Below are 72089 nucleotides of genomic sequence, written 5' to 3' on the forward strand. Positions count from 1 at the left end.
CATAACACATGCAGTTCTGCCCTACTTTTTATTTAAAATGTGATACTCGCTGCTAAAAATAGCTAGCTCCTAATTAGTGATTTTATCTTCATAGTTTAAAATGCTTTTGTCATTCCTATTTTTCAGATTACATGTTTGGGTAGGTATTTTTTGGTTCGTTGTTTTTTTGTTTTGTTTTGTTTGTTTGTATACTTGTTTTGTTTTGTTGCTTGATTTGCTGAGGGATGAGGATCGATTTGCCTTTGATCCTCCATTATATGTGATTACTACTTTTGAGCTTTAGAACCAAGTCTTCTCGAATCGGCCTACTTGACCATAATGCTTTAAAAGTACTCTCACTAGCCTTTCTGTTGCACAGATAATTGTTTAATAAAGGGATCAAAAAGGTGGCTTTCCATGCTGTACTGCATCGACTAGCTGTGAGATGCATTCACAGCTGTTTTCTTTCCAATAGTTCTAATCAATTTTCCAGCTCCAGGAAGCCTCCCTGACAGCCTTCAGGAACACTGATCTCTTCCATTTGCCACCCTTGCCCTACCACCTCATCTCTGGACCTGCTTTAACACTGCTTCTTCTCAGAACCAGCTCAAACTCTGTTAGTGGCACAAGTAAAGTTAAGTGTTGCTCCACAAGGATAAGAACAATATAGCCTCTTTGCCCCTACTTTTGCTGTAGCAAAGCTTGGCTGATCCACTGAGCAAGGGAGGTTGGTGGCATTTTGGGATGCAGGGCAGGGGGAGGTGGCCAGAACAGGTGTTTGGGAGGCAGGTGGAGATCTCCATTCTCCACTAAACCGCCAAGCCCTCAGACCACCAGAATTTAGTCAGTGATGGGGGCCGCCCCCTTGGGGCTTCCATTTGCAGAGGCTGCCAGGACACCACCACTGTCCCAGGCACAGTGTCAGAGCATGGCCCAGGACAGATGCCCACAGCATCGGGCCCGTGCTGGGCTAGAGGGTGACTCAGTCCCCCTTCTCCCCCTGTTTCCCAACCCCAAGCCTCACCTTAGGGGTCTGAAGCCCATGGCTCATCCCTGCCTCTCTTATGTGCCCAGACCCACCTCAGCACTCACCCTGCATGCAGGGGCCTTCCCAGGCTGAGACCTTCTGCTGTCTGTGTTAGTCCTGCCAACCTGCAGGCCCAGCTCCGAATCTGAAGCCACTGAGCACTGGGGAGATGCTGGGAGGGGAGCAGGGTCAAGGCCAAGAAGTGCTGCAGGGCCAGGGAGGGATGCAGGCAGTGTGCGTGTACAGCTGCCAGCGGCAGCTCCACAGCACAGGACCTTGCCATGCGTGCCCCAGGGCAAAAAGTCTGTCTAGGACTTGAGGATAAATTTTGTGTCCAGAGCCAGCTTTGTCCCGTATGTACAACAGAGGAGCAAATGTGGTGCACATAGTTAGTGTCTCAGAGTGTCAAACTGGATCATTTCTTCACAGCTGTGTCTAATAATTATGATTCATGGAGCATTACAAGAAAGATATGTATGAAATCCTGAGGCATTCCTTAAAACGACTGTACTATTGTGTTTTTGTTTGTTTGTTTTGTTTGCATGGTCACACATTTCATTTAAAAAAGCTTTCTGAAGGTGATGCTACAGCCTACATTTTGTTGATGCAGAAATGTAGGTCACCTTTGCTTATTTAGGAAGCCTGTATTAATCATAATGTATATGAAAATATCTTTGACAAATCTCAGTCTCTAGAACATCAGCATAAGAAAAGTCTCTGTACACCTTAGGGGTCTTCCATGTTTATGATTAACAAAAGATCTGTTAGTTGCGGTATTCAGTGAGTGGTTTTCAGTTCTGTTGTAGTTTGATCAAAGACCTTAACCCGGAGATCCTTCTGTCTTAATTAAAATAGCATGCTGCTGTGAAGATTAAAAAACAGTGCCAAGGGTCATCATTATTCCAGAAGCTGAAAGTTCGAAATAAGTGTGCAATCCTTTAGATTTGTCAGATTTAAAAGCTTTTCTTGTGAAGCAAATTTAGATATTACTAACAATAGGATTGGGCTTTTAAGGCTTTTTAATCACCTTTCATATCTCTTTCAGAAATGGTTCACTTATTTCCTGAAGCCAGTGAACCACAGGTTAAAAAAAAATCAATTAGGGGTTGTTTTAATTCTGTTAACTGTTTCTCACCATTTACCTATGCATATACATGTATATATATAATGTTTATATCTATATGCATATACTGCAGATGGGTAAGATAAAGCTGCTATCTGTTGTGTTTCCTACACAGCAATGAGAAGGGTGGTCATTTAGGTCAGAAAGTGGCGGTGCCATGTGAACACTGTCAGATTCTATGATACAACCAATGTCATCAAACCAAACTCAGTGCCTGTGTAAATTCACTCAGTGGAATAAACAATCACGACATATGGAATTGCATTCATTTGCTCTCGTGACTGCAAAAAACTTTAGGGGCAGACCTACATCTGGTATAAATTGGTAGATCACTGCCTGTGTTTTTTAAAAAATGCTACTCTGTGTTCTATGCTAAAATGGAACCAATACTTATTTTAAACCTAGAATAATGCAGATATTACTTTTTCCCCCAATAAAATTGTTTTTAAAAGGGAGGAGTATACCAACATTCTTTTAAATTAAATTACACACACTAGAAAAATTATCTTTTGAGTTATCAGAGGTGGAAAATGAGATGTGCTGTATTTGCCATGCACATAATCCTACAGCTTCTTCCTGGGATTACTAAAAGTGGCATAAAGTATCACATCTGACCCAGCCACTCAGCAGCCTTAAAAGAGAGATACATGACTGCAATTGTCCAGAAGCTGTCCAGAACTATCACTTCCCAGCTCCACGTCTGGTATTTAGGTTATCTTAGTGGTTATTGTTTAGCAGGCAACAAAAGGAATCATCTTTTACATCAGCAGATATTCATGAAAAAAAAAAAAAAAGAAGCAGAGACATCATGGCTACCCTTACAGCTTGCATATTTATTGAACAAATCCTACTAAAATAGCTAAAATACATTGGGTACTGGTAGTGCATTATTAAAGATCACATTGTTACAAAAGCCTGCATTTTCAGCAGTACACAACTGCAACTATACATAAATGCCACAACTGCTGAATATTATTTGTTGCTCTATATACAGCATAGTAGACATATCTAATCTATTGGAAAATAAAATGTACAATAAAAGAGATACTGAAAGAGGGAAAAGGAAAGAAATCTAGGAAGTGCAGTGCATGCATTGGTATTTAACAGTCAGAAGCTAAAACAGTTCAGAACAAGGCCTGCCCTGTGAAAGGAAGAGCTAAAAGACAGAATTATATAAAAAATTAAGGTGGGCTTTCAGACTGTGTCTAACACAACAACATCCCATGAATAGATGATACTGTTTAGTTTTGTGTTTTGTATTGTTTTGTATTGATAGTATTCTGGGAGCAAGAACAAAAATGTAAAATCCACATGTTGACAGTACTGTGGGAATGTACTCTTTCCCCTTTAGGACTTCACCTCTCAGGAATTTGCTGTATGTTTCTTACAATATCCCCTATATTATTGATTTGAAGAGGACATTAAAACTTGTCCATCTTTCAAAAAGGCATTAGAAAATAATAAAACTCAAAACATTTTGAGAGGTTGGTTAAAAATTATTGCTTGTCTTTCTCCCATTTAAGTGGATAGGAGTCAGAAAGGAGATTTTACGTAAATTACAGTTTTGTGATTGCTCCCACTATAACTGCATGTTTGTGAGTGGACCCTGACAGGGAATCAGTTTCTCACTTGTACACTATAAGTAGTTACTCACCTACGGCACTGAATAAGAAAGCCACACTGAAGACACAAGTAAACAAGTCAGTCCAGTCTAAAGAACAACATTCAGAAAAACAAAGTACCAACACCTTCTCAGAACATGGAAATAAAAAATAACTCCATCAGAGCTACCTTGCCAAGGAGCATATTTAAAGTCCAAAATAGCACCATTCATCAGTGTCTCAAATCCCGTGGCAGCATCACAATCACTTACCACAAGGAAACCATGAGTTTCATACTACTTCTATACATCAAAAGAGTACATGGATAAAATATAGAGATATACAGACAATCGATGAAAATAAACTACTAGGCTTGTTACATCTAAATGAAAAAAAGGGGGACTCTCAGCCTCTGCAAAAAGCAGTTAGGGATGGTGGAAATGGAGAGAGCAGTTTACCGGTTGCATGTGAGCAATGGAGTTTGAGTAGTGGAAGACATTGCTGTGGTAGAACCAGGCCTGAGGGCCCACCTGTAATGTTTGTAAACATGGATTCACAGTGTGAAATTCTGAGAGCTTTCGCTTGAGTCAGAATGTTAAAACCTAGTTTTATGGTACACATTTGTCCACTGTTATTCTCTAAAGCAAGGCTCAGAGTCCCATAGTTTCTTCTTACACTTGATGATTTACACAGAAACAATTCCCAATATATGACACCATGACCTCATCAAACCCATACACCATATGTAATACAAATGGAAAAATCATGATTAAAAAGAGTAGAGGTAAATTTTGGTGAAATGGTGTCCATAGCCATTTACAGGAGCCCGGCACGCTCCTTCCACCTCATTTTTCTTCTTGCGGTTTACTTCCTTCGAGATGGGAAGACATTCCTGTGAAGAGGAAAAAGAGCATTAGCAGGGCTTCTTTGAAGTGAGCCTGGTGTGTTCTCCCTGCTCATGTCCTAACATTTCCATCACGCCCTAGCTTTAGTTCAGAAGTAAACATCTACTAAACACAGCATAATCAACAGTAAATACTAATGCCAAAGAGTGGGAAAGATTGTTCTAATGCCAGCATCTGAGGAAAAGCCTCTACGTGGGGCTGAGCAAGTGTGCCCTGGCAGCAAAAGTGTAAAAGAGTTGGGTCAACAACGGTTCTCCACTAGGGACTTTGGCCACTTGTTGCAGATGGGGAGACCCAATCAAGGTTACAGGGGAAGAAGCTATAGAGTGACAACTCTTTCCACAGCTCACTGTCAATTGTACATCCCTATACTATTCAACATGATTTTTCTTGCGCTCAACAAACCAAGGAATTGTTGTGCCCTTTGAAGTAGCTGAGACTGCCCGGAAGATGTTGCCTGTGCAGTAGTTCTGGCATACAGATATGGCCAACAATGAGCAATTATCTGTTCTGCATGCAAGCAGCAGAGAATCCAGACACAGTGTCTCAGTATCGTGAATGCAAAGCTCACGGCCACAGACCAACAGATGGCACCGAGCCCCTTTGAAAACATAACTCAGAACTGGCATGGGCAAGAAAAACATTAATGTTCATGGTTCTGTCTATCTACCAACATGTACTACATCTACATCTACTTTGCTCACTTGCTCTTAAACCCTAAGCTCCATTTTGTGGCTCCAACTGGACTCCCAACATAAAAGTGCGTCTGAGTTAGGAAAGATCATCTCATTATTGAGAGAACTTTTTGCAATTTAGACCACTGATCTTTTGAACAACTTACATCTTTAGCCTCTAGCGTACATTAATAAGAAACTTTCCTACAGTACTTTATGGAAAAGAGCACTTATTCCTACTGGCGCTTCAAAGGCTATGTAGTGCATCACCGTGGTCTCTCAGAAAGTAAGGAAATTGTTTGCCATGATAGCCATCTACGTCAGAGATGGTTTTGTTCACCATACTTAATCATTCACTAGTTGAAGACTATGCCTATTCAGCAGAGCTATTAAATACATGTTTCAGTTTAAGCCTCAATGGGAGGCCTAAAGACTATGAATATGATTAAAATACTTTTCTGCTGCTATGTCACTATAGTATCTTAAACTAAAAGAATGTGTTTAGCTAGTAATGCACTGTAAGTTATTGAAAATTCCTCGTGTGTGTGTGTGTTTAAGAGATTGTAATTGTAAAGGTGTTTTGTTGATTTTATTGCTACGGACAAGTTCGTCAAATAAGATCACTTTTTCTGAAACTTTTTTAAAGAAATTGAAGTTATCTTCTTCAAGTTCAATTTTTCTGATGGAAGGGTTCTGAATTAGAAACTGAACAAACACCAGTCTCACAACTACCAAGAAAGAGAAATTTCCAGGGTCTTCTCCTTTCCTGGCTCTTCAGATCCATGATTTTTACTGGCACGTCCATATTTGCTACATTTACTTGCACTAAGAACGAAGCCACGCACTTTGCACTAAGAATGAAGCTTTCCCACTGTATTTACCACAATTCTGTTTTCAGGAACACACCTGCCTCCATGGTTCTGCACTGCATACAGTCAGGAGCTGTTTTCAGTCTAAAATCCTTTCCTAGGGGCAAACAGTGCCCTCTCCTATAGGGGCACCAGAAACTAAGAAACTGGGCAGATTTCAGTCAGCACACACGCAGGACTCTCCAAGTTGGCTATAGAAGTGTTGGAAACATACTTTGCCTTTGCTACAGCTAAACTGGGGGTTTTGCAAGAGACATCATTTCAAAGTTAGAAAGTAATGTTTAAATTTTAGTTACTATACAAACATTTTCTCTCACAGGACTCCAGAAAATTCCATCCTTGTGATATTTTTGCTTTTTTTGTTGACTAAATTTGCTACGTGTGTATCATTACAGGATACGAGAAGAAAACTAGAAACTTGTGCATGCAAACAGGCACACCACACAGACCAAAGGTCTGGGCAAATTTCCAAAAGCATTGTGTTGGGCAGTTCCTTTTCAGCTGTGAAAACAATCTTAGTCCTGAAATTCTGCCATACAATCATAAGATAAAAGTCCCATATGACCCTTCTAAGGTCTGGAAGTAAGTTGTCTTTATCCTTTTATATTTGTTAGTTGCATGAGGGGGGAAAAAAAAAAAGAAAAAAAAAACATTTATCTGAAATTAAGATTTTCAGAAAATTTATTGATTTTAGTTTAGCCTTTCAGTAGTTCTATCTATTTAGGATTAAAAGTGAGTATACAAAATGTTGAGCTGAAGAAGGACTGAGCAGTTTCTGCAGTTTTCTCCAACAATTATCCCTCATTAATTTTATAAGCCTCATGAAAAATAATTAGATTCCAAAGACATTGAGTTTGTGTTAAGGCTGATACTCTGCTGGAAACTGGATTTTGTGCAGCTAATATTTAAGTTGATGGTGAAACTTAATTGTGAAGTTTGGAGCTAGTTCTAAATTCTGCTCCTTCTAAACATATGCCAAATATGTTCTGAAGAATTACATAAAAGCTAGAATAAATGCATGTTATTTAAAAAGCAGGAGTGCTTTTTAAAAGCATTTAAAAAAGCATAATATTTTTGACTACTTCAGAAACAATTATGCCTTTCGATGATTTTTTTAAAAGATATGCACGATATAAAAACATGTCTTTTCAGAAACCCAATATAATGCAGCTTTGATACCAAATATGCTGCACATAATTCACAGCTTTTTTTCCTGTGATTTAGGAACAACTCTGAATAACGATGAATGAAAACTCACTAAAAGCTGCTAACTTAAAATTTCAATAAAAATAATCCAGTTAACATACAGCTGTTTAATAAAATTAGTAAATTTATTTAATATAAATATTACCGTATGCAGCACAGTTATCTTAATCTGGCATTGCTATCAACTTATTCAGATGAACTTTTAAAATACTTTGAATGTTACGAGTGCGAGTACAGCCATATATGTTAATTTAAATAATTCAAATTCAAATGAATCAGCTCAGTTATGAATTTTAGAACTTCCTTTATAAGGAAAAACTATGCAAAATACAGCATTACCCAGATGGAATAGCAGAATTTTGTTAACACGGAGCTGAAGTCTAGATAGTAATTGAAATTTAATCAAAACAGTTTTCCATGTTCTCTCTCATTTGCTTACCTGCCATTTTTTTGCCAGACTTTGAGTCATCAATCAATGAGAATATGTGAATAAAACATGTATATTCTGTAGTTCTGAGCCAACAGTTCTATTTTCCTATTCAAATTTCATATCCAATTTGGGATTTATGAAACCAGCAATGGTAACAAAAATCTTATCAATCTTGTCTGATAATCCACATCTTCTGCATTTATGTTGGGGTACTTATCTCTTTGTCAAACTCAAAATAAAAATGTTCTGTACGCTTGTTACTTAAGCCAAAGCACAAAACTGCACAAAAGAAAAATAACAAAAATCTCCCCTTCCCTCCCGCTGCATTATCATTGACCTTTTCCTCTGTATTGGTAAGTGAATACTGCCAAAATCAAGCATTCAAAACCCAGATGTCAAGCTTGAAAAATCATGAGACAGTCTTAAGAAATTTGAGCTCCTGAAAATTAGCATGTTTTCTTTCTGGTATGTAGCCAGCAAGAGTCCATGTTTTCTGCAAGCCTGAAGGCTAAAAACATAATTTTAAAATGAAAGCTGAAATCCTCACTTAACTGCTTGGCTCATGGAGCCAAGGCTTCAAGAAAAACAGAATACCATGAGACTCGTGATGAAATCATGAGAGCTGGCTACTCTCTTGAAACAGTCATAAAATAAAATCCATTGAACTTTCAGTGTTTTGTGGCTTGTTTTCGTTTTGTTCTGTTTTCCCCAGAAAACTTTCATCTTAGTTAAGCATTAGGTGAGATTAATAACATAAATAACTTTACCTCTGGAAATCCCCCATCCCCTTGGCTGGTTGGGAAGATTGTCTGGATAATAGTTGACCTTGGCTGATTAACCTGTAGTGACATAAATACATACAATTTCTTACTAAAAAAAAGAGACATTCATTAAATGTAATCAAATGGTGTTCATATGACAAACCACATTACTAAAACCAAAATTCAAATGTCAGCTGAGCTTGGTCCAGAGACCTAGCTGTGTTTTACACTCAGTACATTTTTGAGTACCCATGACAACAAGATTTGTCCCTTGAGTATTTCAACCATTTTGCATATTGTAATCTGTATTCTATAGGCATTTTTAAAAGTGCATAGGATGTATGTTTTTTATATGACCTTTACACAGTATCTTTAAGAAATTCAGTATTCAGTCTGTTACCATTAAACTGACTGAGGATATTGTGAGACATCTAACCTCCCCACTCTCTTCTGCCAAGACTCACTGGCAAAAGATTATTTAATGAAGATGATTACCTTTGCTGGTGACTGCAGGAGACAAGGAGAACACGCCTTTGATACACCTTTCACACCAAACTGTGAACTGGAATTCATTGCTTTCTAAGTACATTGAGAATTGATTGCTATAATCCTATGATTGCATCCTGTATCTTACACTTTAAAGAGACTTTTACACTTTAAAGGAACACATTATAGAAGATGTAAGATAAATGAGCTGGCAGCAGGATTTAATGGTGCCGGACTGTGGCTGCTCTGGTGGCAGAGCTTCCTAAGCAAACATAGGATAAATTGTTTGGCCTGATTTATCCTGCCTGAGACTCTCAGGAATAAGCCCACTTCTCCTAGGCCCTGTATGCAGTGAAGAGGTTCACTCATCAGAAAATGGGTGAGATCCAAAGCAGTGGGCAGCTGGAATGAATACTAACCTACCATGAATCTGAGCTGGAAACCTCCAGTGCTTTAGTTTCTCAGCTTCAGGATGAGGATCAGAACATATTTCCATCTCACTCATTAAGCTCTGAAGTGGTCAGGTAGGAGTTGTGTACAACACTGAAGATCTTAAATTTGTTTTCCTGCTGGGTCTCCCTGCTGGGCCTTTGGTTTTAAGAATTCAACTCTTTCTGCACAATGCCTGAACATCAAGCTGTTTCAGGCTGAACATTATAAATTACAACATTCAAACTTGTTTGTATTTTGGGAATAAAAACTTGCCTTGTAACTGAAATTCCTTGTGGATACGCTATACTCACCTGCTTGTCACTGTATTTATATTGAAACATGAGAAATGTTTTCTTTTCTGTGGAGTTGCACGTTGATTGTTAGCTATCACAACTGGACTAGACATAGCTTGGAGAAATTACCTGCAGATTACTTAAATCATCTTTCAAAGAAAAAATCCTGAACTCTACTGTAAGGTAGGAAATAGAGGAGGGACATGTAAAGCACAGAGCCTAAGACAGTGCCTGCTATGATATACTCTCCCATTATTTTCCACAGTACAAAAAAGAGTGCTGCCTACTAATTAAAGCATCAGGATTTATCTCATATTTATGACTACTGTATGATCTCAAAAAAGCCAGTTAAGCTCTCTGACTATGGCTGACATAGGATAACTACTACACATCACAGAGCGCTCTGTGAATTCATCAGCTAACGTTCACCCTGAATCTCTGAGACACTCTAATGAGAGACAACAAGTAAGCTCTGAGTGCTCCCGTTGATATGTATAATCACTGACTACGTATCCTGTACCTATGCCCTGATTTTATTTATGTAGCCATATTCTTCGTATGAAAGCTCATGATGTAAACCAGCAGCAGGGCATGCATGTTTAAACAGGCAAGTACATAAAAATGCATATTTTTCTATAGAAGGAAGGAATAAGCAACAAAATACATTATTCATTATGATGAGTATGAGCTTGTACATTTTCCAAGGAGTCTGAGATGGATTCAGGTTAGCCCATAAATCTTGTAATCCCTAGTAGCAATTTAATAGAAATAAAATAACACCTGCAATTAAATGACAAAAAAAAAAAAAGAAAGAAAAAGTAGTCTCTAGACTTAAATTATTAAGAACGTGGAAGAGCTGCAGTTTTGAGGGTGGGATATTGGGATGGGGCAGTGGGAGAAAGATGTAAACTGTAAGATATAGTAACTATGCTCCAGGGTTTAAAACAAACAAACAAATAAATAAATAAGCAAAAAACCACAGCCCCTACCCCACCCCAGCTATCTTTCACATTAATTTCCTCCATGGAGAAAATACTTAGTAATGTCCTACTCTCTTAATACCTTCTCCAAAAGCAACTTCTGTGGCCACCATTGGTAGATAAAAATCCCATGAACCTACTCCATGTGCAGTAACTGCTCTGCTGTAATTGCACTTAATTTCTAAACTGGGCAGCAAAAGGACTTTCAGTACCCACATCAGAACAATGCCAAGAGGCTGTGGAGTCATGGCTTGGATGCTGGCTAAGGGGGGGAAGTTTCTGGAATGGAAAAATAAAATGCCAGTGTGGAAAAGTCCACTTAGGACTTCATATAATCCACAAGGATTAAAAGAGAACAAAACAAAACAAAAAAAAACACAACCAAAAAAAACCATCTTGATGTCTTGCCATGTTATGGGCTTTATAAAATGCAGGAACGTCTTAGATGTTCAAATATACTGATAGCTATGGTGCTATAAATGCACAGCAAGAACTTTAAGTCAATTACAGCAATTCAAAACAACTGATATTAGCATTGCAAGATGATCTATAGAGAAAAAAAAGTGCAAAGCAATGCTCCAACAGAGTAGGATGTAAGGCTTACAGCATTCCAGCTGTTAGCATGAAGCAAACACTTCTAGATAAATGCTTTCATTGATACACACCATATTTTCATTTCTTAGTACTTCCTGTGTGACTATTATGAGAGTACAGGCTTGGCTTAAAAAGCAAAAATATCAGGATTTAGAAAAGAATTACTGAACTTTAGGATGGACTGAAAACTGAAGTTACTGCAAGTCTAGACAATACATAACAGCAGTATGATGAGTGAAACTGATAGCCTCACTCTTTGATTCTCATTAAGGAAAAAATGAAGCTAGTAAACTACATCCATAAATTGTCAGATTGGATCACCCCTAAACATCTGACTAACAGCCTTGGAAGCAATCCTTCCTGGCAGAGAATGTGATACACAAAACCATTCACTCACACTTTGAGAAGTCAGGAGAAAAGAAACCCACTGATCTGCGATATGCTGTTTGAGGCAGTGTTCTACAATAACAAGCAGTTCTGCCCAAAAAATTGAGGCCAACTTTAAATAAGGAGTTATGAGCTGTAAAGAATATGCTTTCAATTCTTCAGTCTCTATTTTCTTGAAAATCTATGAAATTAATAAAATAAAAAAAAGAAAGGTGGAGGAAAATAAATTCATGGTCTATTTACTGGCTATTACCTCAGAACTACTTACTGCTACTCCTTTACAAAAACAGAAGGATGTCTCAGAGCGGGCTCTTCTTTTCTCCTCTGCTGAACAAACCAAGAATCCTCTTGTTGTTAGTGCAAAGGTTCCATCTAACCAGCACTTCAAAATTTAAACATCTATTCTTCCATTTTGAGCCGCTACCACTAGTCTTGTCATAAAGTTTTGTCTTAAGAGTTAGAGCAATGGAGCAAAAACTTCTGCCCATCTTCAAAACAAACATGAACTTTGAAACAGAGCTGCACAAAATCTACTGTATCAGTCCCGGTACAATACTAAAATGAATTTCTTACTACCCACTCTTCATTCCTACACATTAAGAGCATCTTTTAAATATTCAGAAGAATCCATCAAGAGAAAGGTACAGATTTAAGACATTCTAAACTTAGTACAGTGAGCACAGTGAGCACAGTCCTATTAAGCATTTCTAAGTTTTTTTTTATGGTTAAGAAACAAAGAAGAAAGCCCCCAGAGTTACTTTTCTATCCTTTTTTTTTTTTCTTTTAACATGGGCCCCAACTAAATTGCTGTTCATCAAGTCTTACTCAAGACCCACAGAACTGCAATTCAACTGCAGTCTAAATCTCAAACCTGAACCTTAACAGAGAAAATCAACCACTCTGAGTGCAGCAGCAATCATCTTTTGAGAAGTTTCAGCTAACTTGTCATATAAATCAATTTGGGGGATGGGCTGCGGAGGAAGGTTACGAAAAGAACACTGCAAATACCTAACCTCTAGTAATTCTGTGCTAGTTTACCTAGGAAAAAAAAAAAAAAAGAAAGAAAAGAAAAACGAAAAAGGAAAAAGAAAGGAAAATCTTTACTAGACGGGTTAGCAGTCTTCCCTCAGACACAAATGGCCATGAGCTAAGGAACAGGGGAGTAAAATGCTAGATATATGTGTTGAAGAGAAGGAAAGAAAGTGGCATTACACCTCTTTCATGGCATGCTCTTCCCCACTGCAGCACTAACTTTGCATTTGTGCTGAGGGCCCTGTGCGTCTGCAGTGCATGACCCACCACAGAGAAAGCACATCCTCCTTCCGTGCTCCCCTGGCAACAGGCCTTATAGCTGGAGAGCAACACCTCATTTCTGTACCTATATGTCTGTAAAGTAGTTCAGGGATTTTTCATCACGATTGCTCTGTGTTGCCATGACACAAATCAACAGTAGTAGGGCACCCAGAAGAAAAGTTGTAGATTATTTCCTTTCTGCCTGCTCTCAGCACAACCACAAGGTGTCTAGCAGATTTTCTTCCCCAATTGAGTCTTGATGCACTTCCTATTGAAAAAAAAAGAAAAAAAAAGAAAAAAAAAAGAACAAGAGCATAGTTGCCTGCTAAGTTTCAACAGTTATTACTTTGCACTTTCTTAAGATTCTTAGTTACCAGCTGGTTTGAGCTATAGTGACTTTCCCCAGCATATTCTACCACGCACTTTTCAATACCCCAAATGACTCCCACTGCAGTAAATATTCTTTATAACCAACAGCCCACCATCACCATCCAGGTGTGTAAACAGACCCTTCACTAAAAATCTCACTGCATTGCTGCTTGGATATCAAATAAATCATCCTGTTAAAGAACTAATAAATTTTAAACAAAACTGGAAGGAAAGCTCTTACTAGGATCAAAGCATGTTTTATCACTTGCTGCAGTGCAAGACGTAAACTAATGCTCCCATCTGCAGTCATTTATTTTTAACACTGTGAGGGGAACATCATGAGAGCAAATGATATTAATGTCCACCATGTTCCAAACCTAGCATGCAAGATTCAATACATATAGCAAATGTCAGCTGAATGGTTGCTGCTTCTCATGAGTTTAGCTGGGTGGCAGCCTGCTGCCAATCACGTTCATCCTCAGCATCTTCCTGAATGCCAGGACATCAAGAGCACTCATCATTCCTTCTCATTTCAAAACTAAGTCAGTGAAATTTCAACAAAACTTTCTGTGTGTGTGTTCGTGTATTTAAGAAGCTGTAGTCTCAATCAAATAGGATGCTGCTGTCTTGATAGGCTGATTCTAAAACAGCATCAGTGAGGAAGCTTTCTGTACTCAGTTATCAGAAACCATAACCTTCCCTGGTTAAAATGTAACTTTATGACCTTAACTGATTCAAAAATACTTTGAACAAATGGCTGAGTAGGTTTGAGGTCTCTCAGTTTTGTGTACTTGATTGCTTTTTCTGCGTGGCTCTGCATCACAAGTCTGAATTTCTAGTTGAGGTACAGCAACAGTTATCCCAACAGGTTACTTATTACCTGTCTTTGCATCTTCAATATACTGTCAGGGCAGCAGGTTTTCCTAGCAATTATGCTTTCCACTTCAGTGACATACCATGAGCATTCAAGAACTCAGTGGAAAAAGAAGAAAAAAGAAAAAGAAAGGAAGAAAGAAAAGGGGCGGGGGGGGGGGGGGGGGATTATAATCATTTCACACATCTTCCCCACAGCAAATAAATAAATGATAGATAAATGGTAGATAAATGGTTTGAGAGAACTGATGAACAGGCATACGATCAGTCTCCTCCTAACTGGGATTAATCCAAGTAGCCTACCTTTCAGAGTAGACTTGAGCTGCCCGTTAAAGTAACAATTAACACATACCAGTATATTGGCAGAACACGGCAAGACACCTGTACACCTGAATTTGCCTTTAACTTTGCATCAGCATCCTTTTCTGGCACTGACTTTCCATGGGGAAGATATAATTGCTTCTTTTTATTCCTCCCCATCTGATGACTCAAACTCACAACCACATAGAGATGAAAAAGCCTAAATGAGACAAGTATGCTTTTCCTTGCATCCCCTCTCCATGCTGTACATGAATTAGCAAGTTTATTCATTAAGGGTTTTTTTGGAGTCCTTGTTCATCACTTCTTCAATTTCTGTCAGTTTTAGAGAACTAGATGTCATCTGCTCCTTTCCTACACAACATAAAGAAATGACCTTGGAAGTAACTTTCCTACATTTTAACTATAAAACTTATCATATAAACACATCTTCATTGTTTCTTTTATTGCTCTTAAAGCTTGTATTCTTCGGGTTACGCTGAAGTGTTTGCTTCTATCTAGCCTCCTACACTCGCTCTTCATCATCAGCTTCTTCAGAGAAGTCACACCTGTCTTCATCTATATTACACAGTTTGCATCTTTAAATATCTACTTACAGCATGCCATGACATATAAAAGACAACTATCTGAGCGACTGTACAAAATTTACTGAAACGCGTACTTTTAAGATTATTGTGCTTTATTGCAGCAGGGCCTCTTGCTGCAGGAAAGGATACTGGTAGAGCCTAAGTTCTCTGAGCAAGCATGTTTTGCTACCAAGAGGTCTCTTACCTGACTACTGGCCTCCAAAACTGAGCAAGTATGGTGTTGAGGAGGGGAAAAACACAAGCTAATCCAGATTGAGTATATAGTTAGCACGTTCCTGACAAATACTTTAGCTGGTAAGAGCCCCTCAACAGAAACGTTAGCAGTCTTCTGGTATACATGACTGAATGAGGTTAGTTATAGAAAACAGTTCATTCTTCCCTTGAGAGAAATCCTCCCCACACCATCTGAGTGTAACACAGTTTTTAGGCAGAAAGAATTTGGACTTTTCTGTATTAGTTAGGATGAATCTAGTTTGTGTGCTACAAGTGCTCTCATGCTGCTCTTTTTCCTCATTAAGCATGTAAAAACCATTGCAAAGCATTGTTAATATTTACCACGCATATGAAGAGTAAGAGAAAAAAAATCAAGTGGTACATTGTGAATGCTGTCATAAACACTCATCCAACTTCTGACTGAATTCATGAATTTAACAAAGATATTCATTACCACAGTACCACACTCCTCAAAAGGAAAAGAAACGCAATTATTCCAGAATAAGAAACAAATGTATACTATATTGAAAGTTCCACTGGCTGATAAAAAAAGCTGTAAACTACTTTATTCCACCAGTAAATTTCAGTACATGGGGCTCTAGAACTACAAAACATTACAGAAATCAAATAACAAAACAAGCCCTCCAGAAAACCAAACTCCAAAACCTGTTCAACCCAACACCTTTTCTTCTTGTTTGCCTGTGTGCAATAATGGTAGCTTTTGTTACTTTACTTAATATAGACACAGAAAAACATCAGTAACAGGTGTGAATATTAAAATAGTATCTGAATTTTCAGTCAATTATCTGTGACTTCATCATTTGCTCTTCAAGAGCAATCAGGTAATGATTTAATTAGCAACTATATGTATCTATACTTAAAGGTAACTGCAGAAGCAGATGCACAACCAAGTCTCCTGTTATAGAGTTAGGTAAACACAAAGCATGGCAGCAAAATTCAGGATCGAAGTCTGCATGCTTAAGTTCTTCAGTAACGTCATATCCAATACTGACAAATCACTGGAGCAATAGAGGAGGTGAAAAAAGAAGAAAAAAACAAACATGGTCACAGACTGACTAGAAGTCCATTTAGCTCAGTTTTCTCACTGCATCAAGTTTTGATCCTAAGGATCCTGGGAAAGACCAGCAAGAACAGTGGCCAGTATAGCAATCCTGAGGAAAGAACAAAAACAGAGAAAGCCAACAACACTGCTTCTCCTTATGGCCTCCCAGTTCCCTCCTTCCAATTTTGGGTTATACAAAATGTATACACCAAGCTAAATCCCAAAGCATGTGCTATTATTTAATTTCCTATAAATTTTCTAGTTTAATGTACCTTCAGAAGACTTAATACACTGCTCTGGACTAACACTTGTTTTTGGTTTGATTTGGTTTGTTTGTTTGTTTAATTTTGCTTACATTTCTCACACATACCAGAAAGATGACTAGGATATCACAGTGACATACTCCAAGAGGCGGCAAGATCACCGCCTCTGCCGACCACTTTCCTGTAGAGGCCAGCAGGGAAAACCTTTTCCCTCACGAGATACCAAACCCTTTCCCAAACAGTGTATTTCAGGCAAGTATTAAAAGTCACAGTAATAACCCTGGAAATGAGAGACAGAACCACTCTGTATAGCCAGTACTTACCTTATTAAAATAGATATAATGGTCATCTCGTATTGTAACAGGTGCTTGAAAGCATTATGGTACATTTACCTGCACAGTCAGTCTATTACCAGCATTGAACATAGCTTAAATGATAACCCAAACATAAAAACACAACTAAAATTGTATCATATATGTCACATAGGTTGTATATAATAAAATACCCAAGGTTTCTGTGATTTATCTAATCTCAAGAGACACGAAAAAAATCTTTTTATGCCAAGTATTGTTTCTGGTTTTTGTTTATGTTATCCTATATAATTACTTAGCTGAGAAATTAAAGGCAATAAAATTTACCATTATTTCCACAGGCTTTTATTCTGCCACCAGGAAGAGTTATTGAACTCATTTCTTTCATGATAGACATGTATCACATATATAATCACATTAAAATAAAGGCAGATTTCTTCATCTCTAACTTAATATTTTTGAGCAGCTATATGATGCAAATGTGTGCTTTCTTAACATCAATGTTTTAAGAATTAAGGAGTTCTTTCTGATAATGCACATATTAAGTCAAAGCTTATACCACCTTCGGTAAGAGTATACAAATTCCTTTGAACTTTTTAAACTTCTTCCCACACAGGTAAGCTATGCAAGTAGACAGACAATAACATTAGTGTTAACAAAATTAATCTTTTCTTCCTGCAGGATGAGTAAATGCTACCTGCTCTGAGTTTGTTTTGTTGTTGTTGTTTTGTTTGTTTTAATGCACTGTTTACAGAAGGAAACATCAGGAAGCCTCACAGGAACATCTACGGAGGGAATCATTCAGAAGTGCTACAGAGAATTTGCCAGAAAAGCAGACTAAATTGAATGTAATGTAACAGTCAATGATTCATAGTATCATTCTACATTAAACATTTGAAAAGAACATTTTTGTATCTTTCCAGATTGCACCCTCAACCAATACTGTTTAATCAGGTATCAGAGTGAATAAATATTTGCAATAAAAACAAAAAACAAATATTTAAAAATATTTTTATTAAAAAGTCGTGTCCCAGTCAATGATATTAACTAAATTATTTTTTATGAAGGTGCTCTGAGGCTACTAGACACAGTGTCTCTCCCCTCTCTTTAGCCGTACATACAATGACCAGATTTCAGGTGGAAGGTAGCAGGATTCTGATTGAAATAAATAAATACATAATTATTGGTGATGGCTTTTGATCTCAAGACTTAAAAATCAGTGTCATGACTGTGTAGTATTACAAGGTGTATATGAATTATTTCTGATTTTCCAAGATTTCAGCCTGTGTGAAAAAAAGCTCAGTAAGTTTGTCCTGGACAAAGTAGTAGTTAAACTTCCAATTCCATGTGAAAAAACACTGTTTTGTTCAGATACAGTGCATAGTTACAAAATTTTAGCACCTACAGTGTGCATGGTTGTGACTGCAGAGAAACAGAGGTACAGAGAGCCTTTGTTTTTGACTGTGCATATGACTTGTACAACTGAAATATCCACAGTATCTGCTTTGTACAAAAATTACTTTCTTAAACTCCATTTCAAATTGTTCTAGCCATAATCAAGTAAAGGTGCTTGTTCTGCACAGTGGAACAGCTGACTTAACAAAAATATTGCAAAAAGTGAGTTTTTATTTCTGCTTATTTATTTTGTAAGGTGGCAAGCATTTGATTCTAAGTTTTCAGAAATGAAGTAACGTTGGGCAAATTGCATCAAATGCATTCTTCACACACAGTACATAAGCATAATAAAAATGCACAATATACACATTCACGTGGCCAAAACTGCTGAACTGTCATCTATCTCAATTACTTCTCTTGACCTTGAACAAGTTCTGCCCATGACTACATGAGAACAGAACTGGATCTGATACAGTCCTACAGCTCCTCTGCAGTTCTAAACTACCATTGAGACCGTTTCTGTTCCGGACTCGGCAATAAACAACAAAGCAGAGTAAGTTTTTTCATGCCAGACCAGGAGTTACATTTGCCCAGTGTGTATCTAGAATCAGGCTGGATGTAATGTCTCATCCTGGTATTTCATTCTTACTCCTCAGAGAGTATGAAGGGTACTTAATAATGCCTGTCTCTGCTAGACCAGTCCCAGGCTCCATTTTCCACAAACAATTCAAAAGTTACAAACAATTGTTTCAACTGAAGTCATTTTATAGACATAGGAAATCACAGAATGTGTGAAGGTATCTGCATATAACTCACTGGAAAAATGTCCATAATGGATAAGTTTGGATTAAATCTTAAATACAAGCTTTCCCTCATAAATATCTTCACCTAACTTACATGATATTATACATTTCCCTACAAACTGCAAAAAAAGAAAAGGGACGGTGTTTTTTTACCTTTCTTCCAAATGCACGCTACCATTTATTTCTCCCTGAGTTAATGACGAAAGGCTTTTTCCCCATGAGTTTTTCTCTCCAAGAAGCCATCGCTCAATTTTTTCTCCTTTTTCTTTTTTTTTTTCCCCAACTAAGACTGAGAATGGAAATGATAGAACAACCTCAAAACTGATCAGACAAGGATATGCTATGCTAATTCTTCAGCCCAAATGACCTCTGTCAACTGCAGTGGTAGTAGGGGAAAAGGACACATATGAGTGATTTAGAAGGGAAAAACAAAAACAAACAAACAAGACCATACTGTGAAGTGTCTAAAAGGCTTTTGTAATCCTTTGTAATTTCTTTCTTTAAAAGCAAATAATTTACCAGGGTCAGGGAGGAGATGAAAAGGGAAAAAGGGGGGGGGAAAAGGGGGGGGGAAAAGGGGGGGGGAAAAGGGGGGGGGAAAAGGGGGGGGGAAAAGGGGGGGGGAAAAGGGGGGGGGAAAAGGGGGGGGGAAAAGGGGGGGGGGAAAAGGGGGGGGGAAAAGGGGGGGGGAAAAGGGGGGGGGAAAAGGGGGGGGGAAAAGGGGGGGGGAAAAGGGGGGGGGAAAAGGGGGGGGGAAAAGGGGGGGGGAAAAGGGGGGGGGAAAAGGGGGGGGGAAAAGGGGGGGGGAAAAGGGGGGGGGGAAAAGGGGGGGGGAAAAGGGGGGGAAAGGGAAAAACCCTCTGCTGGTTTTGCTAGAATTCTTCGAGGTCACAGAAAACTGGACTTAAGACTTCCCTACTCTCAGTCTTCTGACAATATCCTTTACTTCAATGACTGAATCACATAGCTTTTTGGGTGGTTTTTTTTGTTGTTGTTTCTTGTTTTCTTTTTTCTTTTTTTGTTAGAAACCTTGTTTTTTCTCAGTTTGCACTAAAATCTAATTGCTTATGTTATGACATGCAGCATTTTCCATGAAGATAGTATATTGAAATTCTACTATTCCAAATAAAAATAGCATTTAAAATCACCTCAGGACTTTACACACTGCAAATAAATACAAAAGATTCCTTTTTGCCTTTAGGTGAGCACTTCGTAAGCAAATACTACACAAGTAAGGACAGATCCTTAAATGTCAGGTATTCTTGTGTAAGACAGGTCAAAATGTCCATGAGTTAAAATTATAATATTAATATACAGTATACTCTTTTGATTTTTTATTTCTCTTTGAATTATTATGTTAACATAATACAGCTCCAAGAAAGATTAATTAATTAGGTATGAGGAAATCATAATTCCTGCCTAGGAACAGGAGAAGCAACATTGAAAACCAACCCTCTAAGTTGATTGCTTTTACTCCTAAGCAGTTTAAGACATAGTTTATGGAATTAGAACATCAAGAAAGTGAGAAGATAATACAGTGAAGTTGCACAAACAATTAATTTGTTTTCACTCAACAAGTTAATTCTGATCACTCTTAATTGATCACTGTAACATTCTGGTCACTGTAAGCTTAACTAAGTAGTTAACGCACCTTCAGTTTACCTGGGGAATAAGCATTTTTTTCCCATTTTTTCAAGTTCAGTTCAACCTGATGAAATGGAACAGCTAAATTCTCACTGAGCAGTGAAAGCAGAATAGAACCCTTGCATATGCTCTTATATCAAAAACAAAGTAAGCACTTTTGTAATTATTTTGGTGTAGAAAGTACTGACATGCAAAGAATTTACCTGCAAATTAGAATGGCTGAAAAGACACTTGGAATAAATACAGGAACTATGCCAAAGACAAGTGTGTCCACTGCTGCAAGGAAAGTGTGTCAGTGATCTCACTTCACATTACATTCAGTGTTATTGTGTCAAAAGTGAAAGAAAGAAAGAAAGAAAAATAAAAAGGTGGCAGTAGGTGAAGAGATCCTGCCAAGTATCCCATCTTAAGCAACTTTTTAAGTTGGAGCAAAACCTAGTCTTTCCTACATTGAAATTCTCATCAACAGTCACAAACAGGTATAATTAGGTATTTTCATAACAAATACAAAACTTCTCAAAAACAGCCAAATCAGATTTTGATTTATGTCATACTGCAAAAACAAGAGGTGTGTACCCACCCCACTAAACAGTTGGGTAATTTCATTTTATTTTCTCCACGGAGATAGTCCTAACTTGTATTTTATGTTCTGGCCTGGAGGCTGGCTTTACAAAATTGATTTCACTGACTGCTAGAGGAATCTTGCTAGATTTATAGAACCATCTGCTGGTAAAAATCAGAGGCTATTTTATGCTTAACAAAACTTAAAATAATCTTTTGTTCCATAGATAGGCATATATTGCACATAACAGCCTTCATGCCATCTCAAAATGTGGGCTGATTGTCACCTTAGTGTTGGTAGGAAAACAGTTGCCTTATCCAGTATACCACAGTTGTGTGAACAGAATGTATTTCAACATGATTTCTATTCACAGCTTAAGTGAATCATTTCCCTTTTAATTCCCCACCCCCAACTATTCATTTATATACAGATGAGCAAAGCGCTTTGATGAAAGTAGGTTCCAGAATAGACAAAAACTCCAGAATTTGCAAGTTTATTTTTGCAGATGGGAATGATATAAAACAAGGAGCCAGAAAGAAAAAAGCCTTTACAACAGATTACATATTTTCTTATTTTAAACATCCTTTGCTTCATCCCTCCTCCCCCGTGCAAAAACAACTCCAGAGACCCAGACAAGTATAACATAATTAATGCAATTAATTTAACCCAATCTCAATATGTCCTTAAGAAACTCATACTTTGGAAAATAATTTGTGCTCGTTGTACACCTTACTCAATGCTACTTCAGACAAGGAAGGAAATTAACATATTTTTGACTATGATAGTATTGCATACTAGTGGCACTCAAAATATATCATACTTATGTCAATATATGTATTCACTGATAGCTGCATCAAGAATGCTCCATGACTGCAGAGCATCTAATTTAATTCTGCCTGTTTTACCTATTTTTCTGTAAAAAAGAATTTTCTTTGTCCTGCTGTTTCTGAGACACTAAGACATTCTTGGGGAAAACCATATTTAGAGAATGTTTAGAAACATAACATGTTCCATCCTTAACTTTATACATTTGTCAGCAGAAGTATGTCAGTATGGGCTTTACCCAGTAAAAATATAAGCACAATTAGCACTGAAGCAAATGGATAATTATTGGATACTGTTCATTAAATATATTCCTACTAAGCGCCTGCAAGTTCAGCTAGGCTGAGGCCTAGCCTTTTTTTTTTTTTTCTGGAACAGATTTGTATCACAAAGAAAAGCTATCCTTCTGAAACAAATACCAACGAATAAGAAAAATTAGTTTGCATCTTATGTACCTCCCTGACAGAGAGTAACATTAAATCTGCTTCATTTACTATGTGCAATGACCTATTTCTTCTTTTTGGGGGTAGAGTGAAATTACTGGATATTGTTTTGTCTGCATGTTTTCCTGCATATGTTATGATGTGTATTTTCCACAGTAACCTAAATATTTATTGTTTCAATTAAATAAGCCTTACTGCACAAAGAGGGATTTCAGATTTTTATTCAAAAAATGCAAGGAAACCAAAGATTCAACATCCGGAGGTTTTCAGGGTACATCAATCATTGCATGGCAAATCCCCAAAACCTCAAAGCACGTCTTATAGAGGTCATATTTATAATTTGATATTGGGGATGAGGAAAGAAGGCTTGTATTTATCAATATATATATATTGATTCTTTGCTAAAACAACTAATTCTTACCATTTTTAGACTGTAAGGTCTTGGGACTGCAGCTTCTCTCAGGTAGCACAAGGATCTGAAAACAATTAAAAAATAAAAAATGAAAATGAATATCATTCAAACTGTCATAATACTTAAAAAGATTTTTTTTCTCCAGCATAACTGCGAGTGATCCAAGCATAATCCTCAGTGGTTAAGATTAAAGTCATGCAAATCATTCTAACCACATGTACGCTTATATAGCATGCTTCTCTGCACTTCAGTGGTCTGTAGGCTTAAATATACGACAAAGGAATCCCTGGTACCTAGATTTGCAAAACCCTATGCTATTCTTAGCACTTGGTACATCTCTGAAGAGCACTATACCTAATGGTTAACACACCCAAAAATCAGTCAAGGGGACAAAAATCTGTCATGCTATGCTTATTGTCAAGGTGGTCCATTGTTCCCAGGCATATGACAAAGTGTGGTTTTTTTTTGCAATCAAGAAACAAGTATGACAGTGTTAGGCTTTCACAACGTAATGGCCCAGAGAGTAGGTATTTTTGGAAATGGCACTGCATTACATAACCTTCACTTTTGTCTCTCTCTCTATTCCACACACAAATGCACACACCTATTTTAAATAGTGAGGAAAAAAGAGTAGGTCCTACCTCTTTCAAACGGTTCTTTAAATTACTGCTTTCTTAATTGAGTGAAATTGTAGCACACCTCCTTTACCAGTTTTCATACAGTGACAAAAATTAAAGTTCTCTTCTATTGATTATGTATTTCTTACCTATAGTGTGTATGTATGAAATGCAATTAGGTATGAGTCATATGTTTGCACACAAACACATACATACATACTGGATATAAAACTGCAAACTCATATACCTATAAATGGACATAGAAACGTTTGAAAGAAAGCACATCATGAAATGCACACCAAAATACGTTTGTTTTTGTTTTGTTTTGTTTTTTTCCTCTCTCTAAAGAACCACCCAAAATTTAACTGCTGCACATGCAAAAATGCAGAAGGCTGTTGCAAGAATGACTGCTTTCTAAAAATAAACCCCAGCAGCCTGAGAGGAATCCAGTGTCAGGGCGGAGAAGAGGGAGATTCGTTTTACAAGGGAGAAGAAAAGAGACGAAAAACCAATCCTAGAGCCTCGCATGCATGCTAAAAATTTTAAGTGCATTAGGTTTAAAAATGCATTTTGGTGGTTTTGGAGTACAAAAACGAAAAAAAAAAGAAAACAGTTTTATAAAAACGCTCCTCATCTCCCCTTGCATGTGTGCACAAAAATCCCCAGCCTAGAAATCCAGCCTTAAAGCATAAAGACAAAGAGTTAAATATATATAACTGCACGTTTTCTCATCTTCTTTTAAAAAAGCCTGTTTGGAAACGTGCACCGAGAGGGGGGAAGGCAAGCTGCAGCAAAGTCCAGCTAAGGGCAAAAGGAAATGAAAAGAAACAAAGAAAGAGAGAGAGAATTAATTTTAAAAAAAAAATCAAATAAAATTCTGTGGATTGGAATTGCATATACTTACAGACAAAAGCCCCCGCTCCCTGCTCACTTTCTGTCCTTTCTACATGATCTGAAACACAAATGTGGATTAAAAAAGGGCAGCATGCTACAGAGGGAATTTATAGTTGGGGGAGTGGAGAGAGGGTAGGGGGTGTGGGGAAGAATGACTGCACCTCTTCCAAAGTGCAGCCTTGGAGAAAAAGGGGTGGGGGTGGCTGGGGGAAAGTCTCTCTCGCTCTCCCTCTCCCTCTCGGGCTGGGTTTTGGTTGCCAGCGCTGGTTTATATTGAACAATGAGCTAATTCTGATGGCAGCTGGCTGGCCGCCAGCTCTGCCTCCCCCCACCCCCCCACACCCCCCGTCCCCTCCTTACACACACACGCTCCCCCCCTGCCTACCCGCCTCCCCCCCTCGCCCTCTGCTGCAGCGCCAGACTGCTTAGTCTGCAATAATCCGCAGCCCCGCGTCCCCCCTTCGCCGTCTGGCAACTGGGGCCAGCGACCGCCCCGACGACGGCCACGGCCGGCGCCGCCGCCGCGGGCAGCGTAGAGGGACACCGCCGCCGCCCCCCGAGGCTGCGCTGAGGGGAGCGGCGGCCGTTGGTGCGCGGCCGTTAGTGCCCCCCCTCCCCTCACTCCAACCGTTCCCTCCCTTCAGCGCGGCGCCCTGCCAACGGCTCGGGGGGGGGGCGGGAGGGAGGGAGGGAGGGAGCAGGCACATACTGTAATAATAACCCTGCAGCAGCAAAGGGCATCTGAGGAGAAGGGGAGGGAGACGAAGGCGGTCGCCCGCCCGCCGCTGTGCCTGTCTGAGAGGAAAGAAAATGGTGGGCGGGGAGGAGGGGGCGCCGCGCCGGGCGGGGAACGGAGCGGGGCAGGCGGCGGCCGGCAGCAGGTGCGTGCGGATCCGGCGGCGGGGCTGAGCCCCCTTCCAGCCCCGGTCCCTTCCAGAGCCGGGGCTGCGGCTCTGCGGCTCTCTCCCAGTCAGGAGCCGCAGGTGCGCCGAGGCTCGGCTGAGGAGTGGCGGCCGGGGGCGTGAGGTGCTGGCCCAGGCAGCCAGCGTGCTGCTTCTTTGCCCCCCCCCCGCGTCCATGAGGGGGTAACGCAGCCAGGTGGCACCTCACAGGTGTGCCAGTGCACCGACGGTTTGCTCAGGGTCTGCTGAGGGTTGCGGGAGCTTTGCGAGGTCCCGCGTTATCGTAAGTGGCCCCAGTTGTGCTTGTAAGGGGCAGAGAGTGAGAAACAAGCAGCCAAGGGAAGTACAGCATGGTGGCTCAACACACTACACAAAGACTCCCACTGCGAAGGCACCAGGAGCAGTGTAGACATAGCACAGTGAAAGAAAGATGATGTGCTGCTGCATAGTGTCACTCCATAAAATGCTACATAGGGAGGTATGATTAAATAAATAAATAGAGAAACAAGTGCTAAGAACTGGATTCTGTTACCCTGCAGCTTTTGTAGTTACCTTCCTCAAGGTTAAAATGTCTGAGGCAAAGTAGGTTGAAATGGTTTGAAATTACACATGCTGCAGGCTAATAGAAAATTCAGCTTTCTCTTTTTGGCCTTAGGTTTTGAACAACTAACTTTGTTTTTCGAATCCACTTTTATTAACTCCCCAGGAAACCGCATTTTTCAGTGGTCCACAAAGGATTTCTATTTGTTGAGTGAAATCAGCTTGATAGCATGTCCCTGCAGCTCCCTCATCAGCTACTGCATCACTGGGAATGCTTGCAAGCCTACCAGAAGATCAGGCAACTAGAAGGGAGGAATGTGGGACTCAAGCAGCCTCTGATATTCAAACCTATGGTAAGCTGTGATAGTAATTCAAACTTCAGTGCATCAGGATCAGACTGTTAGCCACTTAGGGCACGTTGCTACATCATGTAATTATTCCATTTCCTGGAACAAATTTCCTCAAAGAAATCAGAGAGTATCTTTCATCCCCTCTTCTTTCTGCTGGACGTTACATAACCTGCTGGCACCACTCCGTTGGCACACACGACTGGACTTCAGTCACAGCCACTCCTGAGACCTTTTCACCAGCTAGTTTTTGCTCCCTTCACTACCTCTGCTCAGAGGTGGGTATCTGTGATGTCTCTTCCTTACAAGGAGGGCCAGGTCCACGTTCTTCTCTTCTGTTTGGACGCATGCCACACTCAGACCTCTTCTCTGCTGTTGTCAGTTCTGAGTATGGACTGTGCCCGCTCCCTCCAGTTGGAGGCTGAGCAGGTCTCTGTGCCCATGCACTCCCTCTGAAGCCTGGCTGAATTCTAGCTTTTAATAACAACGAGCTTGATACCAGGTAACTGAGCTCAGCCACCTTCTTCCTGACAGCGTGGGGCCACTGCCAAACCCCATATGGCCTTCTTCACTTGCACCTCTTTTACCATTCGTACGTTCTCAGGACATGTTGCCAGCTGCCAACAGCCTTGCCAACAGTTCCGCAAGCACTGCCTTGCACACAACCCACAGCACTTGCTTCTTTGATTTGACCCAGCTCACAGCCCTGTGCTTCCCGGCAAGATATGTGTAGTAAGGTGTTTGTGGCTTCCCCAGCCCAGAGTGGCAGCTGTGAAGGCACTCTCAGAAGTTTAGCCCACAGGTCCCAGTCTCCCAAGCAGCTTTGGCTATTCTCTCTCCTCTTTCTTGCCCCCTGTCTTTGCTGCAGGATAATAACATACAAAGACACACAGCAGAAAGCTAGAGAGAGCAAATTTCAGACACAGTCAGTCAGTTAGTTTTTATTACGCAAATGAAACGTAGAAATTCTTAGTTAATAGTGGTTGTGCCGGTTCTCCTGCCTGCTTTCTCTACAGGTTACTACCCATCAGCTAATAGGCCTCTTCTCACATTAAAGGCTATATATTTAAACTCTGTCTTGAGATGGTGAAGGAGAATTCTTCTAAATTTTTGCTGAAAAGCAGGCATTTAGGCAGCCACGTTCCTTATATGTCCCGTCATCTGCACACCATTTGAAAACCTACCCCACATTCCAAAGTCCTTTACAGGAACCACCACCAATGATTGTAGATCTCCATCTTGGACATGAGCCCTAAAACCTTCATTTTCTTCCCAATGGCTTAGTTTGTTACCCCAGGTAAGCAACCTGGTTTGCTCTGCTGTGTATACTTTCCCATATCTGGAAAGTCTTATACCTGTTTGTTGCCTGTTACAAGCTAAGTTGCTGAGTTCTCCTCAAAGTCTGTGCTGTTTAGTTTGGCTGTAATGTCTTGAATTTTCTTGCTGTTAGCCACATTCCACTTGAAGCACTGAATGGAAACTCAGAAGTGAAGGCTTAACTGCCAACAGGAATAAGAAGACAAAAACCTGTAAGCGTGGGAGAAGAGAAGGAGGCAGCAGAAGGACACAGAAAGACTCAGTCTGGCCCTGTATGGAATAGGAGAGTTTCAACCACTCCTGGTTCTGGAAATTTAATTGCAGATCCAAGGTTTGCAAAACAAAAGCCTAATATGGAGTATGTTGGCCCCAGGTTACAAGGTGGAAACCTGGAAACCGTAAGAGTCAATTCAAGCAAACTGGTAAGACTGAGCTGAAAATAGCTTTGAAAAACAATTGACAGAAATTATTAGTTGAAATACATTAAATTTTTGATCATTTATTTGTTTTAACGATTTGTTAATTCTTGGTGTTCTTTCCCTATTCCTGTTATTCTTTACCCATTTGTAAAAAAGGTAAAGAGCATTAATATGCTCAGAAACACGAACAGGCAAAATGGTAAGTTATAGGGAAGTGCAAATCGTTTTGTACCTGCAGATGGGACCTCCAGCCCGACTGTGACTCCAGTGCCAGACTTCCGTCTTTTACTCTCAAATCACCCATGCAGTACTTCATTCCTGCAAATGTGTAATGCAGGTAAATTGTTCCATTGTCTCCAGGAAGACTAGATTTAACCTCAAGCCTAATTTTTATACTCTGTGGTTACTTAAACCAGTCTGATTTTTTTCTGCGGTCAATTTTAGATAGGAAGAAAAAGGTTGTTCTTTCTGCTACCTCTTAGCTGTGACAATTCCTTTGATTCTTTTTCCCTTTATTTCTCTCTTTGGCCTGAGCTATAAACCCCAAAATTGATAAAACCCTGACTTACAAAGCATTATGATTACAAAAATAGTCTAAAATGGACTTGCAAAGCAGGGAGAGCAGAACAGGCTCTTGTGGCTGAGGGGAAGGTAAAAGCAGCAGAAGTTATGCAATTAAAAAAGATACACTGTTATATCAGAATATAAATCAGCAGCTGGGAAACTCCATAGATTGCAGTGAACAGGCACAAAACAGTCACCAGAGAATTAATTGAAGCTGTCCTTTCCAGTTCTGACAGTGAGCAGAGAAGCTGTATCCTACACTAGAGGCCACAATTCCCACTCTTATTCTCACCTGCATCATTCAGCCATTGATTACAGTATTGTGCACGATGCAGAAAAGTAGCAGGATCCTGATCTGGAAATGGGTCAGATTCAAGCGTGACACAGGTATAGTAGAGAGCTGCTAGCTCATGTAACAAATGGGCTGCAGACTGCATTGAGCACCTGAAATAAAAAGGTGGGAGGATAGCAGATGAGATCCTGGTAGAAGCAGGCAGTTTAGCAACTGAAGCCAGGCCATGCGTTCAACTCATTATAGAACCATCAATAAAAACGAATTCAGTTATAATTTTTCAGCTTTTGTGAATATGCAACTTCTCTGAATGATATCACCCCTGCAGCACGTTCACAGATATATTCCAAAAAGACCATATAGCACCACAAAGAATATCCACATGTAAGCATAAAGATAGAGCTTAAATATCCACATGTAAGCATAAAGATAAATAAAATGACAGCCTTCCTTTCTTGCAGATTCTTCTGCTACTTGTGCTCTTTCTACTCTTAAGCTCTATTCATCAATAAATTAATTCAAGGAAGGAAGAGGGTAATTGCTTTGCTGCAGCTAAAAACTTCAGCAGATTTTCCATATATTTCCATATATTTCCTTATAGCCATAAGGGGGACAACATAGATCATAAACTAGTTATCAGAAATTGTGTGGTGTTTTCCTGGCAACTAAATTAAAGTTAGAGGGGAAGGTTATCCATTAAATGACTTTTCAAGAAGACTTAAAATGTGGGTTCTATTTCCAGTTTAGTCTTCTGGGGGCTGGATTCAGAGGGCTTCTTTTCCTGTTTGTCTCCAAATCTATGAGAATTTTGTTTTCATGTATTTCTATTACCAAACAAAATGAGCTGTGCGTAAATAACTGATGGAACTGAGCTATCTGGAAGATTTCCAGTTAAGATTAGTTTGTCATTACATAAACCAAATGTTAAGGATTTTTTTACTGGTGCTCCATCAGAGGACAACTTGGATGGAAGAATTGCACATCAGCTCAAGAAAAGAAATCTGCTATATGAACACATTCTCTTCTAACAAACAAAAGCTCCTCACACTTCCAGAAGGAATCCTCACACTTCCAGAAGGAATCATTCACCGCAGTTCCTCTGCAATAATGACTGACACTGAACGCTTGACACAAAGATGTAAAATACGCAGGATATTTCAAAAATATACCAATGGGAGGAATGTCATAAACCTTGATCATGGCAAAGCATGTACACTTAGATTAGCCCCCTTGATTTAAGTGAAGCTGCCTACAAGTGTACAGTTAACTACATAGCTGAGGTTAAACATTATCAAAGTTAAAATTAAAATCTAGATCCACTAAAAATCTTTGGATTTTTTTGCTATGGACTTGGATGTTGTTTTTTTGTTGTTGTTTTGTTTTGTTTTTCTGTATAGATTAGACAGAGATGATTTGTGAAGGTTGCAGAATAAAAAGCACTACAAACGCAGTATGATTTGATCATGACTTGTGGCAACAGCGAGAAAAAATTGTAAAAATGGTGCAAATTTCAGTCCTCAGACAGAGGTGAGTAGAGTTCCAAAAGGAATAGTAGATAGTAAAAGAGAACTGCTACAGAAGCGGTGAAAAAGATTGAATTAAATGTATTGAATGTTTTCATTTCAGTCAAGAGCAATTCATAATTTCCAGATCGGCAGTTCACAGAATCACACAGTCACAGCAGGGCTGAAGCTGGCAGGGACCTCTGGCGGCACTGCTCCAACCCCTGCTCAGGCAAGGCCACGCAGAGCAGGGTGCCCAGTCCAGGGGGCTTTTGAAGATCCTCAAGGAGGGTGACCCCACAGCCTCCATGGGCAGCCTGTGCCCATGTTCCTACACCTGCACAGCAAAGCAGTGCTTCTACATACCTAAGTCATGGCTGCCTAATCTTTGCACGATCAGAAAACTATGCTTAAAAAACAGTGCTAGTTACCAACTAGCTTAAGGTCTGGATGTACTACAGATTCAAAGAAGAAAATGAAAAACCATCAAAAAAATCAACAGAAAAAACAATTTCAGAATTTTAGTAGATACTTTCTGGGCAGAAAGAACACTAAAAGAATCAGATCCATTATTTATGGTAAATTATCCTTTCACCTGTGCTCAAAATTCAATCTATTGGCAAGTTTGACGTGACAAAAAAATTACCTGACTCCTATTTAGAGAAGCATCTAATTTTTGCTTCATAAGAAGACCTGAAGTGGTGTCTTGATTCCTCTGCATTCTGTCACAGAACATGGATTAAAAGTAAAAAGCAGCTGCAAGGAAAGAAAACTTCTCTCTCTTGGGTTTTATCTTTCATTTGCAGGTTGTGGCCAGATAGCTCATGCCATATACATTCTTTGTTAATGCAGTGCTGTATGACCTTGTCCATAGATTCTTGCCTACACATGTTCCTGCTATATAATAGAGTGTCAGATATGATGAACGTCAAGGTGTTTCTTTCATTTGAGAAGAGCACTGTAAGCCACTCCATTTCCCTCTGTGGTACTCTGCTGAGAAATGTTTTAGTATAAACGTTTAAAAGTGCATACAAATGTAGAAATAAATGGAGATTTTGGAATGAACAACAAAAATTATTAAAAGCATGGATAACCTCTACAACAAAAATAATAATAATAACACAAAAAAATGTACAGCAGCCACAGCACCAATATGGGCCTAAGGCCTCTAGCAGTGCAAGCAGCTGAAAAAAACAACTACAGTGGTCTGCTTACCCAACAGTCTTCTGAGGATGCTCTTCATGATCCTAATTCAGGGGTGCTCCCTTGAAACACATAACTTCTCTGATCTGGTTAACTCCAGCAAGCCTCAGTCACATTTAAATTGTAGCAGGTGTCAGATGGACTCTTAAAAATTGTGAACAAATGAAAAAAAAAAAAAAAAAGGGTTTATTTTTAATCTACTACCTGACAAGTCCATTGAGTACCTCCTAATTCTTATGCTTGAGTAAAACTGAATTATTCCTTAATCAGGATTTACAGTTCCCATTAGCTTTAGAGGAACTTAGAGTTTCTGTTGTAGCCAAGCCCAAAATGCAGAAATGGATAATCTTGTGGATTAGTTTGTGAGTGATTCGTGTTACCAAAAAATAAAAGTAAATAAAAAATCCTGTAGGTCTAATTGATCTTTTCAGAACATATGCATTTTACTTATGGAACACCTTGATTTATTTATCAGTGTCATCCATACAGATACTTGTACCAATATTCTAAACACTGATAAATCAAAAGGCATATTCATAGTTGGTAGATTAAATTTTGAAGAAAATTTGTGTCAGCATATTAAGCAAGTATTGTGTGACTAAACATTTAGAATTTGGCTTGACTTTGACCTTTTGTTCCCTGTAAAATCAGTCAGTGCTCCTGTTGTACAGCTGGATTGCCAAAATATTCAGAGCAATATTTTCAAGCCTGGAAAATGGAATCTTCCGAATTCAGAACAATCTTATATGTGGTCATTGTAAAGCATGTGGCTTTCTTTGTCACATGACAGAGCAAACATTGCCATTGAATATTACAGAGACACCATTAACTGAAGTGCTGCAAGTTTGGTATGATTTGTATTCCATTGCCAAATTTTCTTTCAAGGAAATTGTGATCAATGACTAGAAAAAGACAGGTTCAGAAACTTGCAAAAGAATCTGCAGCTTGGGTTTGACGTACAGCAAACCCAGGTGCTTAAAAACAGAGGGAGCACATGTAACTCTAAGAGTGACGGGAAAACAATTGTTCTGCTGGCCAGGATGAAGAATTAGCATGTCCCTGGAGAAGGAGGTCAAGAGCATGAAGAGGAGACAGCAGATAAAGTCTTAGACATGAGTAAACTTAAGAAGAAAAGTTAAAGTGCAGATCATGAGATTTGTTGTTGTTAAGTAGCCAACTAAATTGAGTTCAAATACGAGAGCATTTGTGTACTTTGTGCAAACCAACTTGAGACGTTTCCTAACTTACGTTGACATTCTATGAATGTCATTTTGATATATGCACTTGTATTGTTGTTGTAGTTGCTCTGTTTAAGAAATATGAGATGAAGACCAGCTCTGTAACTCTCACTGTTATAAGCAGCATTCATTCACATTAGTGGCTGCGGAGAGGACAACGCGTTTAATGCTGTTCCAAGTAATGGTTCAAGAGATGAGCCTTTTTATTCAGGTCAATTAAATAAACACAGTCTATTTCATTTGAATTCATGAGAATTCACTTAATTAAAAATGTAGACTACAGTTTTTCTGTTATGGGCTATGCTTTCAATTATTCTCAGCATTTAGTGAGAACTTCAAAGATTAGCTTAGTGAACACTTGAGGAGGATAAGCCCAGGTTAAGTCTAGCTATAAAGATGAGTTTAAAATTAAAATTAATTTGACTGTAATGCCAGAACAGAGGATCAGTTGTTGCCAGTTTACCAATTCTTGAAAGCAGGATTAGAAGACAGGAGTTTGCTCCATATCAATTCTGTCAGTTTATTTTCAAGTATCTGGATTTTGACTTTTTTTTTCCTCACTTTAATGGAATTAAATACAATCAATCAGAGAAATTTCATTCTAGATTAAGTTCCAAAATATTGAGGACCACCATTGCCAATCATGCTGAGAGTTTCTATGATTTCTATGATTACAACAACATCATTGTCATTACGTTAGAAAATAATTAAATACCTCTGAAATTTCTGCCACCAGATATGGAAAGGAAGGTCTGTAAAAGTTGTTGCAAAAGGGAACACAATTAGGATCAGACACAAAAATAAATATTTGTGTTTGAGGAATATATAAAAATCAACCAATATACCCAACGGTACCTAGGGAATAAGTGAAATTCCTACAGCTCAGGGACCTTTAATTCTTTATTATAGACTACATTTCCTTTAGAGTGTTTCAGGCCTAGTATCAAGAAAATGTGAAGCTGTGGAAATGATGGGTATGGAATTAATGACATTCTTTGGCTAGATTCATGGGCTCAAAACCAAAAATTAATTTTTCCCTTTAACCATAATGAGTCATAGCTTCCTCACTACAGAAAGAGATAGTAAGAATTCAATTGCCCCACAATTCTCTTTTTTTTTTTTTTCTTCTAACATTGCACTATGCTTTCTATGACAATCTGTATCACAGTTCATTTTTTTTTCTCTTTCAAATGCCTGCAGCGTATATCTGGAACTTCACTTAAAGCCATATTGTTTTACTCTGCAGGAAAGAGTTCTGACTCTGTTCCCCAATAACACATCTCCCATTCATTCCCACTCACTTTTGGAGAAAGTAAGTTTCAGTCCAGTATCCTCCATCAAATGGTTCTCTATTTTTCCTGGTATTTTTCACAATAGCAGCTAAAGAACCAGGCAGGAAAGGATTAAAGTCTATCTTAAAATGTCTGTCTTAAAGTCTATCTTAAAATGGTGAACAGAGAGGCTTCGTTGAAGACTTGTGCATGTATATTTGCAGAACTCTGCCTTTGCTGCCACTGGTAAACCTGGGATTCAGCAATCCCAGCATGCCATATAAAGAAATTATGCTTTTTTGAAAAAAAAAAAATGTCCTAATGACAAACTACTTCCTCAATTTACCAGATCAGGTCAGTTACACTGTATTTTACATTGATGAATGAAAACCTGATTCTGGCTCTGGAGAGATAATCACCCGCCTGGCATCTGGCAGATATCCATTGTAGAATATCGTATGAGCTTATCTCGTGCATTTGCAGTTTCACCAATACACCTGCTTTGCCTCTTTCACCAGTGTTGGGTGAAATGGACTTCTGATCTCAGAACAAAATACTGTGATCACTCCTACATTCTTACATTATAGCATAAAAATAAAATATTCTGCCTCCTTTACTCTGGCTTATTTTTAACTACATAATATTTTTATCAAGGGTAATAATAATGGTTACTTCTTAAAACTAGCACTTTCTCCTCTTGATCAGCTACAAAAGTGTTTAAGCTAGATAGAGGAGATGGGGAACTGGCAGCAGAAGAGCTTTGTGTACCTAGGAAGCTGCACGTTACAGTCAAGAGTGCTGTCACCTCGGCAGATGACTATAGTTACTTGCTACTAATAAGTTAATAATACATTTTGAGTGGCCTTTGGTGAAAGCTTTGTTGATTTGTGTCTGGCACTACTTAAAAAGAGCTTTGTTTATGACGTTCCTTTTGGAGTTATCTTTTTTAACTTCGGCAGTGTACTTCAACATCATATACAGCTGTTTCATAAGCAACTCTAAACTCTGATGAATGCACAAAGCTTATTATTTACCACTGCAGAAAGCATTACACAAGGAAAGGAAGTTTTATCTTTAAAGAAAAAAAAAAAAAGGAAAAAAAAAAAAAGAAGAAAGGAAACCTTGATGAGAAAGTTTAGCATAGAAATAGAAGAACAACCTTAACAGTCTTAAAACTGTGGAATAACATTTGAAAGGCAGTAGGAAAGTTTCAAGTTAATTGTTGGATGTATTATTGCCTCAGATGATGTTAAATTTCCTTCTTTGGACCCTTTCCATCATTCATGCATAGCATGTTTGACAAGTGTTCTGTCTTTATAAACAAATGATGATCACATCATGTAGCATGCAAAAATGCAAAAATGCATTTGCAAAAATGTATACTGTCAGATCAGAGCAATCTCCAGCTGTAACAGGGAAAAGCTCCAGAATTTTAAAGTTATTCTGGGTGTTATTTTTATGAAGAACTACTAAGAGATGCATTTGAAAACTATAAGCTATTTAAAAAACTTAAAATATTAGAACTTGCCCCCAAATGTAAAACATATCCTTTCTAAGTCCTAAATGTCAAAAACATCTTGTCAAAGTAGTTTTACATTTTTTCTTGGGCAAAAGCATCTTGTCGTTGAGACTGCCCATGGGAAACAAGCACAAGGGATTTTTTTAAAAGGTGTTGTGGTCAACATCAGGCTTGACATGAACAACAATTTCTAATCAAAGAATCGTAGAATAATAGAACCATAGAGTCATAGAACCATAGAATCATAGTATGGTTTGGGTTGGAAGGGACCTTAAAGACCATCTAATTTATTAATTAAAAATTAATTCCAATAATAAGTAATAATATGTAATTCCACCCTCCCCCGCCATGGGCAGGGATACCTCCCACTAGATCAGGTTGCCCAAAGCCCCATCCAGCCTGGCCTTGATGGATGGGGCATCCACAGGTTTTCTGCTCCAATGCCTCACCACATCCATTGTGAATAATTTCTTCCTAATATCCAACCTGAATATACCCTCTTTTGGTTTAAAGCCATTACCCCTTGTCTTATAACTACCTCCCATTTTATAAAGTCCCTCTACAGCTTTCCTGTAGGCCCACTTTAGGTACCAGCAGGCCACTATAAGGTCTCCCTGGAGCCTTCCCTTCTCCAGGCTGAACAACCCCAACTCTCTCAGCCTTGTTTTTCATAGGTGCTCCAGCCCTCTGATCATCTTTGTGGCCCTCCACTGGACTCTCTTTAACAGACCCACATCCTTCTTGTGCTGGGGGCCCCAGAGCAAAACGTAGGGCTCCAGGTGGGGTCTCATGAGAGCAGAGCAGAGGAGGAAAATCACCTCCCTCACCCTGCTGGCCATGCTGCTCTTGGTGCAGCGCAGGATACTGTTGGCTTTCTGGGCTGCAAGTGCACATTCTTGGCTCATGTTGAGCTTATCAACCAGCACCTCTAGGTCCTTCTCCACAGGGCTGCTCTCCATCCTTCCTCTGCCCAACCTGTATTCATGCTTAGGATTGCCCCAGTCCAGGTGCAGTACCCCCACCCCAGGTGCCTCTCAGAGGTGGTTTGGTAAATGGGTGGTTTTAATAATGACTTATAGAAAAAAAAAAGAAAAAAAGAAAAAAAAAGTGAAAAAAAAAAGAAAAAAAAAGAAAAAAAAGGAAAAAAAAAGGAAAAAAAAAATGAGGAGAGCCAAAGGAACAGAAGCTGGCAACTAAGAGCAGAAGTTTGTTTTTGTTTGATATTCCTGGGAGGAGGGAGGCAATACACGAGTACATGGGGCCTTGAAGCAGCAGAAACAGGACGGCCAGAGAAATGGGCAGGGCTGCCAGAAGCCTCTCTTGATGCATTGTGCAGAGCGGGACAAGCTCCACTCCTAAGAGGCCAACATGGGAACAGCTGATTAGAGTTAAAAACCATTTGATCAAGCAAAGCAACCAGTGGAGACAATATTTGCCAGTGCTAGCATCTGTAGTGACACACCTATAAAGCAACCTGATCTGCAGAGGCAACAAACACACACCATTCCTCCTCACTTTATGAAAAACTAAGTTTTTTTCTGTATTTATAAATAAGTTTGCATCTTCACCCAACTGTGCCTAATAAAAGATTTAAGATCCTGACTGTAATTCAAGTTGGCTGCTTTTTACATTTCCAAAGCATATATGACTGACACACGCTTCAAGGTTTATTTACACTGCCAGAGAGGTAAACTGTTATCTTGCATATGGTAACTTGATACAGGTGTTTGACTGAGACTACAAGTTTGGCTGATAAAGCAGTAAAGTTGGTGCAATGACTTCTGTTTGGAGTTTGACTTGGTGCTCATGACATTTTGAATAAACAGTGAGAGAAATTCAAAATCTGCATGGACTATGCTCACTGGATGAAACCCCAGCTAACTGATAGCTGTCCAAAAGCAGCTGTGTGTAAATAGCTGGCTGTGTACTGCAAGGCGATATGGCTCCTGGCCATTCACTGCTTCAAAAAGATCAGGAATTTCATACCTAGAATTAGAAGAGCTGCTGTTAAAGTTTGCAGGGAGCTGTGCACAATGACAGGGATGGATCAGCAAAGCAGAATGGTCCTCGCTGCACTTCATCATTCCCTGGTGTCGTACCTCTTGTTGACAGATACAGGAAAAAACCACTTCAATGACAGTCACTGCCCTGTCTAAACCTTATTCAGTAGAGTCTCAAGGAAGGTGCTGGGACGCAAGCAGCTGGAGTGTATTTTTTTTTAATATTAGTGTGGGCTGATACAAGAGATTTCACCTCAGAGGCCTCAGCTATTGACAGAGCCAGGTTACACAGACAAGCTCACCATTTACTGTCACAATGGCTGTTAGAAGCAGAAAGCTTGCAGCACAGTTGACCAAAGTGGTGTTGGTGACACTGCTGAATTCATCATGCTCACCAGAACACAGCAAGTGTCTCAGAAGCTTGAGCAACATCCCACTGTCTTGTCCTGCCATGTTGGTTAGAGGAAACTTAAGGAGGAGTGGGGAAAGTAATGCTGCTTGCCTCTCCTGTGTAGTTGGCAAGGCCATTGCCCCTCATGGCAGAGCCACTAACCAAACCCAGCCGCAGCATCTGAGTGCAAATTGCTGTTGTCCAGGAGCCTAGTTATGAGTGGAAATAAAGCATTAGTTCAGTTAACACCTATAGCCTGTGTAATATAAGAGGTTCGGATGGTTGATCATGGTAATCCATTCTGCAGCTATTTTATTTCTTTACTTCAAACCAATCTTTTGTATTATTTATCTTTGGTGCCTAGGACACCACCTGACTCCCCAACCTTTTATAGATTTTAGGACCTTGGAATGCCATATATAACCTCGAAGAGTCCACTTTATGACTTAATACTGACTTAGACATTCAGTGAGGACCCTGTCATATCTTTTTATTATTTGCTGATTTTTGTTCGGTTCCCTTCTGTTCAAAAATCTGACCTCAAGCTGTCAAGAAAAAGATTTTACCTATTGTGCTCTTTATTGACGCTACAGTGCAAACCATATCAGAAACAATAGAAAGACCGAGATTTTTCATATCATATTGAAAAACATTTTCAGGTTTATTTGTACACAAAATACCACCCTTCATTTTGTGCCATGGTTATAAGGTTGTAATTATATTGGTATTGCAGTTAACAGTAAGGGTGCAATTCTGATACTGTGCTCACGCTCTACCACTCTTCCTACTGTAGTAATAATATCAGTGTTGTGATTGTGAAATGGCTTTGTCTGTTAGAGTGCCATGTTATGCTTCATGTTGTCTAACTTGGAGCACTTTCATTTCTTCAAAGAAAGCATGTGCTGACTGAACTGACTACTAAAACACTCTGAAAAGTATTTCAAATTAATGATGTTGATCTTTTGATAAAATACTAGACACAACAGATTTGAATCTGAAGAATTTTGGCTCCGAGCAAAGAGCAAAGAATGGTTGGTGACTGCTGAAGTGAACAGACAAAGCTGAGCTTTGAAGGGTTGCATTCAGTCAGATTTCTTTACAGTATCAAGTAATACTAAATTGTTCTGTAGTTTTATACTGTTCAACATTTTCATTAATAATCAGGATGATGGGGCAGAGCGTAGCCTCAGCAAGTCTGCAGATGGCCCAAAACCAGGAGGAGTGCCCAGTACACCGGGGGCTCAAGCTGCCACCCAGAGGGACCCCAACAGGCTGGAGACCTGGGCTGACAGGGACCTCATGCAGATCAGCAAGGGGAAGGGCAAAGTCCTGCACCTTGGCAGGAACAGCCCCAGGCACCAGGATGTGCTGGGGCCACCCAGCTGGAAAGCAGTTCTACAGAAAGAGCCTAGGGGTCCTGGTGGGCACCAAGATGAACATCAGCTAGAAATCTGCCCTTGCCACTAAGAAGGCCAGCAGTGTCCCGGGCTGCATCAAGCAAGGCATTGCCAGCAGGCTGAGGAAAGGTGATCTTTCCCCTCTACTCAGTACTGGTGAGGCCTCACCAGGAGTGCTGGGCCCACTTCTGGGATCCCCAGTACAAGACACAGAGTTACTGGAGAGAGTCCTGCAAAGGGCCACCAAGATGATGAAGAGACAGGAGCACCTCTTTTGTGAGGAAAGGCTGAGAGATCTGTGACTGTTCAGCCTAGAGAAGAGGAGGATTGGGGGATCTCATCAGTGTAGATGAATACCTGAAGCGAGAGTGCAAAGAAGATGTAGCCAAGCTGTTTTCAGTGGTGCCCAGTACCAGGATAAGAGGCAATGGGCACACACTGGAACACAGAAGGCTCCCTCTGAACATCAGGAAACATTTACTGTATGGGTGAAGGAGCACTGGCACAGGAAGGTTGTGAAGTCTTCCTCCTTGGAGATCTCCATGCTAAGATTCAGTGTTGTATACACCAAGATAGGATGCAAAGATGATTTTGAAGAGATGTTATTGAATATTGCGAGTCATTTCAGTACTTTTTATATGATTAAAATGTTCTGTTCGTTTAACTGAGTAGTTTTGTCTCTCACCTGAAAACCGTTATAGATTTAACTGGTAAGTCTCCACTTAACAATGTGATGTCTGGCACTTTTACTTCTGTTCAATCAGTACAGCCTGATAACAATGTCTTATAATAAGCATGTGCAAACCTCCCTTTGCTTGAACTATTAGAAATTAACTGTTAACTATCTGCATTTGGTCATGTTCATGCCTCAGGCCAAATTGCTGTACTTAAAAGCAAGTTTTCTGCTCCTGCAAAAAAATAAAATAAAATTGAAAGGTAAAGAGGATGGAGAGAGAGAAAGGGCAAAAATTCAACCAGGCAGCAAAGTCTAATATTTAGCTGTAGGTCATGTACATCTTCAGTAGATCACTCTTCTTGAATCTAAACAGATTTTCAGCTTATACATGGTTAACAACTATGCATGAAAGACTTGGTTGACCAAGCTTAGTTCATAACAGACAGATATCTGCACCACTTAATGCCTGCAATATGATCAGGAGCAACCAACATTCTCACTTCCTGAAACAATAGAAATGTGGTGGACTAAAAAGCAATGCAGACTAGTTGAGAAGGCCCCTTCAGAATGCTGCTGTGACACTCTGTGAGCAGTATGGAGAGACACATAACCACGAGCCTTTTGCTCTTGTATTGTCTTTCATAATAGATCCGGACAGTCTCATTATCCTTTTCTGTTACACCACTACATACCATGAACTGGTGTATTATCACAATAAAGATCCTGTTTCCAATTTTTAAATAAACAGAGAATAAAAATTCTTGTATGTTTTCATTCACTTTACTGCTACTATTTGTTATTAAACCAGTGCTTTCTAACACTAGTCAGATTCTGCTCTTTGACCCTATGACAAAGCCATAATCCTGAATTTACCTCATCTTAGTCTGTTGTTCTGGAAATGGTTAATGGTGAAATGGTTAAAATCAGACTTCTCTGTACTTCCACACAACAGCAGCTTAAAATAGTAAAAAAGATAGAGTGTGTAGATTGAAATTCATTTTGTATGTTTAAAAGCCATGTGTTTTCCCTTAAACATATTTTGGATGACTAGAAAAATTCTGTATGTTAAGTCCTAAATCTGCGGATTTTCTACTTGAAAGCAGTAACAGTATAGTTACAGTGTGGGGGGAATCAAGTTCTTTCCAGCATTGCTCAGAGGTTCTGGGTAACACTTTTCAAAGTTGCTTGGCAAATGTCTACTTGAAAAACAAACAAACAAACAAAAAAACACATCTGTTTCACTTTGAAACCTTCTGCATCTAAAAACATAACATATGAAATAATAAACCATAAAGAGTATCTTAATACTTTTATTTTTAAAGAAATAAACCGAGCTCTTAGCTTTTCCCTCTGATTTTTTTCCTTACAGGTTGTAACAATTTAACACCTATCAGGAGCATGTTTTTTCCAAGATACATCACAGGTCATACTGATTAACTACAAACTGATTTTTCACAGATGAACCCCTCATACTTCTCATTTAATCTGGATTTTTATATGTATATGTATATATCTATACATATATATGTCATGGAGAAAAGTATTGCTTATTTTGGATTACGCTACCGAGGGCCTTGGCCTACAGTGACATTCTTGTCTGGAAGCATGGTTCTGCGTTAGATGGACTCGATGGGCTTTCAGTCAAGCCCTTAGTCTCATCTTCGGCAAAGCAACTCATGTCTCCACTTTGCAATTGCCTGAGAATCACAGGTGCTCAGACTCAAGCTGCATAGCTCAATTTCCCCCCATATGAAATGGAAGTTATGCAATCTGAGAGGTAGAATGATATGTCTCTGCCCAACTAACGAAAGGTTCATTATTCTTATCTTAGAGTGGTTCACAGACACAAAATTTTACTGGAATAATAACTATAGCTTGCATTCTAAAGTAACCATGGTGACTTGAAATGCTTCATGGTATTTATGAGCCAAGAGACTGCCTTATCCATAAGGGTGACCTTAGTGCACTTCTGCAGCCCTTTATCATCTTCAATCTGCAGGACTACAATATATTTTTCTTTAAATTATGCTTTAAAAAGAACTGAAGTCTTCAGACAGTGTTTACCACAGCACGTCTTCTCTTGCCTGGACAACAATTCTGGGTTTCTCTACTTCAGGGATTCAGTGTTTCCTCCATGTTATAATTCACAAATCTGAATTTCTTCAGTGTCTAAATTTGTGCAGGTTTTGATTGCTCCAGAAAATTTTCCTTACCTGCATTTTTGTTGCCTGTAAGATTATGACTAGGTGTGTTTGCTCCCAGAGAAAAATAATTTAAATATATATATATATGTGTATATATCCACGAGCAGACTGTGTATGTTCATAAGAGAATGATCATGCCATGTAAACTGCTTTATTTAAGAACTGGGTGGCACATGCATAATCTGTCCATCATAGTATGCATTGTGGGACATCTATTTAAACACTAACCTTGCCAGTCTGGTATGGAGAGGGGTCTGTTTACTGGTAACAGAAGATTATTTAATAGCTTTGAAATTGTGGCAACCTGTCTGGTTATTTTTATTTCAGATCACAGAATCACAAAATAATTCAGGCTGGAAGGAACCTTGGGAGGTCTATAGGCTGTCCTCCTACTCAAAGTAGAGTCAGCTCTGAGGCCAGAGAGGGTTGCTCTTGAACAGTTTCAAGCACGTTGTCCACCTGGGGCTTGATAAACTCCAAGAAGAGAGACTGCACAACCTCTCTAGGCAACCTGTTTCGCCTCTTGACTGACTTCATGGGGAAAAAGGTTTTTTTCTTAAATTCAGTAAGAACTGCTCATTTCAACTCATGTGCCTGCTGTCTCCCCTCCTCTTCACAGACACCACTGTGAAGAGTCTAGGTCCATCTTCTTATATGATTTATTATGCAGCTCTAGGACATCATATACATTTTACAACGGGCAAAGGAAACAAGCCATGGCAGAACCATAGCTTCAGTATGGCAGCAAAAGAAGAATTCACACCTGTATCAGCTGATAAATGAAATATATATATATACACACATATATTTGGTCAAGCAATATTACAGTATTTCTTAAATTTTACTACTGAGCTCATATTAACTAAAGTTATCTGAAGCCTAGACTTTTGAAACATTTTTAGTCAACTTCAGGACTTTCGGTTGCCTGTGTTGTTCCAAGACTGTGGAGTTCTACAAGAAACTCATCACACTGCAGAAGAGACAGACACTAATTCTAATGTCAGAAGAGAACTGACCTTTTTGGAAATTCTCTAGATAAAAAGAAACCAAATCATGCAAGAACTGCTGTTAACCACAGCAGCTAGCATTAACCATCTCCAAGCAGGTGAAAGAGAAAGATGATTTTCAGCATTATTTCTACGAGTTAGATAACATTTCTGGAAAAGTTCACTGCTGTGACTCAAGAAAGTATGTTACTACTGATGGTACAGTTCACCTTTAGAATGACCCAAGACTGGAGATGAAGGTTACAGAGACAGAGCAAATGAGAGGTAGGAGGCCATTTCCATTACAGGACAGCATTTTTACTGCGGTGGAGAAGAGCTGCTCACAGCCTTTCTGTTTAGGGCACTCTGGAATGGCAAATGGCAAGCTGGAGGTAGCCAGAAATGTGCTAGGAGTGAACACAGGTTTCTGGAACAACCTCTTCCTCAGATGTGGAATGAGTAAAGGATAGCACCAATGTTTAACACAGAGTTTGATATATTTCTGAAAGAGTTTGTATGTTCTGTTACATGCTAAGTAAAAGGCTGGGCTCAGTAACCCAGGTGATTCATTTTGCTGTCATTTTTCCCCATTTCTTCCTTTCACAGTTTCCCTTTTCATTCCTTGTGTCAAGCTTTTCAGGAAACTGGAACACTGGTTATTTCTCTATTTCTTATTAAAACCTGACAGAGATATTTAAGGACAGAGAGAAAAGGTACAAGAGAGTGGGAAAGTATCCTGTAGGAAATAGGAAGGATGCCTTAGCTGGACAGTGTTGTTTCTGAGGCACCCACTACTACACAGACTGCCTTGCTTCTAGAACTGAAGGTGATTTTTTTACACTACATCAGTTCCTCCACTACTCCCTTTCTGGTTTATGATTTCCAGAGCCCAAAATTTGGTCGTGAATAAGAGGCTGGACACAATTCCCTCTGTGCACTGGAGTAGAGGAGAAAAATCACATAATGAATAGAATCTCTGCAGAAAAGTCAATGGAAAGATATATAAGGGATTCTATGTAAAACAAGACACATGAGTTTTTAGGAAGCAAAGGTCTCAGCTGTAATCACTGATTTACATGAAGTCACCGTGTGTTTTAGGAAGTGTAAATTACACTTGTGTTTTCCTGAAGCAAATTTCTGTTTTGTTTTGTTTTGTTTTTTTGCACTTTTCTGAGAAACAAATCAGTGCTAAATGAAACAACCCTGAAAAAAACTTGCCTTAAGACTTTATTACATACCACTCTGGTAGTAGTATTTGTGTTGGGATAAACCAGCCAGCGCTACAGGAGTATGGTGCCTTCCTCAAGTGTACACAAAAAGGTACTCAGTAAGACTGTGGAGCTCTTCAGTTAGTGAATTATTTATGTTTCACCTTGGACCTAGCCCAAAACTCATTTAAGCTGGCCAGATTCCTATTGACTTTGAGCATTTGGAATGAGGCTCCTAGCAATCACTATATTTTAGATATCTGAGAAAGCTCTTCTTTGCTCTCTGCAAAGCAAAACTGCAAGCAAAATAAACTAACTTCCAAAATAGATTATCCAAGCAGATGTAAAACCTGCCTGAAAATTGTGTAGGTCGGGGAAAATTATGATTTATTTATTAGTAATTTTTTGAAGAATAACTTGGTAGAAACTTTGTAGAAATTATGTAGAAACTTTTGTATTATGACAGGTTAATCAAAATGCATTGGCTTTTATTTCTACTTCTGTTGAGAAGAGATGCTAATCAATTTTTAAAGTTTAGACAATAATAAATTATAATCTGAGTCTTAGAAGCAAAAAAAAAATCATTTAAAAGAAATAGTAAAGATAAACACCAACAAGCGAGATGTACTTCAGTAAACACATATATACTGAGAAATGTACATATGAACATACAGAAAAAACAAGTGTACCTATAATACTGTGCCAAAAATGTTCAAATTTAGTGACATGCTGAAATCAGAGGCATGCACCTAGCAATTTTAATGTTTGGAAAAATCTTAGGCCAAAAATGAGGCGTTTGCACAGACATTATTTCCCATTTTGCACAAAACTCGATTGAGAACAGCTTCCAAACTCAGAGTCTCTGAGGCCCTGAAAATGAGGCTTTGATAAATATACTGTAAATACATAATCCAGAGCTCTCCCTTGTACTCAGTCTTCATGATGATGGGGATAATCCTTGAAAAGGAACATTTATTCAGAATAATAGCGATAGATGTTGCAGAAGTTAAGAAATGCATTCTTGCAGAGAAGATGGATACATCCTCGGTAAGAGCAAAATGCCTACATGCATTACAACATTACTAATCCGGGTATTTACAGTTCAGTAGGATCACTGACCAAATTCATTTAACGAAACTCCAGAGGGAAATGTCCTTAATGTCTGGGTTTGTCTAACCCTGCAGCAGAGCAGGTCTCAGTTCTCTCTGTACACATTCAATGTCAGCCACACCAGCAAGTTTTACCCACATAACCATGTTGGCAAGGAGACAGGAAAGCATACGTGTAGCTAACCAACAATGCTTTTGCAGCAGCAGAACTTTTATAGATTCAGTTATCCTGTCACAGAAGTTTTTCGAGTTCTACTTTTTAGGGACGTAGGTTTTTTATGTTATACTGCCTTTGCTAGGGTAAATTGTAGTTGTTTCTACCCATCTCACTCCACCTACAACAGTTTTTAACTGCAACCAAAAATAGGTAACTTTTGACCCTGGACAAAAGTTAACATCAGAAATGGGTGAAAATGTAATTTATCATAGTAAGTGTTTCATCCTAGTCAACAATCAAACATTACTGAAACTACATCTGTGGCTGAGAAAATATTGGTATTTTATCTATATGTACTAATATTTATCACCACTACTATTGCTATTTTTTATAGCTTTAGCTCTAAAATATTTGTACATACAATTAAGATTGAGTGGTCTAGACCAACCTATTTAATTGTCAGTCTGTTCCCTGGAATTTTCAGGTGACTTGGCATTCATGTGATTCCCATTTTGAAGTGAATTTTCCAGAAATGCTCGGCTTGTTCATCTCCTTTTGAAGTAAACAAGGAGAAGTGAGGTGGGGCATATATGTCAGTAAGAGGAGTTTTAGGCATCTGGGCTTTTATTTTAGTTTTTGATCCTGAAATCTGTAAGCCCACATCTGCCTGCTTCTGAAATCTAGAGAAGTTCCACTTTATAGATGAAAAAATTGTTACTCGGACTAAGTGTATCATAACTAAGCATTTTTCTGAACTTGTTCTATGTGGAAAATATTTCTTTTCTATCTTAGACCTCAAAGACTATCTTGTGTACACTAAGATAGACATTGAAATATACAGCTCAGCTATGTCTGAAAGTCTGATATAGAAATTATAGAATCATAGAATCATAGAATATCCTGAGTTGGAAGGGACCCTTAAGGATCATCAAGTCCAACTCTTGATACCGCACAGGTCTACCCAAAAGTTCAGACCATGTGACTAAGTGCACAGTCCAATCTCTTCTTAAATTCAGACAGGCTCGGTGCAGTGACCACTTCCCTGGGGAGCCTGTTCCAGTGTGCAACCACCCTCTCTGTGAAGAACCCCCTCCTGATGTCGAGCCTAAATTTCCCCTGCCTCAGCTTAACCCCGTTCCCGCGGGTCCTGTCACTGGTGTTAATGGAGAAAAGATCTCCTGCCTCTCGACACCCCCTTACGAGGAAGTTGTAGACTGTGATGAGGTCTCCCCTCAGCCTCCTCTTCTCCAGGCTGAACAGGCCCCGTGACCTCAGCCGTTCCTCGTACGTCTTCCCCTCCAGGCCTTTCACCATCTTCGTAGCCCTCCTCTGGACACTCTCCAACAGTTTCACGTCCTTTTTATACTGTGGTGCCCAGAACTGCACACAGTACTCGAGGTGAGGCCGCACCAGCGCAGAGTAGAGCGGGACAATCACCTCCCTTGACCTACTAGCGATGCCGTGCTTGATGCACCCCAGGACACGGTTGGCCCTCCTGGCCGCCAGGGCACACTGCTGGCTCATATTCAACTTGCTGTCTACCACGACCCCCAGATCCCTCTCTTCTAGGCTGCTCTCTAGCGTCTCATCGCCCAGTCTGTACGTGCAGCCAGGGTTTCCCCGTCCCAGGTGCAGGACCCGGCACTTGCTCTTATTGAACTTCATGTGGTTGGTGATCGCCCAGCTCTCCAACCTATCCAGATCCCTCTGCAAGGCCTTTCCACCCTCATTCGAGTCCACAACTCCTCAAAGTTTGGTGTCATCAGCAAACTTGCTCAAAATACCTTCTATTCCTACATCCAGATCGTTTATAAAAATATTGAAAAGTACCGGCCCTAAAATGGAGCCTTGAGGGACCCCACTGGTGACCGCCCGCCAGCCTGATGCAGCCCCATTTACCATAACCCTTTGGGCCCTGCCCGTTAGCCAATTGCTCACCCATCGTATGATGTTTTTATTTAGCTGTATGGTGGACATTTTGTCCAGTAGGATCCTATGGGAAACCGTGTCAAAAGCCTTGCTGAAGTCCAAAAAAATCACATCAGCTGGTTTCCCTTGGTCCATCATACGGGTGATCTTATCATAAAAGGAAATCAGGTTAGTTAGGCAGGACCTGCCCTTCACAAACCCATGCTGGCTGGGACCAATGACTGCTTTGTCCCCCAGGTGAGCCTCAATAAGTTCGAGAACCATCTTCTCCATGATTTTACCAGGCACTGACATGAGACTGACAGGCCTGTAATTGCTAGGGTCTTCTTTCTGACCCTTCTTGTAAATCGGCACAACATTTGCCAGCTTCCAGTCTACCGGGACCTCTCCAAATTCCCAGGATCGTTGAAAAATAATTGAGAGAGGTTCCGCGATGACGTCCGCCAGCTCTTTCAGCACCCGGGGATGAATCCCATCCGGACCCATGGACTTGTAGGGATCCAGGTGGAGTAGCAAATCCCGCACACGTTCAGGGTCGGTTGGGAGTTTGTCATCCCCACCGTCCCGGTCCTCTAGCTCAGGGCACCCTGTGTCCCGAAGCCCATCATCGGCATTGAAGACAGAGGCAAAGAAGGCGTTAAGCGTCTCTGCTTTGCCTATGTCATTGTCTGTGAGGAGACCTTCCCTATCAAGGAGCGGCCCTATGTATTCTTTAGTTCTCCTTTTTCCATTCACATATCTGAAAAAGCCCTTTTTATTTTCTCTCACAGACACAGCCAGCTTCAACTCTAGGTGTGCTTTGGCCACACGAATTTTCTGCCTACAAACACGAACAGCATCCCTGTATTCTTTCCATGACACCTGGCCCTCCTTCCAGTAGCGAAACACTCTCTGTTTCCGCCTAATCTCCATTAGAATGTTCCTGATCAGCCACGCCGGCCTCCTGCCCCGCCTGCCTGACTTGCGATATTTAGGAATTGCTTGATCTTGTGCTTCTAGGAGGCATCGTTTAAAGAATGACCAGCACTGGTGGACATCGAGGCCTTCAAGAGCAGTTTCCCAGGGGACCCTGCTGACTAGTTCCCTGAGCAGCCTGAAGTCCGCTTTCCCCATATCTAGGGATGAGGTTTTGGTGGCACTTTTCCTTCTGTCACCGTAAATTTTGAACTCAACCACTTCATGGTCGCTTTGACCAAGGCGGCCACCAATCACCACATCTCCCACCAGACCCTCTCTGTTTTCTAGCAACAGGTCTAGGAGGGCACCTTTCCTAGTTGGCTCCGTTAGCACCTGCACCAAGAAGTTATCATCTAGGTGCTTCATGAACCTCCTGGACTTGCTCGTGTCAGCCGTGTGGCACTCCCAGTTAACGTCTGGCAAGTTGAAGTCCCCCATAAGGACAAGGGGAGTTAATCTCGAGGCCTCTCTTAGTTCTGTAAAGAATAATTTATCGGCGCTATCGTCCTGGCCAGGCGGTCTGTAATAGACTCCCACAACGACATCCCCTTTATTCGTTCGTCCCTTGATCCTTACCCAGAGGCTCTCAACTTTGCCATCGCCGACCTGAAGTTCCACACAGTCCAGCTCCTGCTTCACATATATCGCCACCCCACCACCTCGCCTACCCTGCCTGTCCCTCCTGAAGAGCCTGTAACCATCTATCGCAACACCCCAGTCACAGGACTCATCCCACCAGGTTTCGCTTATGCCGATGATATCGTAGTTGCAGGACTGGGCCAGGACTTCTAGCTCATCCATTTTATTCCTCATACTGCGTGCGTTCGTGTAGAAGCACTTCAGGTGCGTCTCCTTACACTCAGCACCTTGTGGATCTGCCCAAAGGACCTCACTGGCACCCAGCCCCTCTGATTCTAGCGTACCTTCCCTTAGGTCTTCACCGGCGTGCCTGGTTTTAGCCCCTTCCCCCTTCTACTCTAGTTTAAAGCCCTATCTATCAGCCCTGCCAACTCCTGACCAAAGATCCTTACCCCTCTCCGAGAGAGGCACATCCCATCAGGTGCCATCAGGCCCTGTGTAGCATAGACCTTCCCGTGATCAAAGAACCCAAAGTTCTGCCGGTCACACCAGTCTCGAAGCCACGAGTTTATGTGAACAGCACGCCTTTCAGCTTCGATCCCCCCTATCGGAAGGACAGAGGCAAACACAACCTGCGCCCCTGATCCTCTAAGTAGTCGCCCCAAATCCCTAAAGTCTCTTTTGATCGCCTTCGGACTTCTCTCTTCTCTCTTCTTATGTAAAAGAGATAAAGAGAAATGAACTCATAAATGTCATAATACCATCTGAAATACCGCTTACTTGCTTTATTACCTCTGAGCACAGTTAGCTTGTAACATTTTCCTCTTCAATGAAGCAAATCTCATGAGTTTCAGATGAAAATAAAAATGCCCCGCGTGGCAAGCACGCAAAGTGAAGCTGCATTTAACTGCAGTTGGGGTCACGAGCCTCCTTCCCTCCCACTGGCACCCCACAAGTAGATAGCTGCGGCTTAAAGCCTTCCATGGAAAGTGAGAGGTGTCTCTGTCTTAAGCCATAGAGTGAAAATGGGAGGCTTTTTCGCATGGGCCTTTGCTGCTGTGACAAACGTCGTGGTTTCTTTTGAGGCCTACCCCAGCAATTCTCTTGTGCTGCTTTTTCAGGCAGAGATGATGTGAACACAGAAGAGGGCTTTTCTGGACCCTTCACTGTTATGGGCAGTGAAAAGTTACCACCTGTTAAACTACAAAGTAAGCACATTATATAAGTTTGTGCTTTATACCCAACAGAAACAGAGATATTGCAAACTTGATCTTTGCATTTAGGAGCATTTTTTTAAGGCTGTTCTTTCAAAATTCAGTTTTCACCTTCATTGTGAAATATGAAGGTCTAGCCCTTAACAAACTGTATCACTTTCTATTTATAGTTCTTTCTGTTAAAAATTAACAGTTGCCATTTCTCAGACAGTAAATTCACTCATATCACGACTATATTGAAAAAAAAAAAAAGTATGAATTCGCCTCTACCTTGTTTTCAGCTACAAGACCTTATTTATTCATCACTATGGCAACTGCTGCCCCAGCCCAGCTTAATAGGGAGCTTGTCTAGACAGCATTAAACATATCTGCACTTAACGCATGTCTGCTTTTAACAGCCAGGTGTGCAGAAGGTGTGGTGGAGGGAAGAGAGACAGCAAAATGGAATAAGTAAGAGAGTAAAAGCGTTTCAGGAGCCCTCACAAGTTACACAAGACTGTTTTGAATTCTGAAGGCCCTTTCTGAGTTGCAGTGTTAAAACGTTTTCCTTGCTCAGGACCCACGGATTTACTCAGACACGTGGAAGAACACCAAACTGGTTTATAACTGACTTGAGTAAAAGCCACCACCAGAGGTGGCTCCTCTGGGAGCAGAGGTATCTCTCAGAGGCAGCAGCCGATTTCATGGTTGATCCAGGCAAAGCACAACGTGTCTGCTGCTGAGCAAGGCCAGCAGCTCCTTATAAGGACCTGCGGGAGGTCCAAGTCCTGACTCAGACCTGCTGTGTTGACCATGGGGACTGAACACACCCCACACTGCTCATGTACCCACCATGGGAGGTCTGCCTCCGAAATGAGACTCTTTGCTCACAGGCAGTGGAGCAGCTGAGCCTGTGCAGACCAAAAGAGGTTCTTGAGTTCAGCTGGGTGCAGTGTGTGCAAGCAGAGTTTGTTCACCAAAATCTGGCACTTCAGCCATCCTGAAACATCTGCAAATATGTGCCCAACTCAGCAAGTACTTTCCAAGCGAGGAAAAGAAACATATTTTCAGCATTATCCTCACAGTGAAAGACAGCACTGCTTGATGACTAGAGTGGTGAGATGGGATATGGGAGATGCAGATACGATTTCCTGGTCTTCCCTCCTCCCAGAAAATGTCTCAGCCAGCAGGTTTGAAGATGCTAAATTGTCAGTGTGTATTTTTTGGAAATGTCTTTTCTTCTGTAATTAAATCCAGGTTAGAACAGGTCCAGCTGACATCCAGACCTTGAGCCTCCCAATGAGCAGCAGGCATCCTCCCACTTCTCCTGGTCCCACTTTTTGTCACAACGACTTTATGTTGAGTAAATGTTTTATCCACAATGAATTTAAATGAATTTAAAAATGAATTTAGCCACATTGACTAAATGTTGAGACATTCTCCTGAAAGACAGAGGGTAAAATACCCCTGGCAGAGGCAAGAGTTAAAATGTGACCTTTCCCATTACTGGAAATGGGAAGCAATAGTGTGAATCTAACCCTTCATATATATTTCTTATTTTCTGTAAGAGACTGAAAAATATAACACTTTTTTTTTTCCAAGCTAAACAAAGGAATTTAAAATTTAGAATAGTTCTTTTGGAAGGAACCTAAAGAGATCAAGTCCAACCACTTCAGGGCTAACCAAAGTTACAGCATATTATTGAGGGCATTTTCTAAGTGCCTCTTGGAAACATATTAGGGGGCAAGAACAGTGATAAGGCAGAGAGGAACAGCAATAAAAAATGATGTGGATGAGTCAGTCTTAATTTTTGCCAAACTGAAAACCACCTAATTATTCTTACTGCTTAGCCAATGACCCTCATGACCCTATGTGGACAAGATAAAAGTTTGTTGCTTATGTGTGGTGGATAAATAGCATTCCATGATGAATACTGAAAATTTTAAAGGCGTATGGCACCATGCTCCATCATACTATCACTTAGGAGCTGCATATAGCACTTAGCATCATCCTTCGAAATACCCTGTTAAGTGAAACACAGTTTCCAGGCAGAGGTGTCTGAAGGACTACACACCTGAATTTTTAATCGTTATCTGCTTATTAGGGATTTTTTAAATATTTAACACTTTAGTTTTACCCCTGTTGTAAGATAAAGATAGCAGAAAAGCACATACAAACCAGCCCGACATATAAACCCTGTATTACAGCTAAAATTAAGGAGTATACAAGCAGACAAAAAATGCTATCTCCGGTATTTACGTGTTGTTGTGGGTTTTTCTGACTGAGAGAAAAATCATTGTGGTGTACGTTGGCAGACACCGAACTTCCGTTTGGCACCAGGCGACACAGAAACACAGGAGTGTCCAGAATCAATTCAGGGCCGATGCCTGCTGGCAAGCAGGCTTATCGTGGGGATCACCAGAGATGGGTGTTGCAGCTACCTGCGATGCCAACACGCTGTTGCTGTGCTGCGGGGCTGACCGGTTGCCAGCGGAGTTCAAACAGTAAGCATCTCTGTACAGAAGACTGTTTTTCTAATAAAAACAGCACTAGACGATTATGTATCCCATGTCCTGGTTAGGTCCACTGCCATTTGCCTCTTTCACATTCATCCCAAACCCATGTTCCCAAGACTCTATCATGGTGTCCATGTGTTACATGCCAGTATCCCACCTGAACATCTGCAGAGTAATGTTGTAGCGTTTCATGGGGCTAGCTCAGCGTCATTCTCCTTGGAGGATTTGGTCCTTCCGTAAAGGGACATTCCTGCAACACGTTTGTTTAATCCATAAATAAAAAGAAATGGCAAGTAAAACACCTTATGCATTATATTTTGTAGATCTGAGGTATCACTACAGTCTCTCTTCCTAAACATAGTATTTTGAAAAACAAGTACTTTTTCTGTACACTTACTATACTATAGTAATGAACCATGTCATGATTTCTGCTGATACGTATAATTGTGCTGACATTATATCTACCTTTAGTACTCAAAAGTTCCCCATCATTTTTACACAGCAGCACTATGCCAACCTAGGTGTCACTGTTGGGCGGACATTGGCCATGAATCTGACATCTGTTTGTCATACAATACTAATAAACCTATTGGCTTGAGATTAGAAAAAAAACTCTGATCTGCATAATGCTCTACCAAAGCCTTAAAGTAACTGTGTAAACCTGGTAGAAGTCACTCTACTGCAGACAAGTTAATTACCTGTAGCTGTTTGGAAATGCCTGAATCCTGAGCCCTAGGATATAAGCAAACAATGTTATTTTGCTTTGAGAGTGCAATTAAGCTCATGACAAGCTTAATGAGAGCAGTAGCATAAACAGGGGTATGTTGCTAGGCATCTGTGGGCAGGGTCCTATCAACTTAGCCTCAGCAGTTACCACAGAGAGTTGGCACAATACATTCAGCTTAACCTTCTTCAGTCTCCTTTGTTTAAATATTTTGGGGGAGAACAAAATAGCTTCTTGAGATGACAAGTGCCTAAACTGAAACATTAGTTGTAAGAGCTTAATATTCCCTACCAGTAAGCCAGACTGCTGATGGTAACAGGGATTGTATGAGTAAGGGTTTAATCTGTAATCTCAGTGTTAGTATTGTCCCTAGGAAAATTAGCATCTGCATTTAATAAAGGATGCAACTTGCTCATACAGTATGTTGTTTTGTGTGTGTGTGTGTGTGTGTGTGTGTGTTTGATGAAGCCTCGTGTTTAATCCTCAGCATCACCTCCATTTCTGAGGCAAAGCGAACTATCAGGATGCTTCCTACTCTTTGACACAGAGTACAAAACCAGAAAGAACAATGTCTATCATACATACAGATGCTCCAGAAAGCTTATTGTTTTTCTACCCAGAATTGAAGTCCAAATGTCCAAAGGTGGCTTCTGACCTACTGCAAGCAGCTTCTCCCTGCTTCTGAGTCTGGCAGCCCTGCGCTACTCTACTGCAGGAGAACTGCCTGTGTGTGATGGTGCCTATGTTCTGATACTGATGCTCCTATGCACTGGAAGTACTGGGTTCATACTGGATTTAAGCATTTGGATATTAGGATTGGGTTATGTAATGCCAAGCCTGACAAAGCAGTGTTAGATAGAGTTTGTATTTAATAGCAATGAGTAAATACCTTTTTGTTTCATGTAACATGAAATGTAAATTTAAACATACGCTGTTCTTCATGGGTAGAACCAATACGGTACTACACATTTTATTGCACACTAAGATAAATGCAATATCAATCACTGTATTCTTTATAAAAGAATTATCTATTTATTGAAAAAGTAGAAAATAATTCACAGACTATAGCAAGAAAAACAAACTTCTGTCAGAAATTTCTTACTAGAAATCATGGAAATCAGAAATGCTGCAAAGTTCTACAGCAAAAAATAGCATTTTTTTCACTCGATTCACTGTCCTAATTGTCAAGGATGTCAATGTCCTCAAAACTTTATAGCTTACCAGGAAACATTAAAACAAGAAAACAAACAAATAAACAAAAACCTGCTTTAACTCTTCAGCTTATAAAAAACAAATATTTCCATTTCTGTAGTATCGTATCCCTCTCATAATACTCACTTGAGTGGACAGAGCTTTGTAATATTTGCAAATAAATAAATTAATTAATTAATTAACTAGTATCTTTGTTAGCTCTGCAGCTCTTCTGATATAATGTTGTACATTTGCTGTTTTTATTCCTCTTGTGCACTTGCTACTGCTTTTGTCTTGCCAAACCCTCTCTAGAACCACTGAAATGGCAGCTGGGCTAAGTAGCCTAACAGAAGGAAAAGGGGAGCTCTGGATGCCTTGAAAAATTCTCTGGTCTACAGTACTACCAAATAAACATTGATAAACTTGTCCTGATAAAAGTCATTGACAACACCAAATTTTACCAGTGTGATGGGAGTTTACTTCAGTGGGACAAGGATTTGGTCCATTTTTACTGACCACTTTGAGCATATGCACAAAGCATTTAAAGTAGTTTTCAGGGAAAATGTCTTATTTCTGTAAATTTCTTATAGTCGCTCTTCCATGCATTTGTTGTGCTTAGCTTAAAAAAACAGTTCTCGATTGGAAGCTCATTCAGAGAAATCCTAAAACCATCTAATGTTACACATTTGCCATCCAAAGCAGCAAAACAGTACTTGGCGTAGATGCTCCTTGATTATAAATAAGAAATAACAGAAATATTATCCTTTTTTTGCAGTAAACTACAGAGCTGCAAACCTTCCACACTGCAGATCTCAGGGTCAGATTCCTGTTCCAGCTGCAGCCTGACAAATCCTGGGAAAGAGATGAAATGCTGTGCAAAAGTAATTGAAAGCAGAAACCAGTTTTTGCTCATTGTTTAGATACAGCTGTCACTGCAGTAGGTTATAGGTTTGCATGGTGAACTTTATCTTACAAATACAAAACACAGAGCCTGTAGCTGTCTACACCCAAGGGCTGCCAAGGGCTGTGATGAACACATTTCCAGGCTGTGCTACAATGCCGTAGTCTTAGCAAGCCAGGACTGGAATGCGCGGTGTTTCTACCTATTAGACAAATGCCAGCTGAGCCCTAATTATATTAAACAAGATACATGAAACACACATACAGAAGAAAATCTGTTCCATTTAGTCCAATGGCCACATAAACCATCTACAGCCCTGTACCACCAGAGACTCCAGGAAAAGAAAGTATTGTCTTTCCCATTGTCTTATCTACTCATGCTTCTTTTTTGATCTCTGGAGAACAAAGTACTGAAGTTTGAAAAATCCCTCCAGCCCCAGAGCCCGTAGGCTGAACAACCCCTCCGGCATGTTATTTCCCAGCATAGACTGAGCACACATGTTAGAATACAGCTTTTTTACTTCTATTTTAGCTCCAGCAGCAACATTAATAAAGCATGGCAACTTGCCCTCATTCCAGTTCAGTGGCAGCCTTATTATACAATGTACTTTGATGTACAGTAGTCTCTTTGATAAAAGATGGGGAGATAAAATCATATTGCAACACAAAATCTGATCATTTATCTCACTCTTATTTAGGAGCATGAGGTTACAGCTAAACTGTGGTACATGTTCATCACATATTTGACTTTTTACAGGAAAATTTTGTTTTTAAAAAAATTGATACTTGAAATTTAGTGTGATAAGTGTCTTTTCTGGACACATTTCTCTCTGCAGTTTCAGTAGTAGTCTGGCCCTTCAGCACATTGTTTATGGAAAGAAGGGGAAAATGCCAAAGGGAAAAAGAACACTGAAGCCTGAGTATGGATGGAGCAAAGAATTGAGTAATGGCTGCTGGATCTGACCTGCCTTCTAAGACGGAATTGTAAGCCTTCTCAGTTTCTCCTGTGTCAGTCCTGTTAGGGGGTAGAATTTATTTCCAGTATCCATTGAGAAACTGAAGACATTCCCAGAGAAAGATAAAGATTGATGTTCTGATTCAATGAACTCATTTTCCCAAGAGGAAGATTACACATACTTAAAAATAAAACTGATGAAAAAAAATGTTCCTGAAGAGTAGGATTTAATCAGAAAAGTTACTGTAGACCATCAACTAAATAACTTTACATTTAACACAGAAATATTTACTCTTTAGCCTTTGAGAATCTTTGTCAAATTAGAACTGAGCCTCCTTAGCTAGTGACCACAGAACATTGTATAACAAAATTCAGACCAATTTGTCATTTCAAGAACATCTAAATGTATGGTAATGGGAAGAAATTAAGATAATAGAAACTTTATTTCTCTACTGTGTTAACAAACCTACCCAAATATTCAGCCAGTAGGATCTCAGTGCTCCCAAAAGGGTTAGTACCAACAGAATGAAACCAGTTTCAGATCTGCATGAAAAAAATAAGTAAACAGTGCAAAGTGAGTGCCTTGCCCAAGTATGATGCAGAGATGGTTCTAAGAATTAAAAAGCACTTTTCTTGATTAAGATTCCCAAAGGGCACAGAGAATGTGATTTGTCCATTAGCTTCAATCATGTGCTCTTGTCACATTACTGAGAGTAATGCTGCTCTGTAGCATACCACCACCCTCCACCCCTAACAACAGTGCATCATCAGCATTTGGGCCTGACTGCATTTTTTGTGTATCAGTGAAGGCCACTGGTATGAAGACTGCAAAACACGTAGCGGTCCCTGAATTCTTATGTGTAGTGTGAGGGAGAATGGAAAAGCTGGGAAAATGTAGGTCACACTCATGCAAAAGAAACAAGTGAACTCACAACTCAAATCACAGAAAGGGCCAAAGAGCTAGGTTCCTGAAAGCAATATCTGTAACAGCAGCTGTGATGGAGGACTCTGCCCTTGCCCTCGAAGCAGCAGCCTCTTTCACCTGCCCCTCAAGAAGTGCTAGTCCTGAAACTCCATGGACAAATTTGCACAGCCTGAGGGGACTGTGTCTGAAGATGAGATCCTGCAGTCCTGCATGCCTTTTTCAGAAGAGCAATTGCCATGCTTCCTGCAGCCAAAGCTGCTATTGGAACAGCTTTGCTCACCTGAAACCTAAGCCATGTGTTAATTCACTTGCTGGAAGACTGCCCTCCAAAGTCTAGCAGACAGGATCAGATTGTCTGTGGTGTCTAGCTTCCACTGGCTTTTGGCAGAGTAGGGTGGCTGACAGGGAGTTAATAACAGCACCTTCAATCCCATTCTAGTTGGAGACCCAAATGTGGGTTAAACCACAGGAAATATCTGCCAGTTTCTGCATTATGAAATAAATCTCATTTTGTCTATCTCCCTCCCTACACTTGTGGTTCCAGAGGTAAAAATGGTGAATCTACAATCTCTGGACATGCTAGGACTCTTTACAACACACAAATTTGTCCAGGTAGAGAGTTTTCAACTTTACTGAAACAGCTGGGTGTCTGAGAAAATTCACAAAGACAACTTCCATCCAACTGAAAGATTTCTGGGCATTCTCAGGGATACTTTGCTGATGTCCAACACAGTGAAACCACCTGCAAATTTTGGGCAGTGGATTTTAACTGCAAAGTTACATTCTGGTGATAGACAGCAATGACAAGGTCTAAAAATGACCCAGAGGAAAATGGTTTTAATCTTGTTAGGCATAGGCTAGACCCTAATGCAAGACCCAAGTGTGAGGCTCATACATAGCACAATCAAGACCTAAGTTACACTAGTCTGTTCAAATCTTTCGTTGTGTAGAAACTATGTCTTTGAATGATGATCAAATACACAAACATTTGCTATTGAATTTGCCTTCCAGCAGATAAAACAATTTTGTTTACTATTCTGTGCACTGCAGTTGTTCTGGGGATTCATCTTGTGGTGCTCTACCAACACTTGCTGCAAATTAAGAAGTTGGTAGAGTTGTTCCCTGCTGTCAACCCCCCTGCTCTTCACCATGTTTCATTACTATATACGACTCCCCTGAAACTACAGATCACAGGGGACCTAAATTCTGAAGACCACTGTTGAAAAGCTGTAGCTAAATACCTACTAACAAAGCTTACTGCACGTGTCACCATGAAGGCAGACCAAGGAGTGCAACATCATTATTTGCTTAAACTATTCTAGTGAGGTTGGTTGAATTTTTCTCACAGTTCATAAAAAGTATCTCAAGAGAAAGGGAGCACTGGTCTGTAAAATGTAATGCCAGTTTGTGCTCTTATCTGCAGTACGAACATGGTACTGCCTGATCCAGTATTCAGTGGAAAACAATTTCTCTGCAAAGAGTTTTAGATTGCAGTGGGATTGCTGCCAGAGCAGAATGTCAGTTTAGGCAACAGAGCCTTGAATCCAGCATTGCTATCATGAATTCTTCCTGGAGGATGCCCCGTTAGGCTTTAGATTTTGAAGCACGGCAGAACTGCCAACTCTTACTCACCTTTAGTGAGATTCAATCATTCATTACTTTGTACATCATTCTTCTTTGATAATGGGTCTCAGTAAAAAAATTATGAGCAACTCCACACATCCATAGGAAAGTCCCTCACATTCTGCTCTTGAAGCTAATTTTATAACCCTGTGTAAAAGGAGTTGGCAATGAGGTCTTTCATAAAGGAGTGGATCATTTCATTATTACTGGAAATATAGTCAAGGGAAGAAGAGCCCATCTGGACTGTATTTTTGCCAACCTTCCATCATATGGTGACACACAATTGCCGACATCTACATTCTTGTTTAAAATTCTGATATTTCTTTCCTTCTCTATCACCATTAAATTAAACCCCAAGGAAGAACTGATGTCTGGACTTCTGTGGAACAGTTGTGTTTATCATCAACCTGTGATTCCACAGACACCATTTTTTTCCCCTTTGGATCTTGAAAGACAATGTAGCTTTCAGGAGCTCACGGACTGGTGAGAAATGGGAAAGATAGAAATGCTTACCACGGGTTTTGCTAAACAAAACCTATTTTCACTCTCTCAGACCAGGTCAGAAAGCTAGACGTGGAGCCACAGTCATCTGGCTGTCCCCTCAGAAGGGACTGTGTGCCTCTCATCCCCCAGACAGGAACACAGCACCTCCCACATAAACACACTTCAACTCTGATTTAGCACAACCACTCCCAGGTGTTCAGTTTTCATTATATTACTCATGATATTGTCAAAAAGACATTCAGTTACTGCCAAGTCTTTGTCTAGTATCAAGCAGACTTGAATGGTCCAAGGGGAGATCAGGGTTCCTAGGGGATTCCAACGTATGACAGGATACGGCCTTGGGGAACAGTTTTCATTCAGCCTTACAAGGAGAAGAGCTGAATTCAGGGAATTCAGATGCTGCTAGAAAGTCGTGTGTTGAGTCCTGCCCAAACACAGATGTCCAAGAACACAACAGCTGCAAATAATGAATCACAGTCATTTCCAGAGACACCCATGTGGTTTTTGTTGCTCTCGGATTTGTTATGCGAAGCTCACGATCAAAGTTGGGAAACTTACAAAGAAAAAGAAGAACAGGAAAGAAAAGCACATTCTGAAAGTCCAGCAACTCAAAGGCAATTATGCAAGATTGCACTACTACATGAATCATTGCAGCTGATTACTGGGAGTAAAGCAGATGTACAGAATGTAAGTACAGGCATAGTGTTTCTGTGCTTTCATCTCTGAGATAATATCCATGCTCCCAAACTAATATATAGTGCGATCACTGTGCTCTATCATACTGATTCCCCAGATGTGCTTAAGAGATGGGAAGTGTCAGATAAAGATAGTATCTTAGTAAAAACTAATGGTTCAAGCAGGATCAAAGCTAGGCATTTCTCAAGGACACTTTAAATAGAATACATGAACTCTCCGGGTATAGTTTTAAAAATAACTCTCTTGGTAGAGGAGTCATACAGTCCAGACAAAGGTCCCTTCAATTTCTCCTGGGAGATCCAGATAAAAGTATAAAGAAAAAGGAATGTCCATGAAAAAGCAGCAAAGAGCTAACAGAGCAGTCTCTAATTCCAGGAACTTTTGTAGCTTTTCAACTCAATGTTAATGGTATGGGATACCAAGAAGTAGGAGTAAAGAAGTTCTTTTAGCTCCTCTTGGTTCTTCACAGAATTATTGTCAGAAGAAAAAACAGTAATAGCATTTAGTCTTGCTTCTTTCCTTCTCAAAAAAGATAGTGCAGGAAGAGCGTTAAAATTATCTTGCTGCATGGAAAACTAACTGCATCTCTGGAAATCATGTTTTCTGTCTTGCACATCGGCATTACTTTCCTGGGAGAGAGCTCCAAAATATTAGGGATTCCATAAGATGGTGAACCAGTGTCTTAGTCTCCCTGCCTTTCTGTGGATCCCACTTTGGCCATAACTTTGTTAATACCCACAACTGACGTGTACAATTGAAATAACTCTTGGTTAACTTCTGATTCTTCTTTTGCTTTATAAAATTCGTATCATCTTCTGTTATACATTATTAAATGAAACAAAAATGTCACTGCAGAGTATAAAGCTGTTGTTTTTATGGGACCTCATGCTATTGTCTAAAGTGAAGGGCTCATCTAGATAAGCTTACGTGCAATCCTAACTCTTCCATTGTGCATATATATTACAAAAAGGATATTTTTTCAGGGGAGCTACCTGATACATTTTATTAGCTATCTGATACAGTTAAGAAAGTCAAATAATCTTACACAGTTGCTTGATCAAGCCAGACAGAAGTAGCAAGTTCCGTGCCAAACAGATGTTGGAAATGATACTTATCTACATCACTCTTCTTATTCCTACATGGACAGTAATAAGTCTTGCACTGGATAGTGGCTTGCTCCAAACACAAAGTGACATTTTATGCCACAATAACATTTTGGAATAAAGCAGTGGAGAAGTGAAGTGCATAAAGCATTCTCTTCTATATTGCTGGTATCTACCTCCACATGGGAAATGCCCTAATTGTAGAATACATGTCAGTTCATGGTTCAGCTTGTCAGTACACACACCAAAGAGAATAAAATATTTAATCAAGAAAACAATGACATCTTCATACAAGCAGGACATGATATATATCCCAGTAGCCACAAAGAGTGGAAAATATTTAATACTTTGTAGGTTGGGTATTAGAAATATTACACCATCAGAGTTCTTCTGGGGAAGAAAGAAAGGAAAGAAAGAAAGAAAGAAAGAAGGAAAGAAAGAAAGAAATAAGGAAAGAAAGAAGGAAAGAAGGAAGGAAGGAAGGAAGGAAGGAAGGAAGGAAGGAAGGAAGGAAGGAAGGAAGGAAGGAAGGAAGGAAGGAAGGAAGGAAGGAAGGAAGGAAGGAAGGAAGGAAAGAAAGAGAAAGAAAGAAAGAAAAAGAAAGAAAGAAAGAAAGAAAGAAAGAAAGAAAGAAAGAAAGAAAGAAAGAAAGAGAAAGAAAGAAAGAAAGAAAGAAAGAAAGAAAGAAAGAAAGAAAGAAAGCACCTTTCTCAAATTGGAATTGAAACTGTAGATAAGTCTTTACTGAACAGAAATATCCTTGAATCCTGTATTAAAAAAAAAAAAAAAAAAAAGTCCTGAAAACTTGGAGGTATATATTAGGAATTAAACTAGCTTCCACCCTTTTTTGGTAGGCAGTACCAAAATATGCAAGAGAAATTCTCCTACTCAGTCTGTCATCTCTAAAATAGTTTTTCAGTATGGATCAGATCTTTGCGTGTATCAACCTCACCAATATATCTAACAAAGTGTTTATGCCCCCTCCTATCCTTACCGAGGGTGCAGGCAGGAAATATTGAGCGAGACGTGAGAGAAAAGGGATAATGTTCTAACCAGCATAACCTTGCACTCAGTGTGCAGTACCTTCTCTAACTGGGGGAAGCCTTTGGGAGCAGTTCTTTACCACAAACCACCTATAAGCAGCTGTTCTGTGCCTACAGCAAGTGGTTGTTCCTCCTCCTGTTGTAACTTGTGTGAACCCTCTCGCAGAGTTCATTAAGGCACCTGGTTGAGGTGGTAAATTGAAAGAAACTTCAATCATTTATTGGAAGCCATAATTGTAAACCTGAAATAAAGTGCTTGGAGGGATTATAGAAATCTTCCAGCTGCTTGAAAAATATATTAGTCCTTTAGGGAGGGCTGCAAAGATTGCTATTTCAGCTATTTTCCTGTAAAACTCATAAACATTGCCTCTCAAATCCCAAAATCTCCAGCCAAACTCCTGCTGAGCAAATGGAATTTTGCCCAAACAAGGACTGAATAAGGTATTCTGCAGTGAACTCTGTGAGCTTGGCATTGAAGTATTCATTGTCATGATAATGCTATCTATTCTCATTGAATCTGACAAGATGGATAGTCACAGAGTTTACTCGTTTTTACAGTTTGTCCCATGAGGATTTATTTAGCCTGGGAATTCACTTGCCACTAAATTTTCACAGTATATACAAATCACTGGTCATATTTGTGTTTGCCCTCTGGACACCTGTAATTTGTGCATCATAATTTTCCATCACTTGTTTATTAGGTAAGGACAAAAATACAAATGTCTTTTTGGTAGTTGTCAATATTTTTACAGCTTGTGGTTTTCCCTAAAACCAGAATACTATTAACAATAACTTTGTTCTCCTTAACTGCCTTTATGGATCCCTCAGAGGCATCCAGTAAGAGCTTCTGGATCAAGAAACTGAAAATTCTTGCTAACTTATATTACATACTTTAAAGTGCTGAAACTGTTGACACATGTAGTAATTTTTTTAAATTTGAGAATAAAAAGTAGGACTCTGATGTGCTGTGTGACAGGAAGTTTTTCTATAGGTCTACTCTTGCCATGAATTACTACAAGAGCATTATAGTGTAGCCTCAAATTACTGGCCTTCTTTATTAACACCATGTGCACAATGCAAATATCAGCTGTATTGTCTTGGAGCTGTACAGGACCTTGAAAGTGTCCTGACCTGGACTTTACTGGTACTGTCAATTCCCATGATTATCACTCACAAATGAACTACACAGATTGTGTTTACCCTCTGTCGGAGGCACAGCACTGTGTGTTATTGTTATGTCTAATGCCACCATTTGCTAAGGGCAGAACCAGACAAAAAAATAAAGAAATTGGCTGAGATTAGCCTAACACATTCCAACTTCACAGGCCTATATGAGAGCCAGACGTAGGAAATAGTGAAAGAAAGTACATCTAAGTGATTTGAATGTAGAAAATTCAGATTAAATATTTCGAGAGAACTCAGTTCCGATTTCAGTCATGTTAAGAGGTGTCTTGGACAGATTCCAATTCAGATAACTGCATGAAGTCCAATTCTTCCTTAAGACGTGACTGAACAAATACTACTTGGATGATCTAACATCATTGCAATGGGCATAATGCAAAATCTGGAACAGAGTGACCTCTCTGATACCTGAAACCGTGTATCTGAGTTATGACCATGAGATCTACTTACATTTTCTGCACATTTTGAAGGAGCCAGGATAATTTCTGAACTGATCTAATGCTGTTGAGGACAGCAGCAGTGCTGGTATGTGCCAGTTAAAACACAGTCAAGCAGTTTTCTTTCAGTGGCACTTAAAATGAAGTGTGAATATTTCAAAATAGAAGGCCTAAAATTATACTCAGCAACCCAAATAAGTGGCTTGATTTTCAAGTGAATTGGGTGTTTGAAAGGTCTCATTCAGCTGTTGCTATTAAGCATCCTAGAAAATCAAGCTGCCAATTTGCATACAACTACACATTCAATATATAGACAAATGTGTCTGCATGCAAACACATTCATCGTTCTCTGTTTTTCCCATCTTCACTCAGAAAAGAAAAAAAAAAAAAGAAAAAAAAATGTGTCAGAGAAAATCCAAGAGAAAACATGGGTTCAATAAATGGCAGGATGTGAAGTATTACAGCGTATGGCTCCACATAACACAGATGACAATCTTTGTCCCTGGATACCCCATATTTTTTTGGCTCATGAGCAATAAAGAACTAAATTTATTCTAGTGCAAGCAAATTCCCATTTGCTCATTCCCATGGATCCTGCATATTGCCTGTTTTCTCTGCTTGTACTGTACATGACAATTTCGCAAAATCCCCCTAGAAGTTGATATTATAACAGGACCTTCTTACACACATAGCAAATATACAACCGATAAACAGAGTGAGATTCATGCCCCTATTTTTAAACTCCATCTATGCAGGCACGTACCTGTGAGTTGAGTGTCTGTACCCACAACAGTCAATGAAGTCCTAGTCAATTCAGTCTGTATGCTGCAGCAAACAATCAAACTGACCAAACACTGGTGTATGCGCTTTGCTATGAGTCAATTTCTATTCTCCATTAATTAGACAGAAACGCACAACATGGGTGACCTAAAATGAAGTAAGATGTATATCACCTCCAAAGTTTCCCTGCCTGAGTTCACTCCCATCTTCATTCAGTTGTCAAAAATCTCTGTGAAATCAGCCATGTTTTTCTACTTAAAATCTTATTTTCCCACGACTTATGTGGTTTATTCCTCTCCTTTTTCTCTTTGTGACTGTCTAACATTCCTGCAGTCTGACCATCTTGCCTGACCTTCCAAGTTTCTCACAGGGCACTTTCTCAAGTCCCATTCTCTTCTCTTTTACTACTGTATTTCTGTTGATTTGTTTGCACATGCAAGCCTAAGAATTAACTGGGGCTGTAGAAAAGTCTTAATTTTGCCTCTTTACCTTAGAACTGCTTCATTCTACCAAGACAAAAAATTCAGCAAGCTTTTTGCAGTGAACATTGCTTTCAGTTCAAGCTGTTTCTGGACCCTCACATTCAGGTCCTAACAAATGTCAGGGACATTCTTTTGCATAGCATAGAACATAACTGGACCTTGATACATACTTCTATATAAAAAACATCACTTTTCACTACATATAGCAATAAGCAGTGAGAACTCAGCCTTGATCCCCCTTTTTTAATCTGAAGGATAGACCCATAGAGATAAAAGCAGGCCAAATTTACTTATCAGGTCTTTGCCAAGAAAGGACTTTGTAGGGAGAAGATTTTTTTCCACAGAAAAAATTATTCCATGGGAAAAAAAAAATACAGGTTGCATGTAAAAAAACCATTGTACATACCAGTGTGCTTTTAATAAAATGACAGTTTTTGTATGTAGACAACAGAATTCACTCTCATTTTAATGTGTGGTATGTCTCTGGTTTTCTTGTATCCGCAAGCCCTCAGAAGATATATTTTTTCACATTCTTCCTTGGGGGCTTTAGAAAGAAAAGAATTTATCCCCAACAGACCTGAATATATTCTTCCTCCTCTAAGTTCTGTCTCCCTCTTAAGTCCAGCATGTCTTGAAGTCGAGTGCATCCTCAGTAAGTTTGCAGATGACACCAAGTTAGGTACCTGTGTCGATCTGCTCGAGGGTAGGAAGGCTCTGCAGGAGGATCTGGATAGGCTGGACCGATGGGCTGAGGCCAACTGTATGAAGTTCAACGAGGCCAAGTGCCGGGTCTTGCACCTGGGGCACAACAACCCCAAGCAGAGCTACAGGCTGGAGATGAGTGGTTGGAAAGCTGCTTGGCAGAGAAGGACCTGGGAGTACTGGTTGATAGTCAGCTGAATACGAGCCAGCAGTGTGCTCAGGTGGCCAAGAAGGCCAACAGCATCCTGGCTTGTATAAGAAGCAGTGTGGCCAGCAGGGCTAGGAAGTGATTGCCCCCCTGTACTTGGCTCTGGTGAGGCCGCACCTCGAGTACTGTGTTCAGTTTTGGGCCCCTCGCTACAAGAAGGACATCGAGGTGCTTGAGAGAGGCCAGAGAAGGGCAACGAAGCTGGTGAGGGGTCTGGAGAACAAGTCTTACGAGAAGCAGCTGAGGGAGCTGGGGTTGTTCAGCCTGCAGAAGAGGAGGCTCAGGGGCGACCTTATCGCTCTCTATAGGTACCTTAAAGGAGGCTGTAGCGAGGTGGGGATCGGTCTATTCTCCCACGTGCCTGGTGACAGGACGAGTGGGAATGGGCTAAAGTTGGGCCAGGGGAGTTTTAGGTTGGATATTAGGAAAAACTTCTTTACCGAAAGGGTTGTTAGGCATTGGAATGGGCTGCCCAGGGAAGTGGTTGAGACACTATCCCTGGAAGTCTTTAAAAGACTTTTAGATGTTGAGCTTAGTGATATGGTTTAGTGAAGGACTTGTTAGTGTTAGGTCAGAGGTTGGATTTGGTGATCTTGGAGGTCTCTTCCAACCTAGACGATTCTGTGATTCTGTGATAAGGAAACTTGATTCTGTGGAGGGCACTGTAACAACAAAACCTTTTCCTTCAGGTGAGGAAAAAGATGTGTTAAAATACTACACCTGGATTAGCTCTAAATTCTTCTTTCTCTTTTTCTCATTCTAAAGCCTGTTCTCATCAATAATGCTGCTTTTAAATGGCTAAAAGCCAACACTGGGAAACAATACATTTTTCTCCACCTCTTCTCCATTTCCTGGCTACAGTAATGTTCCTGGTATAAATGCACAGACCTAATGGTGGATAGGGGTGAGAAATGATGGGGTGTGTTGGCCTCAATTAGATATATGTACCCTGTCAGAAGTACTCGTGCTAACACTGTGGCACTAAGAGTATTATACCGGAGGATATACTGGGAAAGCCATGTGATCTTTCTCCTCTAGTGTGATATAGTGCTCTAAATGTAAATTTTCTATAAATCTTGATGCAAGCCTCAAGCCTTTACATGATTCTTTATAAAACACCCCTCTAAACAACACCACTGTTTATTTGAAATGTTACTGAAATCCTGTTAGCATGACAGTTCATGTGAGTTCTCCCAAGTGTTCTCATGAATGCATTGTATTAAAAACATGCCACATGGGAACCTCGCTGTGTCACCCCGACATTCTGCAACAATTCCCTGTACTCCCAGGAGGACCACACATCTTTATTACCTAATGTTTGTCAGCCACATAATTATTCCTGATGTGGAATGAAAAGCAAAGCACTGTTGACCAAAGAGCTGTCTAAGGAAAGTAGGTGGCATAAGACTTTTTTCTATTATTTCCCTACTAATGATAACCATGTTTTCCATATGCCTTGAGTACCTATTTGATATACACACTGCCCTAATCTTTGTTTTAGTAATTTACTTCATATCATATTACAAATAAACTATTTCTGTAGGAATATTGCGAACATATTTATTTTCCCTTATACCTATTTTCATTTCAGAAGTGTTACATGAAACAACTTAGTCATAGTGTCTATTTTAAATATCAAAGAAGGTTAGTAAGTATAAATTTTGGTGCTCGTGGCAATGTTTTTGTACAAATATATTAGTAAATATGAAGATGTGAGCAAAATTAATTCCTGATTTAGTTTTTTTCTGGGGAAAAAAAAAATAGACTCAAAGGCAGTGAAATTGAATAGACACAGAAGTGTCACAGAAGTAACCAGTGCTATGGATCAAACAGCGTCCTTGTTTCAGTCTCGACCACCAGGAAAGGGGAGACGCTGGCAGCAGTACTTAGCAGTACAATCAGGCCATCTGCATGTGCATGTCAGGTGCAGGAGGTCTGCTACACAACATCACATTTGCTGGGCGGTGAGGTAGCATATGGTGCCCGTGCACCAACACCTGCCTGGTACAGCTCCTGTGCCATCGGGATCATTTCCTCTCCTTTGTTCAGAAGGTGTAGATGTGGCCGTGGGCTTTGCATATGCTAAAGGAAATGCTTCTTGGGTTTTGCTCCACCCTGCGTCAATCTATGTCTTGCAAGGCCAAGCATCATTTTACAAGGCAGTATGCAGCTAGACATCCTCTCCCAGTCCTTAGAAAATACCACAGATATGCTGAGATCAGTTGCACACTAGGTTGGGATTACCCAGTACTGTCTGCTCTTAGGCATTTGGAAATATCACGGGCTGACCTGCAAAGAAAATGGTTATCAGCAGCATGGACAGCATTTTTTGGCCTCTCCAGATCTACTTCAGCCACATGGACTGTCACCAGCCCCTTCATGTCAATGTGAGACACAGGAGTGGCACAACAGTACAAGGAGAGACAGGTGGCAGAGAGATTAACCTGCAGAAAATATGTAAGGGAGGAGAGTGGAAAATCAGCTGAAAGTAAATATTGACTTAATGCCTATATCAACATACAGTTCTCCTCTCTTTTCAAAACCCGAGGGGACAGACAAGCAGGTTTGAAACAAATCTTCCCGGCAGTGCAGATGAGGCTGCTGTGCTGGTGTCACTCAAACCCCATCATTGTTAATCATTAGCGGAGATGAAAAGGTTATCAGGGAGAGACAGGGAAACAGAGCTCAGCCCATAAATAGCACCTGCTTCCAAGAACCACCTAATGACTGCATCTTAGAAATCAGGGAGAGTCTGTCCAAATCCATTAAGGCACTTAGCATAAACATGTATAAAAGATCTGTTTAGTTTGGGTGAAGGAGGAAAGAAAAACAGAATCCCCAAATGCTGGGAAAATATATAAAATTACAGACAGTTTCAGCCATACTAAGCGGTTCATGGCCTGTCAGCTTCTCCATTAAACCCACACTTTCAAGATGTTATTATTCAATTGTTAAATTTGCTACAGGAAAGTAGTAAGTTACATTAGTTAAGCCATGTTGGTCAAGTGCAAGCAAGCAATCTTTCTGTCATTATTCCTTTCTTTATAAGCATTTGAAAACAATTACAAAGCCATTTTAAATGTCAATAGCACAAGGTTTAAGAATTCAAGGGGCTACCTATTTCACAGTAATAGTATAAGGATTAACAAAATTAGAAAGTGGGCAGCAATATGAAGCTATAAAGCTCTGAAGCAGTATGAAATGCAAATACACATTTAGGTTGGAGAGTGCAGTTTAACAGCCAAGATAAATTTTACTCTATTGACAATGATAGTAGTGAGGGCAATAAAAAGGTGAGCATAGATTAAAAATATCACCCACAAACAAGGAAGTTGGGCTTGATTTCTTTTTCCTTCTTTTTAGCACACAAAAGCAATTGACTTTGACTGCAGCTTTTCAGAAAATGCTGGAGCTTTGTCAGGAATTTATTTCACCACTATGCTGCTAAGCTTGCTTAGACAGACTGTTGCATCTGTGGGCCTATCCTGGGTATTTGGGAAGGAATGGAAACTTGAAAATAAGTCAGTGAGTTTTGCTGTAGAACTCTGAAACAACTTACAAGTACTTTTTTCTTTTTTTTTTAATTGGTGTACTAGGAATGGGAAATATCACCTCCTGAATGTGAACTAAAAAGTGTAGTAACTCTTTTGTATGTATTCTTTAAGTCACAAAATGTTCTTGTGAGACCCCACCTGGAGCACTGCATACAGCTCTGGGGATCCCAGCACAAGAAGGACATGAAAGTATTAGAACGAGTCCAGAAGAGGACCACAAGGATGATCAGAGGGCTAGAGCACCTCTCCTATGAAGAGAGACTGAGGGAGCTGGAGTTGTTCAGCCTAGAGAGGAAAAGGCTCCAGAGCGGCCTCATAGCGGCCTTCCAATACCTAAGGGGGGCCTACAGGAAAGCTGAGGAGGGACTCTTTGTCAGGGAGTGAAAAGAAAGGACAAGGAGTTTAATGCTTTAACTAAAAGAGGGTAGGTTTAGATTGAATATAAGGAATACAGTCTTTATTCTGAGGGAGGTGAGGCACTAGCACAGGTTGCCCAGAGAAGCTGAGGATCCCCCTTCCCTGGAGGTGTTCAAGGCCAGGCTGGCTGGGGCTTTGAGCAACCTGGTCTGGTGGGAGGTGTCCCCGCCCATGGCAGGAGTGCTGGAACTGGGTGGTCTTTAAGGTCCCTTTCAACCCAAACCATTCAATGATTCTGTGATTCTATGAAACTGCAGTGGGTAATTTACCCTAGAACAGGTTTCATTCTCATCCAGGTCAGTAGTGATCAAGTGTTGCTGATATATGATCACCATTTGGAAGCCAATCTAATATACACTACCAGGCTCAGAAAGCAGACAAAAATGGAATTGCTGTGAAAATAAATTCTTCATGAAGAACTGCTGGTGCATATCTATACATTTTGAGGGTTATGCTCACAGGAGTCCTGGCTGATGCAGAAACTATGAGTACTGGATCCTGAAGGCACTCCCTTGCTGATCCAGAACTTACATCCAAGGTTCTCATCTTGCTTACCTCCCAAGACCCTTTTTAAAGGATATCCATTTTAAAGGACAGTTTGAGTTGATGGGGATTGTACTCGGGCATGCACAAACATACCCAGGTTCTGCATAGCTCTCCCTCAGGGGCTGCAGGTGAGTGCTGCTCCTGATGCTGTTTCCAAGAGCAACGTAAAACCACAGGTATTTCACAAAAGGACATACAAAGAAGTAGTATCAATCAAAGAGCAGTAGCATATTAATAGTCCTCTGTTTCTGTTATCAGTCTTTGGAAAACGGAGGTGAAACTTACAGTGTGGCAGTTTTGTTAACCCTGCTCAACTTAAATATAAAGAAAAGCAACTGGAGTTTTTACATAAGGACACAAAAAGCTCTTAGTTTAGGGAACATACTGCATAAAACAGGGTTCTGAGAGCGTTTGCTCTACATAATGCTTGATAGTTAAGGCTTAGACTTGGCAAATTTTGCATAATGAAAAAGTAAATGTTGTTCTTGAATGTAAACTCTTACAGCTATTAGTAGAAAACCACAGCCCCTAATCATTCCCCATGGCATGCTTTCAGTTTCCTTTTTAGGGTTTGCTGGAGTTCCTATGCATTTGCTGCTGTTATTCACTTTTCAAAAGCTACCTTTTCCCTTTGTTATCATTTTTTCAGTCTTCATTTACGTTTAATCAGTAAAGTCTCTGGCTAGCTTAGGGTTTAGATCCTTTCCTTCTCTCACCTACTGAGTCTTTCCTTACCTCTGCATTGTTCCTTTTTTTCTCTCTTTTCCGTCTCTTCCTTCCAGCAGCAAAATAACACTAGTGCACAAGCAACTCATGAATAACCCAGTGAATATTCTCTCCCTTCCCCCTCTTGTTCCTCAGTCATGACAGAATCTTTTGTCTTTTGTTTAGTTAAATCGACTTTCTTAGCTTTCCATCAAAACCACTGGAATTTTTGTCCTTACATGGAGATAGGATCAGACCATCCCTGATGCACCCTGACAGTAGCTGCCCATTAGTTCACTAATTGGGTGTTCAGCTATTCGGAACATTTTTAATTCCTGGATGACTTTCTTTGCACTGATTTGCAGTT

At 40.0% G+C, this 72089-nt stretch overlaps 1 protein-coding gene and 1 long non-coding RNA gene across 7 annotated transcripts; one reads left to right on the plus strand and one right to left on the minus strand.

Annotated features, from left to right (window-relative positions):
• Positions 1-2942: 2942 nt before the first annotated feature.
• NREP (neuronal regeneration related protein) lies at positions 2943-25476 on the minus strand. Of its 3 annotated transcripts, none has more exons than XM_066987990.1 (5): positions 25339-25476; positions 24640-24687; positions 23128-23182; positions 8582-8653; positions 2943-4622 (listed from the first exon to the last, which is right to left on the minus strand). In XM_066987990.1, the coding sequence occupies exons 3-5, from the start codon at positions 23128-23130 to the stop codon at positions 4500-4502; spliced, it is 198 nt and encodes a 65-aa protein (XP_066844091.1). In that variant the 5' UTR covers positions 23131-23182; positions 24640-24687; positions 25339-25476; the 3' UTR covers positions 2943-4499. The 3 variants fall into 3 exon arrangements, with proteins under 3 accessions (XP_066844091.1, XP_066844090.1, XP_047908127.1); XM_066987989.1 differs by lacking the exon at positions 25339-25476 and adding an exon at positions 25015-25190; XM_048052170.2 differs by lacking the exon at positions 25339-25476 and adding an exon at positions 24791-24940.
• Positions 25371-32910, plus strand: LOC106042349 (uncharacterized). 4 transcript variants are annotated; one of them, XR_010827558.1, is made up of 6 exons: positions 25371-25510; positions 26238-26424; positions 27869-28157; positions 28393-28491; positions 30408-30537; positions 30637-32910. It is a non-coding gene; the product is annotated as an uncharacterized lncRNA (long non-coding RNA). The 4 variants fall into 4 exon arrangements; XR_010827559.1 differs by having other exon boundaries at positions 25475-25612; XR_007159455.2 differs by lacking the exon at positions 25371-25510 and adding an exon at positions 25619-26009 and having other exon boundaries at positions 29965-30537.
• Positions 32911-72089: the final 39179 nt, after the last annotated feature.

The sequence above is a fragment of the Anser cygnoides genome, chromosome Z (assembly GCF_040182565.1).
Source record: "Anser cygnoides isolate HZ-2024a breed goose chromosome Z, Taihu_goose_T2T_genome, whole genome shotgun sequence".
Lineage (NCBI taxonomy): Eukaryota > Metazoa > Chordata > Aves > Anseriformes > Anatidae > Anser > Anser cygnoides.

Excerpts from the sequence above, each read along its gene's own strand:
- NREP (XM_066987990.1), bottom strand. Across the intron at positions 4,623-8,581 it reads GGGATGGGGGATTTCCAGAG|GAATGTCTTCCCATCTCGAA; the intron begins GTAAAGTTATTT and ends TCCTCTTCACAG.